At 34.2% G+C, this 72,089-nt stretch overlaps 3 protein-coding genes across 3 annotated transcripts; all 3 read right to left on the bottom strand.

Annotated features, from left to right (window-relative positions):
* Nucleotides 1-1,351: 1,351 nt before the first annotated feature.
* Nucleotides 1,352-5,060, bottom strand: LOC139862045 (uncharacterized). Its single transcript, XM_071850593.1, has 10 exons — nucleotides 4,689-5,060; nucleotides 4,333-4,407; nucleotides 4,105-4,158; nucleotides 3,797-3,875; nucleotides 3,593-3,720; nucleotides 3,401-3,484; nucleotides 3,205-3,288; nucleotides 2,756-2,907; nucleotides 2,501-2,651; nucleotides 1,352-1,915 (listed from the first exon to the last, which is right to left on the bottom strand). Exons 1-10 carry the CDS (start codon nucleotides 5,037-5,039, stop codon nucleotides 1,580-1,582), a joined length of 1,494 nt encoding a protein of 497 aa, XP_071706694.1. The 5' UTR covers nucleotides 5,040-5,060; the 3' UTR covers nucleotides 1,352-1,579.
* A 23,201-nt stretch (nucleotides 5,061-28,261) lies between these two features.
* Nucleotides 28,262-31,006, bottom strand: LOC139861545 (1-acyl-sn-glycerol-3-phosphate acyltransferase PLS1-like). Its single transcript, XM_071849978.1, has 11 exons — nucleotides 30,929-31,006; nucleotides 30,736-30,858; nucleotides 30,539-30,578; nucleotides 30,331-30,404; nucleotides 30,202-30,261; nucleotides 30,039-30,116; nucleotides 29,608-29,766; nucleotides 29,381-29,506; nucleotides 29,189-29,281; nucleotides 28,771-28,857; nucleotides 28,262-28,643 (listed from the first exon to the last, which is right to left on the bottom strand). The coding sequence occupies exons 1-11, from the start codon at nucleotides 31,004-31,006 to the stop codon at nucleotides 28,419-28,421; spliced, it is 1,143 nt and encodes a 380-aa protein (XP_071706079.1). The 3' UTR covers nucleotides 28,262-28,418.
* Nucleotides 31,007-34,985: 3,979 nt separating this feature from the next.
* LOC139862053 (uncharacterized) lies at nucleotides 34,986-38,695 on the bottom strand. Its single transcript, XM_071850604.1, has 10 exons — nucleotides 38,324-38,695; nucleotides 37,968-38,042; nucleotides 37,740-37,793; nucleotides 37,432-37,510; nucleotides 37,228-37,355; nucleotides 37,035-37,118; nucleotides 36,839-36,922; nucleotides 36,390-36,541; nucleotides 36,135-36,285; nucleotides 34,986-35,549 (listed from the first exon to the last, which is right to left on the bottom strand). The coding sequence occupies exons 1-10, from the start codon at nucleotides 38,672-38,674 to the stop codon at nucleotides 35,214-35,216; spliced, it is 1,494 nt and encodes a 497-aa protein (XP_071706705.1). The 5' UTR covers nucleotides 38,675-38,695; the 3' UTR covers nucleotides 34,986-35,213.
* Between the last annotated feature and the right edge of the window lie 33,394 nt (nucleotides 38,696-72,089).

The following is a 72,089-nucleotide window of genomic DNA, read 5'->3' on the forward strand; positions in this document are numbered from 1 at the left end:
ATTCTTTTATTTATTTTCTTGACGGTTTTAGAAATGGATAGAGTATTTTGACGTGGCTTAGTTGTACACTTACCAATATGTAACCAATGATAAAGAATTTTGTACCATTGGTCATATCAATTAGAGCATGCAGTTATAAATCTCATGCACCATTTAAGAGAAAAGGAACAGGAAAAGCTGACCTTTTCAAAGGTGGTCTCATTCATTCCTGTTTTATAGAGTTCATGCACCATAGCTGCTAAGAAGACAACTCCTCATTATCTTTTTTTTCTTTTTTTTTTTTCGAACGCCGATATTGGCATCACACAATTCGCGACGATGTTGCCTTATTATGTTTATCGTGTTTCAAAGACATTTATCAGTTTGTTACGATTCAGTTTTATATTTCGGATTTTAACTTGAATAGAGTTGTAATCCCTTGCATCCAACAATTTGCTTAAAATCCAAGGGACCAATCAGAGCGCGACATGTGACGTGACAATCACATGTGTTAAAAAATCAATCTAAACCCTAAAACTAATTTTTAAACCCCCAAATTTTTAATTTCTAAACCCCAATTCTAAACCCTAATTTCTAAACCCTAATTGCTAAACCCTAAACCCTGAATATAGGGTTTAGGGTTAAGGAAGTCAATCACATGTGATGGAGTAGTTTTGACTACATGTGAGAACAAGTGATTTTCGCGCTCTCATTGGTCCCTTGAATTTAAAGCAAATTGTTACATTCATTTGAATATTCCACTCAAAGTTATTCAAGAAATTTAAGAGACAACCTTTCTTAATGCTCTAGGTAGCTAGTATTGTATAGTACTCCTATGATGTTTTATCTTACTGTGATAACTGGATGCAATAGACCAAAGATTCTTTTGTCTTGATCATGGACTCAAGTGGAGGATTAAGCAATAATCGTTGGTTCGATTATTTACAATTTAGCATTACAAAATCCATTAATATCCAACATTTACATTGATAATGGCTATTTTACCCTGTCGGGATTATAAAGATCAAAGAAAGAGTTACAAAGTATCTTCGTAAGAGTTACAAAGTATCTTCGTTCGATGCATCTTAAAAAGTGTTTCTTGTGTACTACTACATGTGATAAAAGTGACCCATGTTTCAAAAGCAAATTAGTGCAAAATATATTACAGTATCATTTTGGGTGAGCCAAATTACATTTCATGGTCCAAATTCAAATACCTGTAGCTTATTGAGTTCAATATATACATATGAACATGGTAAAATTGACCAAATAATGACAGTGTCTGAGTGTCACATTTTATATAAAAATTATTGGTACATATGTTTAACAGCATTATTACTACATTCAGCAATTGATAAAGTGGTACATATAAAGATGATACACCTGCTTATATATAAAAATAAAGAATAAGAGAAATACATATGTCAGTTAGTCAATATACTTGGAAAGTTGGAATGAAGTTAAAACTTATGACCTACAACCTAAACTTATGAACTACAAAATCTAATTATACATTTCCAAATACTTGTAGCTTAAAAATATACACTGAAACTTGAGTATTGCCTTTTTATAAATGGATTTGTAGCTAAGCGCACATAAATTAGTTCTCAACTAACCTCACCATTGTCTTCACAGTTGAAATCTTCAAACAATCGTCGAGTTTTGCCTTGATCTTGACAGGTTTACCAAGCTTAGATTTATCTTCCATTTTAGCATTTTCACGAGCCTTGTCACAAACAGGAAACCCAGAATCATCCCATGATTCCAAGATCACACCGGACCCCACACAAACATTTTCTTTATAGAACGCTGCAAATTGACCAGCTGCCAGACCCTGATCATCTTCAGGTAACTGGACAGTGCCAATGTTTTCGGTTCCATTCTCAGCAAGTTCCATATGCAAAGTGCAATCGTAGAAATCAGGACCATGTCGAACCTGTCAAACTTATAAATGTTAGTGAATTTTGTGTGTGTGCGCGCGCGCGCGTGCATACGTGACTGTGACTAAGGGTGCAATTGATTGCTTCTTAATTTAATGATTCACTGTTGAATGTTGAACCATTTAGCATTCAACGTGTTTGTTGTTTTTTTACCTCGGAATGACATATGATACTAAATGGTTCAACATTCAGTTTCAGAACTGAAATACTCTCTTAACCATTAATCAATAAAATTTTATGTAATAACCTCTTTAAATTATATCAAGAATACTTATGAGACAACTATATTTTTTTATTCATGCAAAAGGTTAACATGTAAATTTACATCATCATTCATATTGTTCATTCAAAATGATTATCAAACAGGTTATTGTCCTTTAGAACCAACTTCATTCAGAACCTTTAAAGCATTTAGATTATGAACCATTCTGCGCTGAATCATTCAGTTTTATCAAACGCAACCTAAGTGTGTGTGTGTGTGCGCGCGCCTATATTCCAACTTCAAAGAGAAGATAAACATTTAAAATTTATGAGGTCAAATATAATACTACCTAGAATCATTAACAAAAGTTTAGAGTTACCTTGCATTTCAACCGGTTAAAGTCACTCGGAGGAGATCCACTAATCCATCTAAAGGATCCAACACGGAATGAGCGTCTTCTTTTGTCGGTCGAATAATAGTTTCTTGAAACAAAAACTACATTATTTTTTGAATCTTTCTCAACAACATACCTGCACAAATACATATCAGAGTTATGATATAAATATTCAAAATCCACATTTTACATGTATGTATATGTATGTATGTGTGCAGACAGTGATAGTTTACACACTACCATGGACCTCCAGCAAGTTTCAAACCTTGACGTTGACCAATTGTGTAAAACCAAAAACCTCTATGGAATCCTAATAAATCCCCTGTTTCAGCTTCTAATATTATACCCTCTTTTTCACCAATATGTCTTCCCACAAAATCACTGAATTTAATCTGCATAATTAAACCACTTTAATGACAAAACCAAGTATATAAATCACCACTTAACATTATATAGCCCGTGTTACAACATTAGGTCTTTCCTTGTAAAAGAGTATAATGAATTTTATTTATTTTACAATAACAACTCATGGTTGGACCACGTGTTATCATCTTGTGCTATTCTCAGGCCAAATCGGTTAATAATTATATAGGACATGAAACACAATAACCAAACAAATAAATTCAGAAGAAAATCAGTAAAAGTATACATCTTGATGAATACTGCGGTTTTTGTTAAGCCAAAAATACCTTTCCAAGGAAACATATTCCCTGTGAATCCCTTCTATCCTGGTTAGGCAAATCAAATTTTCTTGCCAGCTGGCGGACTTCATCCTGATGAGTTCATACGAATGAGATGATTAGGATAATAAATCATCGATACATTCCTCATACACATTCATATCATGTACACGGGCCCACTACTTTTCATGTGGAAAAGAGTTACCTTTGGAATACATCCAAGGGGAAGCACAAGTCTTTTAAGCTGAGCCTGCGAAAGATACGAAAGGAAGTAGGTCTGATCCTTGACCTGAAATATAATAAGTTACATTGTGTATGAGTAACTCGAAACTTGCACACAAAAGTTTTTTTTTTTTTTTTTTTTTTTTTTTTTTTTGAATAACTGGAATATCTATACCATATCCTTTGAGAGTTCCAGAAATGAAAGCTCATTGGTTTCATCTGTAACAGGATGAACAACCTTCGCATAATGTCCAGAAGCAACATAGTCATAATCTTTATTACTAATGGCTTCCATGAATGCGCCTACAAGTAAAGGTGAAATTAAGTACAAATGGAAACAAGGAAAAAATTAAGTAGCATGATTAGCAAACTCACACACCAAATTTGATTCTTGTATTGCATAGAACGTCAGGGTTAGGTGTACGGCCACATTTATACTCGTCAATGATGTAAGATACCTGCAATGAAAAGCAACAGTTATTTTCAGTGTAACGAAATGGAATATTTGGTTGTCGTCATCTTTTTATCGAAATGGATACAGTTATTTTAACAACCAGAGTCCAATGAGCACACCTAGTTGTCTGTCAATATAATACACTAGTTGATTATTTTCAGTGTAACGATATAAATATTTATTTTACCTCAGAAATGATAACGGAATAGTATTCGAGAAAATAAATTACTTACAACTTTATCCCAATATTCATCGGTCAAATGTACAATTTCCAGTGGTACGTCAACCTGAATCACATTTGTAACAGACTGTGAATATATATCCCTCATCAATAATTTGTATTTAGATTTAGAATACTCATCGACGTTGGAGGAAACGGCAGAAACAATAATAATAATAATACGTCCGTGTAACATATCAATAATCAAAAATATACTATATGAAGAAACTAAAAAACCTACCTGATTGCAAACAGCTTTTGCATACTTCAAATCCTCTTCCCACGGGCACTCAGACCAAAAGTTTTCAAAATCTTCCTACAAAAGTACTAGTATCAGAACAAACTAAGTAATTAATTATTTAATTTCAAAGTGATAAAATGAAGAAACATAAAATTACAAAAAATGATTATAGATGTAGATTTTAATTTGATTACAGTAATTTCGTTCAATTGCTACGAAAATGTATATTTTAAACCCTAAACAACAAGAAATAAGGCTTACATTCGAAATTACATACTGTTCTATAAACTTAGCCATATATACATATACTAATTAATATATACACACAATTTACGCATAATATATATAACACGTACTTGGAACCAAATTTTGAGATAAAAAGCAGTGCAGGAGTGTCCGGCAGCATGAAGAAGACGAAGTGCGACGCTGCTATCAACGCCGCCGCTAAGCAGAACCGCCAATTTGAGCGGTCGATTACTGTTAGGCATCGAGCATGATAGATATTTCCGGTCTAGATCAAAAACCGGTTCGTTTGAAGTTAGGGGAGTTGCTGTTGATGATATTGAACGAGGTGTTTTGATTGATGAAATTGGCTTGATAATTTGAGGGTAGGTTTGTTGAATTATAAATCGTAGGGGTATGTGTAGGGAGTGTGAGTGTGATTTTATAGTTGGGTGAAACAGAGCAGCCATGGTTGTCCTGAGCATCGTTGAGATGAGCTGAGTTGAGTTTTTAGCTCCGAGGCGGATTACGGTGTCAGGGATACGGTTTAATTTGTTTTTAGAGTATTTTCATTTTGAGTCCTTTTACTTTTGATTTATTGTCTTTTTTCTCCAAGTTAGATTAAAAAACACTGAAAATTGAAAAGAAACGTAAACGCTCTTTTTGGGAATAGTAGCAGAGCCCAGTTGTAACTTGTAAGGTATCATTGGCCCGGTAGTAAAGATTGCATTTTTAGGTCCAGCAGCAAGCTAAAGCTCTTTTGGGCCTGACTCAGAAAAAGAGTATAAAAATTGATTCCAACTCCTCATAATCGCAACACGTTTGATTGTCTCATTATTGAAGTTCCAGCATTATATATTGAACCATTTAATATTTGGTGTGTTTATTAATGACATTTGAATGACAAGTGACGCCGTTATTGAATCATTCAAAGTTGAAATGTTCTCATAACTATTCAATATCTTCATTCAATTTATAGGATCCTTAAATTATGCCCAACACTTTATCAAATAATTACATTTTTTTATTTAATTATTATTTATTTAAAGGGTTTCGTAAATTTACAACATTCATACAGTTTATTCAACATTATTATCAAACATGTTATTATGGTTCACACTAACTTCAAAACATTTCAGAATTAAATCTATTTAGCTTTAGTAATTATTATTTTTCAAATACATCCTCAGCTTCAAGAATAGATTGCTAAGTTTTCATTAAAAGATGATTTTTTCATTTATGAGAACAAAGATTAATTGAAATTTATTATTAGAAGTTAACAAAGAAAATCTTATAAATTTGCTCAGTTATTCATGTTATTTGTAGTCTTGAACTCCATTTCATATTTCTAAACTTTGTTAGGGTGATTATCCATGAAGATAATAATGATAACGAGCAAAGAGACTATGTACGTTGCTGTCAGTGGTGGAAGCAAGATTTTTTTCACCGGGAGCGAAAAAACATTTAAAACCGTAGCAATTTTTTGGGGCAAAATATGGAGGTTTTGGGGCAAAAAATAAAGGTTTTTTTAGGTAAAATATGAAGATTTTTTGGACAAAATTTGAAGGTTTGTGGGCAAATGTTGGAGAATTATGGGCAAAATTTGAATGTTTTGGGGCAAAATATTTAGGTTTTGGGGAAAGAAATATCCACCGGGGGCAAAATCGAATAATCTAAAAATTTTCCACTAAAATTTCAAAATCGACTAGGGGCGGGCGCCCCACCCTGCCCCCCAAATAACTCCGCCCCTTGTTGCTGCGGGAGATGGTTTCGCTTAATACATTAAACATTGTTTCAATAGTTTATAATTACAATACGTACATCGAGGATACGTACAAAACTATATGGTTCCCATTTGACTATTTTCCCGAGTAGTGGATCTAATGGAACAAAAAAAAACAATACTCTCGTTTTTATGGACTCTTGGAACTCTAACTTCGTACTTCTAGATTTTGTTACGTGAGTTTTTTTTTTTTTTTAACGAGGAACCCCACTATGGGCCAGAGCACATTGGCCCCCCCACCGCAGGTAAACTCCGTGTAAACGGCAAGCCAACCCTCCACCGCTACCGGGTAAAACATCCTCCAGCTTTGGTCATTAAATGCGGGCACCCCTTGGAGTTGAACCCGAGACCTCCACCTTCATGGGAAGTGTTGGTGGCCACCCAGGCTAGGCCTGGATGGTAATTTTGTTACGTGAGTTGCTTTGGAGATGATAATTGAAATCTTAACATGTGATTATTAACCAAGTTGACTACAAGTGAAGAATAACGTACTTTATTTTTTTGAAAGCAAGACAATGATATAAGAGCAGTAACTTGATACAAGTTAGGGTGTGTTTGTTTGCCTCTTAATGGAATGATTCAGTGCTGAATGCTGAATTATTCAGCATTCAGCGTGTTTGTTTCTGACCTCTGAATGACATACGGTGCTGAATGGTTTAGAATTGCTTAATCATTCAGAGTTGAAACACTCTCTTAACAATTAAGAAACTAATTTTTCTGTGATATTCTTTTCAAATCATATCCAGAACGTTTAACCAAAAGTATATTATATTTTTTATTCATGTAACACGTTAATAAGGTAATTTTATTCAATTCATATCGTTCATATATAAAACGATTATCAAACAACTTATTTTCATTCATAACAGACTTTATTCAGAGGCTCTGAACCATTCAGATTCTGAACCCTTCAGCGCTAAATCATTCAGTTTTATCAAACACACCCTTAAATTAGAAAAAAAGATAAACACATTTAGTTATATAATTTTACATGATTAATGTGAATCATACTTTATAAATTGAAAAAAAAAAATGAATATGATAAATGAGATTTGAGGTATAAAAGAAAATTTTAATGCATTTAAGTGCTTTTATCTTATGCTCTTGGGGCAAAAGATAGTCAAACCCATTAAACTATAGAGTATTATTGTAATTTGTGAAGTTTGGTAGTTAAAATCATGTTATAAACAAGTCTTTTGATAAGTTATACATAACATAAAAATAAATATAGAAAAAAGTATATATTTTACTGTCTATATTCGTCATAAAATAAACATACAAAAATAATTAATAAATATTATTACCTTTACTAAACTTTTACTAAATAAATTCAGTGAGATTCATATTTATATTGAACTAGTGTAGGGGTCCGCGCTTCGCGGCGGATATCTGTAAGCGTTTGTGTTAAATCGACCATTACCCAATTTTACTATCAAATGACCTAAGCATGTATTTGGATCAAGTACATGAAAAAAAATTCCAGGTATCGGCTTAGTCTGAAAAGAAGAAGAGTGAAAGAACAAAATAAGTAACATAAACTTCACTAACTAATCAAGTCTTCTAATAAAATTAGAAACTACAGCTTCATTCACATGTGTTTACAAAGTTCAAATTTTAAGTGAACACATTTACATTTACATATATACTAACAGACAAAAGTTACGAATACTACTATTCGCACGCTTTAATCACTTGTCCACCGCGCAACAATGGTTGTACACCGGTCACTATTCACGTGAACAGACTATTCACGTGAACATTACTATTCACGGTACTGTAGCATTTTTTTTTTGTAACAATTTTTTTCCCCATTTTTTTTCTTTTTTTGTTTCCTTTATATTTTTCTTCACCCGCAGCAAATATCTACTAGACAAAAAATATGAATAGTACCGATGGTTTCTTTATAATTAGCAGCAGCAAATATCTACTAGGCAAAAAATATGAATAGTACCGATTGTTTCCTTTATATTTTTCTCTACCCGTTGTAACAATTTTTTTTTTTCATTTTTGGTTTCCTTTATATTTTTCTCCACCCGCAGAGATGCACATATATTGTTAATTTAAAATAACATTTAAATCTTTGACGGGTTATACCTTTTAGTTCGACTCGAGTTGCGCTTCAACGACATCATCGTTAAACTAAACGCAATAAAATACATTGAAAACCGAATTCCCGGCGCGAAGCGAGGGTAAACAACTAGTTGTCACTAAATGTTAATAAAGTATCAAGCAAGCTTAAGTGCCTTGGGCTTCATTAATAATATTACAATTGAGCAAATATGGTTACTATTTTTCAATAGTAACTTCTTTGTCTTTTTGTGGTTTTTTTTTTTTTTTTTTTTTTTCATCCAAAACTATTTTCGTCTTTGTTCCAACAATTCTAACCGCCATACTTCCGGCAACTCAGCTTTTAGAACCTACGCACATAGCTTTTAGACCTAAAAAACCTCATAAACCCACCCCCAAACTTTGAACGCAAATACTTTCATTTTCCTAGCGAAATAAAAAGACACCACCTACACAAATTAACTCGCAGCATATTTTCGAACGTACAATTTTTACCAGCAATCGGTCTGAAGCGCATTGCCACACGCCACACACATAGGTCATCGAAAATTTCTCCCGCCACTTTTTCTGAGTTTTCTCAGGTAGTATAGATGTGTTCTTTAGTGGGAACAAAAGATATCAGCGACGGAAAAAGGAAAGAAAGAAGAAAAGTCAGAAGATATTGTAAATGGTTATCTGAGAAGAAGACCGGAGACCAGAGAATCAAATGGAAAAGGCAAAATAAGACTGGTAGATTTTCAAGTAAGAGGAATAGAGAAGGGAGCATGTGATGACTTTTTTAATACTAACTACATAGATATAGCCCTTGCTCCAATTAAAGACTTGAAGTCATTAATAAAATATTCCTTTAAAAAAAAAAAAAAACAAATTACACTTCAATTACCATTATAAATTACATTAAAATTGGGTCATTCTTTTCTAAATTGAATTTTCAAACCTTATTAAATCATTCTTCTAATTTATATGGAGTAATTTTTATTACGTGTATAAAAATTTATTTACGTTTTATATAGTAATTATTTATAACAATTAATTTGATACATCTCAAAAAAATATATATATATATATATATATATATATATTATACAACATAATTTGGATAGCTCAGGATAATTAATTTGTTACAACCTATATAGTAATATATGACAATATGTTTCTTTGCAATAATATGTTTCTTTGCAATTGTATTAGATGTTTAATATGTTAAAACGAATTATTATCTTATAGGTTACGTTAACTGCTTTGTTTTATTATATTCTTATTATAATATATAATTGGATGCTACAAAAAAAAATTTACGAGGGTGGCCGCCGCAACGCGTGGCTGACCACCCTGCTTGTTTAGAACGATTTCATCCGTTTCATAATGGACAACCGAGTCAACACAGACATCGTTAGACCCATCATTTTTGTATAAAGAAGAATAAATGAACTAAATATGAAGTTCTTCTGAATGTAAAATGGCCACCATCACCCTTTTGATAAGAAGATTTTATGGCAATAAACGCAATGACACCCATTTTGCATGTCATGTGCTCCAATAATCAAATGGATAGAGATCAATATCACTAACAACATAAAATCTATGAACCTGTTTGTTGTAAAAGTAGTGAAATCTTTTTAGCAATTTCTTCAAAGTGACTACCATAACCTACATCATAATCAAAGGCGTATAACACGAACATAAATATATAACATTCCCTATAACACATTGAATAATCTAGAAGGTTGAAATTACCTTTTGAGCAGTCAGATCAAGGTCTCTATTCTTAACGGGTTCGTGGTACATGTCGTAGTGCTAAGCATGGTGAACCATGTTAATTTTTGTTATACGGTAATAAAAGGTTGCTAGTTGATCTAATAGCAAAACGGGGGATGACATGGCTACACATCTTTCTGGCAGTCCAGCATTAATGCATTACATCTTGCTCTAATTTAAAAGCCTGCCATTAATCTAGTCTCACCCACACTAACAACCCATGGATGTCCTGGAAACATTAATAAAACGGAAATTAGTACAAATTTATCATCATAAACGATGTACATATAAGATTTTAAGAACTTAATGAGAACATTATTATAAGATATAAGAGGAATAAGACTTACTAAGCACTTGATATTAATATGCTATAATCAAAACTAAAATTTTGATGCAGATGCAAACAATATGTGAAGTGCAAACTTTTTTGAGCGAGTTAGCTATATTCTTTTACCAGGAAATCTGTGAAACTATTCGAAAAGATAATACTCCGTAATCTATAACCAACAACGTAGTAGAATAAGCAATTTATAAATAAATGGGTCAAATTTGGTACCTTTAGATAATTACACAATTAACTGAATATATTTTTGAAACATATTAAGGAGGAGGGGACTTGCATCAAAATGTAAGATGTTGAGAGGAAGATGAAGAGCTGTGAACCTATTAGCGAAGGCTTTAACCGAGTTGAGAAATGCAAGATACAACAAATATATTAAACACTTGCTTGCCAGATTACATACAACATACAAATAACATAAAAAAAATTAGAAATATGCACCTTCATTATCAGAACTCATAGAACCCGAAAAGAGGATGGTCTGCAGCTGTTGTGTGAAGTGACCAGTAAATCAGCCTTCGTATGTTTGGCCTGCAATTTCAAATCATGACAATGGAATTTCAATATTGTAAAGACCCGTCCTAATCCATAAGAACGAATACAATAACATATGATTACATCGCGAGATATTTGACCTCTAAATGATACATTTTACAAATATTTCATTCGTTTTTAAAAGACAAACTTTCATTTCATCGAAAGTTAACGGGCGTGCATATCATTCCCTAATATATCAAATTATCAATGACTAATCTGTCATTTATTTAATCATAATCTTTATTGAACTCATCGAATTGAATGCAACGTGAAACGTCCCGTCAAAGTACACTTGACGACCATCGTTATCTTGGTCCCACAGCTTGATCATAACTCTATATGAATTTGACAAATAACCTTGCATTATTTATTTAAAAATGATTTCCTATAAAGGAAACCTACCAAAATATGTAAGTTTAGAAAAACCATACATTATTACTTAATCAAAAGTTGACCAAAACAAAGTCAACAAACACCCACAATCTAATGTATCAAAAATAGAATGCAAGTTAATGATTAACAAAAGCTGCCATCAAAAATATGCAGACTCTCTAAGTACAGCGAAAGCAATCAATCATGAACCTGAGAATAAAACATGCGAGTAACTGTCAACAAAAATGTTGAGTGAATTATAGGTTTAATATTGCAAACAATATTTAATTTAAACCATAAAAAATTATGTTTGAAAACATAAAAACCCCTTTTGGACCACAAAATTATATGCTCGAAAACATATAAAAATATTATTCCATTTTCCGTGAGCCACCTGGTAACCACTTAACCCTTTATTTACCCTTGCCAAACACAATAAATAATATACACCGAACAAGTGTATCTTCAACTAAATACGAAGTACTAAACATTCCGATTATAAATTGCTAGCGCGACTAGCTCGAAATGGGGTTGTCAAACCCGATAGATCTATCCATAGGATTCGCGTTCACCAGTAGAAACCAGTGATTACAGTTACCAAACTAGGGAATATTTTTGTTCAACTCACAATGAATAATTTAAACCAACCTTCACTTGTATCCAAAATATAAAATAGATTGCATGTATTCTCATCCCAAAAGATTTAAATAGAAAAATGGGACTATAACTCACCTTAATAGTAACGAAGTAACCAACACAAATAAGCGAACAGCAAATGGAGTATAGTGATCAGGAATGATCACAACGCCGACCTATAAATAAAGCAGGTCGATATAAATAACTAACTTAGGTCAAGTCTTAGTATGATAGCTATTGTACATGTTGCAAGTAGACATAGAACAATACTCAGCATGCATCGATTTGAATGGAACAGTGTACGGACACACACTTTCTATTTTTAGAAAGTTTCTATTTTTAGCAGGTTTCCATTTTTGGAAAGTTTCTATTTTAGGAAAGTTTCTATTTTTGGAAAGTTTCCAAATTTAGAAAGTTTCTATTTTTAGAAAGTTTTTAAGTTAGGAAAGTTTCCTTATTTAGAAAGTCAACAAAAGTCAACTGAAAGTCAAAGTCAACCGAAAGTCAACTCAAAAGTCAACCTTGATCAAACATAGTCAACATTAATTTTAAAAGTATAAGTTGTAGTAGTAATATAAGTTATAATGTTTATTAAAGTTAAATATGTATAATTATGTCATAACATAAGTTTAATTAAATTAAAATGAATTGTTAAGTTAACATAAGTTTAAATGATATAATTAATATAACCTAAGTATTTAATTAATTAATTAAATATTAGACATAATATAAGTATTATTATTTAATAATAAATTTTAATCATATCGTAAGTATTATTAATTAATAATGAATTATTAATCATACCATAAGTTTCTAATTATAATTATTAAATCATAAGTATTTAATAATTAAATCATAATTAAATAATAACTAAGTCTTATAATAATTAAATAATTATTTAATCCTTATTATAAGTCTTATTATAATAATCTCATAATATAAGTTTAATACTTATCATAAGTATTTTTCATTAATAATAAAAGTATTATTAATCATAAGTTTAATTAAAAGTTTAATTAAATCATAAGTAATAATTAAATGATATAATAAATGTATATCATAAGTCTTAAGTTATAATAATTTTTTTTATATCATAAGTAATTTAATAATAATGAGAATCATTATTTATATCATAAGTTTTAATAATTAACCATAAGTTTTAATTAAAAGTTCATCGGGTCATAACTTGAGCCCCGGGAATCGGTTTTTGGCGAGTCTTATATATATATATATATCTTCGCCTAACCAACTCACCCGACACATTAGTGTGCTCAAGAACATCCCATAAACAGTCACCAAGTCGTGACTTACAGCTCTTAATCAGTTTGGACCTTTAATCCGCTCAAAAACGTGTTTTAGTCATAACGGGTGATCCGTGGCTCGGATTTTGATGACCCGAACATGAAAGTTCATCCCATCATCAATCCTAACACACTAGTACACCCTAAGGACTCTAAAAATGGTCACAAAGTCGGACCAAACCTGGTTCAATTCGTTTTCATAGTTTAATCTCCACATAACACCATTTTAATCATAACTAGACATCCGGGAATCGAAATGACATGAATCCGGAGTCTAAAATTAATGTCTTGATGAGAGGAACTCATCTAGACACTTTAATTTCACTTTTATAACAGTTAAATTTCCAGAAAATAACAAACAAGCTGCTGTCCCAAATTAATCAAACCGAAAACATGAATTAACGAGCATTTCTACGCATACAATCAACAATACAATAACATATAAGCATCATACTATCATTATAACATATAAAAACAGAAAAGTTAAAGAAAAATTGAAAAGCTAGGGTTAGAGTTTATACCCTAATCAAGAATTGATTTATATGAACGCGTAGAGAAGAACGAGAGCAATCCGATTATGTAAAAAGCCCTATGATCGAAGCTTGATTTGATGATGAATTGATGATGATGATGGTGAGAAGGTGACGGCCAAGAAAAAAAGAAAAGAGGAAGAGGAGAGAAATTAGGTTTAGGGAAAAACAAGGAAATGTAAAATGATAATGAAATGAAAAATGAAAAAACACGCTGATAGGTCAATAACACGCTGATAGGTCGCGCCCGCGTTCTTCAAGCCGAAAGGCATCTTTGTGTAACAATAAATACCCTGCGGCGTATGAAAAGCAGTCTTGTCTTCATCTTCCGCAGCCATTAGAATTTGGTGATAACCTTTGTATGCGTCCAGAAAGCACTTATATCTGAATCCAGACAAAGATTCAACCTTCCAGTCTATCTCCGGGAGAGGGTAATTGTCTTTAGGACATGCTTTGTTAATGTCTTTAAAATCAACGCACATTCGCCAGTTACCATCAGCCTTTTTCACCAACACCGGATTGGCAACCCATGTTTGATAACGCACTTCGCGTAGAATGTTTGCTTTGACAAGGTTGTCTACTTCTGCGCATAGCCAATCACTGCGGTCTAAAGCCATATGCCGCTTCTTTTGTCTAACAGGTGTGAGCGATGGATTAACATTCAATTTATGTTCCGCAATGTCCCGCGGGACACCTGTCATATCTGATTCGCGCCATGCGAAAACATCTGCGTTTGCGGACAATATACCATGTAACTTAGCCTTGGTTTCAGCTGATAAACCTGCGCCGATTTTTATACCCTTATCTGGATGCAAGCGATTAGCAATGACCGCACTGCTTGCAATCTGCTCCCCGACGCTAGGGATGTTAATTTGCACAACTGACGCACATATCTCAATCGTTTGATGTGACGCCATTGTGGCAACTCCTCCCTTAGTAGGAAACTTAATCAAACCTTGCACTACCGAAGGTATGATGTTAAAACGCCGTATGAAATTTCTTCCCAGTAGCGCATTATATCGCGAAGTCGAGCGAACCACATAGAAGTCAACTAATTCGTTCCTTGTTAACTGCGGATTCCTGTCATCTTCAAGCTCTATTAATAACTCTATCCGTCCCACGGGCCATGAGCTTTCTCCGGAAAAACCAGACAGCGTGATATCAGACGGACGTAGCTGCGCCTTCACGTGTTCGGGAAGAAATTGATAGCAATGCTCGTACATAATGTCAACGCCGCTCCCAGTGTCGACATGCATGCGCTTGACCTGCACCCCGCAAGAAGGAATGCGGCACTTGATAATGATAGGTTCATTCACCCTGTCAATTGACATCACAGGAGGGAAAGTGATTGGAAGAAGTTCCCAATCCTGATGATCGTTATACTTTCTTCGCTGACCTAATTTCTCTGCGTCAACCATGTTAATGGTTAAATCAGCATTTTTGGTCTTATCCACTTTCTGCCACGCGAAGGTTTTAGTTTTTGACCCCTCTTCTGCGGCTTTCCCTTTATCTTTCTTTGGCGGTTTGAGGTGATCTAACTTACCCGCACGGAGCGCCTCCAGTACCCGTTCCATCAAGTTTTTACACCTATTCGTATCGTGCCCGTAATCATCGTGAAATTCACAATACTTTGTCTTATCCCGCTTACCAAATTCTGTAAGCGGAGTTGGGACCGCGAAGGTCGCGCATACTGGCTCCGTCGCCAAAATTTCTTTGGGCGTTTTGGATAAGCTTTTAAGAAGCGCATAGTTCTGATTGTTGATGCCGCGCTGATTATTGTTTCGATAATTGCCACTTGATTTCCCTTTATCATTCCTGATAGGACCACCGCTAGGATACCTTCCGCGAGAGTTGTTACCACGATTTTGATCGCGCGAACGATCATCATCGTCCTTCCTCTCGTTGCGTGTGCTAGCTGTTGGAATGTCATTATCTTCGCCACTCCGCATATAATCGTGGCATTCATTAAGCGCCTCAGCATAAGTTGTTGGGACTGTATGGCGCAGACGCCTTACCAGTGTTGGATGACGTTCTGAGTTTATACCATGTATGAGTCCGGAAATCTGTTGCTCTGGTTTGAGATCTGGTATACGCAGGCACTCATTAGTATACCTTGTGAGAAATTCGCCCAAAGATTCCTTGGACTTCTGCACGATGTCATGGCATTCAATGTGAGTGCGCTTGCGTGGTCTCTGATTCTGATATTGCAGTAAAAACTTTGTCCGCAGATCCATAAACCCGGCAATACTACCCGCCGGTAACTTATTAAACCACTCACGAGCAATACCCTGTAGTGTCATAGGAAATATCTGACACGCAACCGGATCCACCCAGCCTTGAGTGCGCATTGCGCCTTCGAAGCGCTGTAAAAAATCATCTGGATCGGTCAGGCCATTGTAAGTACCCAACGTGCTAGGTATCTTTGGTGCTGATGGAAACGGGTAGGCGGATATATGCGGAGGAAACTTGTCAAAGGTAGTCGGTAGCTCGAAGGGTGGTTTAACAGGATCCCCTTTCAAATTTGCAAAGAAACGCTTCATCATGTCCTGAACAAAGTCAGGTTGTGAAAATAAGTGAACCATATCGGGAGGTGCGGCCTGCATGAATTGACTTGCAAGATTTGCCTGCCCTTGAACATTTTGCCAAGGTTGACCCTGCGTCTGCGGATATGACCAAGGCTGCTGCGTTGGAAAAGAGGGATAACTTGAAGACGCAGAGTACACAGGCGGCTGTAAAGGAAGCAAAACCTGTGGCGCAGATATCTGCGAAACTTGAGGATACACATTTAAAAGCCCAACTGTATGCGCTGTGCTTTGCTGCTGCGCTGTTATCGGCGCCCAATGAGAGTTCGCATCTGGGATGACCCCAAATCCCCAACTATTAAGTAACGCCTGCGCATCCGCAGGAGTTAAAAATTGTGAAACTGGGAGCGGTGGTTGCCAAGGTTGCAACGGTGTAAATGACGAATTCTGCTGAATGCTCTGCGTATGCAGAGGTATTGAAACAGTGGTACTGTAAATAGGTACCTGGCCGCAGCAAACCACATGCGGCCCCGTTGTTCCACCGCCAACGCCTGCAAAGATGACCCTTGGATCCACTGTCGAAAAGTCCAGCCGCGTGGTTGTGACTGGTGAGTTTGCTCTTGGCGGTGTGACCCCGTCTGAATATATCGGCTTGTACCTCTGAAAGGGTTCGCCGGATATAGGTGGAGGGTATATCGTGTATCCCGCCTGAACAGCGGCCTCCGTAGTCATAACCGGTGTATGTTGACTACCAGACGGTGCGTTCTGAACATCTGTTTGGGTATGTTCCGATGATTCCTCGGAAGTCATGATACTGTTAAAGAAAAAATTCAAAAATTTTGTAAATAACGAGTCATACAATTCAAAACCTTAAAAGAAAAAGCAATTAAACAGTCTTGAATTAATTCGACTCTCAATGAAAGCACCACTTGATCATGCATATTTTAACCGAGGGGTGTTAACATGCTTGCTCAACGTAAAGGAGGGGTTTAAGGATCTTAGAACGTGGCTCTCCGGTCCGGCTACCGTGAATAACCCTGGCCGACATGATGATGTCGGCGGGGTGGCCACGTGATTAAGTCCACCTTCGATGACGTCCATCGATCAGAAGGCCCCAAGCAAGGTTGTAGGTACCAGTTAATAAAGAACTCACCTATTAACCTTTAGAAGATGATAGAGGATGTAAGTTACGTAGGATGTGTGGTAGAAGATGGCTACGTAACGTGGTATGTTGCTAACGACGATTAGGGTTTGTATTTATAGGCAAACCCTAATTCTAGAACTGTCATAGGATAGTGATAATCGTTTCCATAACCATCTCCCCCGAATCACGGATATAATTATGGAAAAGATATTTGCTCAACCGCCGTAAAGGGACCAGATACGGATCCGCATGCCGCATGACGCATGAGAGCACCCCGCATACGCACCATAGCGCATGCCCGTGTGTATGTTACATGCGCATGCGGGCTGCGGTATCATTAATATTATATATCACATTTGTAAAATCTTAAAATAACAGCCAATCCGACTTAATACGACAACAACTTAATGTAACAACCCAAACCGTAACCGACCAAACACGACGAAATTTCAAACAAAAAAAAAATTTTCTGGTGCAGGCCATCTGCGCGGCGCGCCAGGTGGCCGCGCGGCGCGCCAAATCACCTGGACAGCCCGCTGTCCCCGGAAGTCTATTTAACGAAAATGTTTGACTAGTTCCCGACATTTTTAGCCAAAACGCTTTTAACCATACATTCATATATGTAAAACTAGCACATAACTAAGGTTTGAGCGAGTTTTACAAAGTGGGGCCCACACGTGCCCAAAACGCCACTAAGTTTAAAATACAATGTTTAATACAAATTAGAGTTTCGACCACAAAAAGTTTAATTGCCAAACGACACAACGAGCATGGTGTTTGGGGTTAAACTACCCAAGTCTCGGTCAAACTCCAAGCCATAACCCAAGAGTGCTTCCTAATCATCGAAGCGGGAAACTCAATCCAAGGTAATTCCCTTACCCTTGTCCACACACGAACCTATAAAAAGGTAAACAACGAGAGGGTAAGCAAAGCTTAGTGAGCAAAATAATTATACATATACATATATAATCTACTTACTCGCATCACTTACACAACATCATATTCGAGTTTAACAATTCATCAAGCATGCTACAATACTAAGCATATACCAATAACCGCAATACCACAATAGCTAGTAATACAATAGCATATATTTCATGATTAAATACTTTCAATACATAAATCACATAACCTTGGTTAACCAATCCGAACAAGGGAAACGGTGCTTAAGAGCCCGTTGGAGTTCATAACATCCGTTAGTGCTACTTAACCAACGCGTAGTCACTAATCCCCCTGGTGATGTCTTAAACAACGCGACTCACTCACCCTTTCCAATGTGGCGTCTTAAACAACGCGACGATTCCACATGCCATTCAATACGATGGGTGGTGTCTTAAACAACGCGACATCCACCCCAATACATTGTGGTGTCTTAAACAACGCGACATCCACTTCTATACCATGTGGTGTCTTAACAACGCGACATCCACTTCTTTACAATGTGGTGTCTTAAACAACGCGACAATGCCACATTCATGCAACACAAATAAATACATTATATACACATACGCATAATTATTCCACTCACCTTATGCCGTCGGTGAATACTAAACCAAGCTTGAATTCCGAGGTAACGTACCTATTTCACAAGCATATAATCAATCAATCGACTTGGCCTAAACTCATAACACACATCATCCTAGGTCATCTTGACCCATTTTGACACTTAACCCTAATTTGGGTCATTCTTACCAAAAACCCTAACTCTTGGCACTCAAGGCCTTCATACACTTTAAATCACTAGATTTTAACACAAAACACTAACGTTAACCAATCTTGGTCCATTTTGACCCGTTTGACTCAATAAAAGTCAATACACTCATTTTGGGTCATTTATACCCAAATCACACCCATTTACACTTCCCTAAGGTGTTCTAGCAAATTATTAGCCAATTAGGGTTTCATAACAACAATTAATACCTTTAAAACCCTAGCTTACACATAATTGAGTCTACATGACCCAATTTACCCAAGAACACCCAATTTACCTACAAATGGGTCTTAGTGTTCATCTTCAACACAAACCCTAACCCATACACGAAAACAAAACAAGAATTGAAAGTTAAGGCATACCACAACTATCAAAATGTAGCAATTGACGAGATGAACAACTTTAGAACTTGGGCTTTAGCAAGAAACCCTCTTCTTCCTCTTCAAAGTGAGCTTTCCCTCTCTAAAACTCACTCTCTCACTAAAATAAATTGGGAGGTGATAAGGTTGGTGAACAAGGGAGTAAATGAGCTCCCAAACTACTGAACCAAGCATTAAACTCGGCCTTGATGTGAATTTACCAAAATACCCCCAAAATATCTAATTTAAAAAGAGAAAGGGATCTGTCACAGACAGTTGGCGCGGCGCGCCACAAGGCCGCGCGGCGCGCAACCCTGCCAGTTCAGCTCCTTTTGTATTTTAAATACACGCAACAGAACCCCGTTTCAAGTACCGTACATTACACTTATATACACATATGTACACTATAAATAATCGGGTCTTACAACTCTTCCCCACTTATTCGGATTGCGACCTCGCAATCCATGCCGCATGACAAGCGGGAAGATAAACCAACACAAACTCTTCAGGTTCCCAAGTGAACTCGGAACCCTTATTCCGCCGCCATTGAACTTTAAAAGTCCTAACCTCCTTATGCCTCAACCTCTTGACCTTTTCGTCAAGTATTGCAATTGGCTCTTCAACATACTCCAACTTATTGTTTAGCTCAATTTCATCTAAAGGCATCCATGAAGAATCATCCGCAAGGCACTTACGGAGGTGAGAAACATGAAACGTGTTATGGATCCCCGCAAGCTCTTCGGGCAATTCCAATCGATATGCAACTTCACCAACACGAGCTAAGACTTTAAACGGCCCAATAAACCGAGGACCTAACTTTCCCCGTTTTCGAAATCGAATAATACCCTTCCATGGCGAAACCTTAAGCATTACCATGTCGCCCTCTTGGAATTCGATCGTTCGTCTACGTTTATCGGCATACGACTTTTGTCTATCTTGAGCCTTTTTCAAATGTTCGCGAATAATATCAATCTTGTTATTCGTCTCTAAAACCAAATCGGTACTTCCGATTTCTCTTTGACCCACTTCTCCCCAACAAATGGGAGTTCGACACCTTCGGCCATAAAGCATCTCGTAAGGTGGCATCCCGATACTAGTATGAAAACTATTATTGTATGAGAATTCCACCAAGGGTAAATGCTCATCCCAACTACCACCAAAATCAATGATGCACGCCCGTAGCATATCTTCCAAAGTTTGATTCGTACGCTCGGTTTGACCGTCCGTTTGAGGATGATACGCCGTGCTCAACTTTAATTGTGTACCCATATCTTCATGAAACTTTTCCCAAAATCGAGATGTAAAACGGGTATCTCGATCCGAAATAATAGATATAGGAACGCCATGTCGCGAGACCACTTCCTTGATAAACAACTTAGCCAAGGCCTCCGACGATATTGCTTCTTTAATGGGAAGAAACAAGGCACTTTTCGTCAACCGGTCCACGATCACCCAAATCGAATCATATTGAGTTCTCGCCGTCTTAGGTAACTTAGTGATGAAATCCATGGTAATGTGCTCCCATTTCCACTTCGGGATTTCTAACGGTTGCAACTTACCATACGGCTTTTGATGCTCGGCTTTAACTTGCAAACAAGTAACACATCGTTCGACGTATTTTACAACATCGCGTTTCATGCCCGGCCACCAATAATCTTTCTTCAAGTCATGATACATTTTCGTCGCGCCCGGATGAATGGAATATTTCGACTTATGTGCTTCATCGAGTAGCACCCGTCGGTAATCACCCGTCTTAGGCACCCACACCCTTCCTTGAAAGGACAACAAACCCCGCGGACCCATAGTAATAAACTCCGATTGGCCCACAATTCGTTCCGTGTGCTTATCGTGAACATAAGCCTCTATTTGGTCTTCACCCATCTTTTCAAGAAAGTCGTTAGTGATAATCAAACGTAACGATGTTATACGTATCGCCGGATGTTGAGTCTTTCGACTTAACGCATCCGCGACCACATTCGCCTTACCCGGATGATAAAGTATCTCACAATCATAATCTTTCACCACATCCATCCATCTACGTTGACGATAATTCAAATCCCTTTGAGTAAAAAGGTGTTTCAAATTCTTATGATCCGAATATATCGTACACTTGACACCATACAAGTAGTGGCGCCAAATTTTCAACGCATGCACAACCGCCGCCATTTCAAGATCATGAGTCGGGTACCTCGTTTCGTGTTCCTTTAATTGTCGAGAGGCATAAGCAATGACTTTACCCCTTTGCATAAGAACGCACCCGAGCCCATTTAAGGAAGCATCACAATAAACCACCATGTCTTCGACGCCTTCCGGTAACACTAACACCGGAGCTTGACACAACTTCTCTTTCAATAATTGAAAAGCAATTTCTTGCTCGTTTTCCCAATTGAACTTAGCACTCTTCCTCGTCAACTTTGTTAATGGAGAAGCAATCTTAGAAAAGTCTTGGATAAACCGACGATAATAACCGGCCAATCCGAGAAAACTTCGGATCTCCGTGGGCGTAGTCGGTCGTCCCCAACTCTTCACCGTCTCAATCTTCCCCGGATCCACTTGGATACCGCTTTCGTTCACAATGTGACCAAGGAATTGAACCTCCCTTAGCCAAAATTCACATTTAGAGAACTTTGCATACAACTTCTCTTTTCTTAGCGTCTTCAAAACTTCACGTAAGTGACGTTCATGTTCGTGCATACTTTTCGAGTAGACTAGTATGTCGTCAATGAATACAATAACCGACTTGTCCAACATAGGTTGGCACACCCGGTTCATAAGATCCATGAATGCCGCCGGTGCATTCGTAAGACCGAAGGGCATAACTACAAATTCATAATGCCCGTAACGCGTTCGGAAAGCCGTTTTCTCAATATCTTCCTCACGGACCCGCATTTGGTGATAGCCGGACCGTAAGTCGATCTTAGAGAAATACGTTGCGCCTTGAAGTTGATCAAACAAATCGTCGATCCTAGGTAGTGGATAACGATTCTTGATCGTCACTTTATTCAACTCACGGTAATCAATGCACATACGCATACTACCGTCTTTCTTCTTCACAAATAAGACCGGAGCGCCCCATGGCGAAGCACTCGGTCGGATAAAACCCTTCTCGAGCAATTCTTGAATTTGATTCAATAACTCTTGCATCTCCGTTGGTGCTAAACGATAAGGAGTTTTAGCAATGGGGGTAGCCCCCGGAACCAACTCGATGCGAAATTCGACTTGTCTTTCCGCCGGGACACCCGGTAACTCATCCGGAAAGACATCTTCAAACTCATTAACTACCGGAATTTCACGAATTGGTGGTGGCTCATTACGAGTGTCGACAACATGAGCAAGGAAAGCCATACCACCGGTAACAACGTGACGTCGTGCCCGAGCAAAAGTGCATATCGGCACCGATCTCCTTCGTTTGTCACCATGAATAATCATCTCTCCCCCACTTGGGGTCTTTACACGAATAAACTTGTCGTGGCATGCAATATCGGCTCTATAACGATCGAGCCAATCCATACCAACGACAACATCAAAATCACCCAAAGTCATCGGAATAAGATCAATTTCGAAACTTTCGGCGCCAAACACAACATTGCAATTTTTACACACATCAACCACTAGCGCCGTCTTGCCATCCGCTATTTCAACTTCTACCGGACGACTCAACTTTACTAGCGGTTTATTTAACTTAGGCACAAATCTTGGAGATACGAAAGACAAATTAGCACCACTATCAAAAAGTATTCGAGCCGGATTAGAATTAACCATGAAAGTACCTGAAACGACTTCATTGGATTGTTTAGCTTCTTCATTAGACATCAAGTAGTTACGACCCCTAGCCGTACCCGCTGCCTTCTCTATCCGCTTAGCATTGTCATTACGCAACTCGAGACACTCGGGCCGTTTGTGCCCTTCTTTACCGCAATTGAAACAAGTAAACTTGGGTGTAGTAGAGGGATTGGTGCAATCACGGGCCATATGTCCCTTTCGCCCACAATTATGGCAAGTATAACGAAACTCTCCCGGCGCACTCTTCTTGACACTTCCGACACTCTCGGTTGCACCCTTCTTTGAAAAGTTTGACTTCTTGCTTGAAAAATTTGAATGACTAGAACCTTCAAACTTTCTCTTCCTCAACACAATCGCTTCAAACCCTTTCGCCATATTAAACAACTCATCGAAGCTCTTTACCACATTTACGCTAATCTTTTCTTGATAACTGTCATTCAAGGTTCGATAGAAGTCTTCTTTCAACATTTTATCATTCCCGACATACTCCGGGCAAAATTGCGTCTTGGACAAGAACACGGATTTGAGAGTGTTCAAGTCCATCGACCCTTGCCTTAAGGTGCGTAACTCGTCCTTAAGCCTGGTAAGATCGGCCGAAGTTCGGTACTCATCGAAGAACTCCGCTTTAAATTCATCCCAAGTGAAGTCCATACATTGTTCTTCACCATAAAGTTGGATCTTAGCATCCCACCACAGTTTCGCGTCACCCCTTAACATGCTACAACCGTACCTAGTCTTCTTATCGGGTGGACACTCACAAGTACGGAAGGCCCCCTCCATATCGGAGATGAATCGGGCACTCTTGAGTGGGTCCCGATCGCCCTCAAAAGTAGGAGGTTGAGCATCCCTAAAGTTCTTGAAGAAAAAGTCACGCCTTCCCCCATTTTCTTCTTGAAGAGCAATCTTAATTTGCTCCTTAACCAAAGTGACGACTTGTTCGTCAATCGTCTCGAGAAACATCTTCTTAACATCTTCGCGAAACTCCGCCTTTTGGCGTTCAAAGATGGCCTCAACCTTGGCCGTGAACTCGGGGTCCTCGCTCGTGCCCCCATTATCAAGTTCGGTGTCGTGTCCGTTTCGCGTCCTCATTCTATAAAACGGAATAGATTAAATAACGAAACGAAAGACATGACAATACGCATCTCGCTCGACGATCATCGTACATCGCTTGTTTGACACGATTTGCACCCGTAGTAAGGGTAGCTAATCATTACTACGCGAGCACGTCGCGCTAACGCGCTAGTACAATGTCCATTTCGCTCGATGATTACTATACAACACAACCAATAATGCATGATTAGTTCACATAAACCTATGTACTAACCAAGACCCGGTCCGACCCAAAGTCCTACAAGTCCCGCACAATACGCACACAAAAGTCTAAGTCTAGGCGCCTATCTCAAGTCACCTAAATCCCTTAGACCATGCTCTGATACCACTTGTAACAACCCAAACCGTAACCGACCAAACACGACGAAATTTCAAACAAAAAAAATTTTTTCTGGTGCAGGCCATCTGCGCGGCGCGCCAGGTGGCCGCGCGGCGCGCCAAATCACCTGGACAGCCCGCTGTCCCCGGAAGTCTATTTAACGAAAATGTTTGACTAGTTCCCGACATTTTTAGCCAAAACGCTTTTAACCATACATTCATATATGTAAAACTAGCACATAACTAAGGTTTGAGCGAGTTTTACAAAGTGGGGCCCACACGTGCCCAAAACGCCACTAAGTTTAAAATACAATGTTTAATACAAATTAGAGTTTCGACCACAAAAAGTTTAATTGCCAAACGACACAACGAGCATGGTGTTTGGGGTTAAACTACCCAAGTCTCGGTCAAACTCCAAGCCATAACCCAAGAGTGCTTCCTAATCATCGAAGCGGGAAACTCAATCCAAGGTAATTCCCTTACCCTTGTCCACACACGAACCTATAAAAAGGTAAACAACGAGAGGGTAAGCAAAGCTTAGTGAGCAAAATAATTATACATATACATATATAATCTACTTACTCGCATCACTTACACAACATCATATTCGAGTTTAACAATTCATCAAGCATGCTACAATACTAAGCATATACCAATAACCGCAATACCACAATAGCTAGTAATACAATAGCATATATTTCATGATTAAATACTTTCAATACATAAATCACATAACCTTGGTTAACCAATTCGAACAAGGGAAACGGTGCTTAAGAGCCCGTTGGAGTTCATAACATCCGTTAGTGCTACTTAACCAACGCGTAGTCACTAATCCCCCGGGTGATGTCTTAAACAACGCGACTCACTCACCCTTTCCAATGTGGCGTCTTAAACAACGCGACGATTCCACATGCCATTCAATACGATGGGTGGTGTCTTAAACAACGCGACATCCACCCCAATACATTGTGGTGTCTTAAACAACGCGACATCCACTTCTATACCATGTGGTGTCTTAACAACGCGACATCCACTTCTTTACAATGTGGTGTCTTAAACAACGCGACAATGCCACATTCATGCAACACAAATAAATACATTATATACACATAAGCATAATTATTCCACTCACCTTATGCCGTCGGTGAATACTAAACCAAGCTTGAATTCCGAGGTAACGTACCTATTTCACAAGCATATAATCAATCAATCGACTTGGCCTAAACTCATAACACACATCATCCTAGGTCATCTTGACCCATTTTGACACTTAACCCTAATTTGGGTCATTCTTACCAAAAACCCTAACTCTTGGCACTCAAGGCCTTCATACACTTTAAATCACTAGATTTTAACACAAAACACTAACGTTAACCAATCTTGGTCCATTTTGACCCGTTTGACTCAATAAAAGTCAATACACTCATTTTGGGTCATTTATACCCAAATCACACCCATTTACACTTCCCTAAGGTGTTCTAGCAAATTATTAGCCAATTAGGGTTTCATAACAACAATTAATACCTTTAAAACCCTAGCTTACACATAATTGAGTCTACATGACCCAATTTACCCAAGAACACCCAATTTACCTACAAATGGGTCTTAGTGTTCATCTTCAACACAAACCCTAACCCATACACGAAAACAAAACAAGAATTGAAAGTTAAGGCATACCACAACTATCAAAATGTAGCAATTGACGAGATGAACAACTTTAGAACTTGGGCTTTAGCAAGAAACCCTCTTCTTCCTCTTCAAAGTGAGCTTTCCCTCTCTAAAACTCACCCTCTCACTAAAATAAATTGGGAGGTGATAAGGTTGGTGAACAAGGGAGTAAATGAGCTCCCAAACTACTGAACCAAGCATTAAACTCGGCCTTGATGTGAATTTACCAAAATACCCCCAAAATATCTAATTTAAAAAGAGAAAGGGATCTGTCACAGACAGTTGGCGCGGCGCGCCACAAGGCCGCGCGGCGCGCAACCCTGCCAGTTCAGCTCCTTTTGTATTTTAAATACACGCAACAGAACCCCGTTTCAAGTACCGTACATTACACTTATATACACATATGTACACTATAAATAATCGGGTCTTACACTTAAGTCGCAATTAAATCGATAGTTATTACCCCCTTAAACGATCAAAAAGTCTCCACAATTATTAGTATTATATATCACTGTATCAATAATGTTATAAAACATTTAAAGATCGTGTTTCGATGAAGATTTAAGTTATGGCGATACTATTCAAAATTTATTTATGGGTTCTTTTGACAACAACAAGGACGGTTCGTTAGGTGTGGGTATAGCTTCATCATATAATGGCTCCATCCAAAACTTGGTGGATCGTGTTTTACTCCACCAAGTAAAACTTGGTGGATCGTGTTTTACTATATCAATAATGTAATAAAACATTTAAAGATCGTGTTTCGATGAAGATTTAAGTTATGGCGATACTATTCAAAATTTATTTATGGGTTCTTTTGACAACAACAAGGACGGTTCGTTAGGTGTGGGTATAGCTTCATCATATAATGGCTCCATCCAAAACTTGGTGGATCGTGTTTTACTCCCCCCACATCGGGCACTTTGATTGGGGACGACTCCTCTAACGCACTCGCGTTTAAGATTGAAAATCATTTGGGTAAAGTCGTAAAGACCCCCGTCGAGAGATTATTAAAGGTAAAATAATGCTAAAAGTGGATACACAAGTTTGTTATATTGTTGTGTTTATTGTAGCGTTTGTTATACGCTTGTGGTATGACGCTTTTGTGTATGTTTTGTTGGTGTTGTAGGTTGGTTAGTGCCATTTTGTTCGGATTTGGTTTGATTTAGGGTAGTTGGGGCTCGGTTATATATAGTTTGTTTATTCGCCGCTTTCTGGGTACGAGTCTCACGAGGTTCTTTATTGTATCTTTTATTAAAGACGTTTTTTTATGGGGCATTTATGTAAGTTTCCGTTATTGGATGTGTACGTTTCACTTAAAAAATGTAATTAACTGACAACTTTTGTGTGACCACATCAATTTCTATTTTAGAGGGTTTACTCAGTTATTCAATTAGACGGATTGTTACGGCCTTACGGTCGGGAGTTTTAGGCATGGGATTCAAGGTGGCAATAAGCCACGCTCCCATTTTGGTGTTATGGGGCTTTGCTTTTTAGTGTAGATTGAGCGTGCCTTAGTTTTTCAAGAGAGTATTAATGTACTTTGCTTGCTCTTTATTAGTTATTTTTTTATTATTTTAATTTAATTATTTTTATCCCATTTTTACTCAACCTATAATCATATTTTGCTACATCATCACAACACTCACAATTAACACTCAAACTCACACCAAAATAACTTTACATTTTTGAACCCACACTACCGCATCACCCAAAAGAAACTCACACCACCAACCCACACTCATTAACGTAACGAATAGTCATACAACATTTGTGTATACTGTCTCTAAAAGTAACTGAATAACCAAACGGTCATTTCCAAACTGCATCTAAAAAAACTCGTTTGAGGTTCCTGTACAAAAGTCAAACTCTGTACACAATAAGGAGGGAATTGTATGTCAAAACTTCTGATCAAATCGGTTTGATCACGGAATAAGTTTCTGATTCAGCACATCTTCATTATTATTAACCGTCGACGATTGGGGAGGATTCGATTGTTCTGATTGAGAAAACAGAATGAGGATTTGCATCAAGATCACAACAAGCAACACTATTATTGAACAAAATGCTATTGTTCCCCAAGAGAATGAACACCATTCGAAGAATTTAATCGCCCCGAAGAGTATAAAACATGACCAAACTATAACCACCTGTTCATATCATCATCATAATCATAATCATAATCATAATCATAATAAACATTACTCCGTAATTAAAAGGGAAAATAGCAAAAAAATGAATGAAATTGTTGTATAAATTTGTATACACATGGCTTACAAATAAGGATTTCTTCGGTCTACCAATGCCGTGACATTGGACTTTTTCAAACGAGTTATCGAATTTATGCAACTCCAATGAAGCATCCTGAAAAAACTCCAGAGCAGGTTATTTATAAGAAACTTTTGATTAATCCACATATGAATGTGTCAATTTGAGTATCTGATCACATAAAGAAAAAATTGTCCACGGGTCAAACAGTTTGAAATTCAACCAACGAGACTTTTCAAGGCTTAAACCTCTCAAATCATGTTATAGATTGATCGATTACCCAAATTCTTTATTAGTATAACTTGTATAATTTGATGTAACACTACTCATTTACAACACATCTACATATTTTAGACATAAGTGTTTTGAGTCAACCCAACCCAATTTGACCCTAAACCCAACCCGCCCAACTCGCACATCTTCCTACCTTTTCGATGAATATGTCATTACACCATTGTTTAATTTCACTGTCGTTTTCAGGCAATTCAGAGATCAGGTGTCTCTTGATATGCACATGTACCTATAAGAAACAGTGTTCAAAGTTCTTTTAACCATTCATATTCATATAAGATAAAGAAAAGTTAGTTATGAATATGTTTAAAAAAAAAGATGGGTTTACAGTTGAAGATTGTCCTCTAAACATTCTTAATATCGTAGGCAACGGTTCATCTTTAGGAATAGCCACCGTACAGTTGTAGATTGCTGGAACAAACGAACACAAGTGACTAACCGCAGCAACAAAACCCTGAAAGATAGTACAAAACATGCACAAAGATTTTGAATGTTAACTTTCGAGATCCATAAATTGTGACATATCATATCATTTTAAATAAAAAGATGTTAAACCTTTGTTCGAGGAATCAAAACGTTTCTAGGAATAGGTAACTTATTTTCAATAGCGTATTCTTGAGCAGCAATAAGCTTTGCGTTCGTAAAGCGGGTCCCTTCTACAAAAACAGCTAACCAAAAAGGCTTCGGGAAATCTCTTAAGTTTTCGAATCCTGCCTGCATCCTCGAAACAAAAGATTAAATGTTCACGATATCAAGGCATTGGGTATTTTCATCTTTTTTTTCTTCATTTGACGAAAATACCCCCATGTGCCTTGCACATGACTGGACTTAACGGAGAAATTTAACAAATTTTTTACAGAGAGACTATCTACACAAAAATTTGCAAACCACGAGGACTACCAACGAAAAAAGTTTAGGGACTATACCCACAAATTTGAACAAACTACAGGGACCATCTGTGTAATTATGTATTCTTAGAATCTTACCTTCAATGTGTTCTCATCTTTGGACCAGCGTCTTTCCAAATATATATACTCACTAAACCACATTGACCAGCCAATAACCTGCATAAGCGCGTATTTACGCATACTCTCATATAATTAATCGTTTTTTTTCTTTTTTTTCGTAAAAGGTAATTTAAGTACTCACCGGAAGAAACTTCAGTGATTTTTTAATCAAAGCAAGAGTGCTACCTAGACAACCCGAACGCTGCCAGCATAAAATTTCATTAAAACAAAACAAGTTTGTGTTAAAGCATGTTTTAATGTTAAAACCTACCTGAGCCAAGACCCATCCAATGAGCCAGTCTATGTCACTTTTATGGTTGCAAATAACTAGTGCATGTTCTTTACCTGAAAATATAACAAAAATAAGATCAAAATACCGAACGTGCTCAAGGCTTCGTAAGAATACAAGACTGTAACTAGATGACCTATGTAAAATAGGTGTATATAATACCGCAAAACGGGCTAAGGATAGCTCTCACCCATTAATTCGAGTGTTTCGGAATCTATATATAAGTCAACCTGAAAAAGTTGAAACCGATCACCACCAAAAAATATCTTTAATTGTTACTCCCTCCGTCCCAATAAACCTATTAACAAAAATTTGGACATTCTTTTTGGGACAGAGGGAGTATAAATCCATGTTTATTTTATATACAATTTATACATATATATATACCTTAATGTGTGCCCACCAGTCGAAAAGCCAAACGAGTTCCAACCACAACAGTTCTGCAAGATGAGCATTGATGGTCCTGTACATTTTTTTGGAACATGGACGAACAAGTACAAAGAAAAAGGCCTGAAAAGTAGATTATCGTAATCGTAAACCGAAACCAACATATATGAATGAATGAATGTGGGATGCATACCTGAAGAAAATTGATGATGAGACCGGATAAAAGGAAGAGTAAACCAATTGGAAGAACAACCACTGCTGCAATTGCCATTTGCTATTTGATTTCGATTATTTATGAGAAAAAAAAGGATTTGAATTGAATGAGAGGAGACTGTTTGGGTAAAGAAAAGGGAATTCAGTTTGAAATTGAAACTAAAAAAAAGGTGGATGGGGAAGAATTGGAATATGACGAATGGATGATCAGCCGAATTTCTCGTTATTTGCTTCTAACTTATCATGTAAATTTCTTTCTCTTTGTTATTATATGAATTTTGTTTGTATCAACTTTATTATTATTTTCTAGTTATCGACGATAAGAGATCGTGTCAAATTATTTTGATTATATTAATTAAGAATTTTATTATTGGGAAGATTTATTTTGATATATGGATAAGGGAGACAGGAAAAGAATTGGCATTTGGCCTGATAACCAAAACCTTTTTCAAAAATCGTGTTGATCGTTAGCAGATATCTTGACAATACAGATATTATAGGTACGTACGTGTAAAGAGATAGGCATTGAAAAACATAGTATGGCAACAATGTATCATAACTAAAATTATGCAACAAACATAAGGTATAAACACATTAACAGTTTTGACCAAAACACCACTTTAATCCCAGAAATATACAGTATTGTAATAATTTAAAATATTGATATAAAGAACCAGATATGAACTCGGACATTGTTAGCAAGTTCAACCGAATGCTTGTCCAAAAATAATCCATATCAATAGATTGAGTTACCAAATGATTAGGGTACAAAGAAAAATCAAAGATAACTAGTAGCCTCTAGTAGCCTTTCCCATACGTTTGGGGTAAAGGGAAGGGGGTTTTACTTGGTCGTGCCCTTAGATCGGTGTCAAAGTTTCCTCCCGGGCAGCGATGGAGGCGGGGTTATTATCGCTGCATCGGCATAGTCGAAACGGGATATGATCGCAACGGGTGGTTTAGTCCCCCTCGAGTGATCCCAATCGCTGTCCCAAAAAAAAAAAAAAAAAAAAAAAAAACATAGTAAAAAAATGTCCTCAATAATTGTAGGTGTGAATATAATTTAACAGTATAATCTTAACTCGTCGAATGCAGTCGCCATTTCGCCAATACAACACATATTGCTTTCCATGTCACATGTATTTGGTCTCATTGATGTCTTTCAGTGCAAAACTCACGTCATCACTGCCATTAAACCATAAATATTTTAAAATTCTAACAGATGAGACGTAATGGTATTTGTTTCATCAATTATGTGATTACAGTTTAACTGTTATTGTTGTTACAGTTATTAGAGGATTCGTAGGAACCAACCTAGAAAAACTGAGCTGCAACCAGTGGCGAAAAAAGAAATTTTTTTCACCCGGGGCGAATTTTTTTTTAAAAACGTAGCAATTTTTTTGGGTAAAATATGGAAGTTTTTGGCAAAATATGGAGGTTTTTGGGCAAAATATGAAGGTTCTTGGCAAAAGTTGAAAGTTTTTGGGCAAAATTCGAAGGTTTGGACCTTGGGGGCAAAATATGGAGTCTTTTTTGGGCCTTGGGGGCAAAATATAGTCTTTGGCGCAAATATTATTTTCACTGGAGCAAAATCGAAAAAGCTAAAATTTTTATACTGAAAATTGCAAATCCACTGGGGGTCTGCCCCCGCCTGTCTCTTAGTATTTTCGCCACTGGCTGCAACTTCTGTAACCTATGACCTGCTCCAGGTTCACAGAGAACGATTCTGGATTCACCAAGCTTACAGCTCGAAAGAAAAAAAAAATACAGTGACAGAATGATTAGATGATTATAACTAACTGTTATGTGATATATATTGTTTGGATTTATTTGGTTGTAAGTCGTTATTGGATTAATCAGTTTAGACTAAAGTTTGATTTAATATATGTTATGTTTAGTGAGTTTATCTATTTGTTTTAGTTTAAAATAATTATTAGTTAATAGATAATAGATATAGGATAGTTTGAGTCGGTAGTGTTGACCGAGTATTAAGGTTAATGGGGGTTGTAGTGTGCTACTTTTATGCTTACGTGTGTGTGTCATTTGCTATATGTTTAGTCATTTGTTGATATTAATAAAAGAAGAGAGAGAGGCAACAATGTAGCCATTTAGCTTTCTTTGCAACTGTCTTACACTTTTCATTAGTTTTTATTTTGCAAGTATTTTCATTTCATATTGGTGACTCTGAGTTGAGGGACCTGTGTCCCAACAGTCGTAACCTTTCAAAAGTAATACTACCTCCGTTCCATTACAAGTGTCCACTTACTTTTTGCACACAGTTTTAGAAAATCTCACTAACTTCATTCTCCACCAATCAGAAATCTTCTCTCTCCAGAATAACCTCTTCTCATTGGTTGAAAAACAAAGTGGACACTTGAAACGGGACATCCCAAAATTGAAATGTGGACATTTGTGATGCGACAGAGGGAGTACTACGTACTATTTTATACTGCAAATAAATATTTGAACAATAAAACTTGGTTTACCCGATTCTCAATAGTGTGTCCCATCCTGGAAATGTTATTCCATTACTTGTACAGAAACATGAAACAGTTTGTGCCAGCTACAGACACAAAAATAATCAGTAAACTCATCATCCTATTAAACTAGATTAGGCATACAAGTATAGAACATGAAAATAGGCAATGCATGATGCAATATATGATGATACCGGATGAATTTAGTCATGATTCTTTTATTTATTTTCTTGACGGTTTTAGAAATGGATAGAGTATTTTGACGTGGCTTAGTTGTACACTTACCAATATGTAACCAATGATAAAGAATTTTGTACCATTGGTCATATCAATTAGAGCATGCAGTTATAAATCTCATGCACCATTTAAGAGAAAAGGAACAGGAAAAGCTGACCTTTTCAAAGGTGGTCTCATTCATTCCTGTTTTATAGAGTTCATGCACCATAGCTGCTAAGAAGACAACTCCTCATTATCTTTTTTTTCTTTTTTTTTTTTCGAACGCCGATATTGGCATCACACAATTCGCGACGATGTTGCCTTATTATGTTTATCGTGTTTCAAAGACATTTATCAGTTTGTTACGATTCAGTTTTATATTTCGGATTTTAACTTGAATAGAGTTGTAATCCCTTGCATCCAACAATTTGCTTAAAATTCAAGGGACCAATCAGAGCGCGACATGTGACGTGACAATCACATGTGTTAAAAAATCAATCTAAACCCTAAAACTAATTTTTAAACCCCCAAATTTTTAATTTCTAAACCCCAATTCTAAACCCTAATTTCTAAACCCTAATTGCTAAACCCTAAACCCTGAATATAGGGTTTAGGGTTAAGGAAGTCAATCACATGTGATGGAGTAGTTTTGACTACATGTGAGAACAAGTGATTTTCGCGCTCTCATTGGTCCCTTGAATTTAAAGCAAATTGTTACATTCATTTGAATATTCCACTCAAAGTTATTCAAGAAATTTAAGAGACAACCTTTCTTAATGCTCTAGGTAGCTAGTATTGTATAGTACTCCTATGATGTTTTATCTTACTGTGATAACTGGATGCAATAGACCAAAGATTCTTTTGTCTTGATCATGGACTCAAGTGGAGGATTAAGCAATAATCGTTGGTTCGATTATTTACAATTTAGCATTACAAAATCCATTAATATCCAACATTTACATTGATAATGGCTATTTTACCCTGTCGGGATTATAAAGATCAAAGAAAGAGTTACAAAGTATCTTCGTAAGAGTTACAAAGTATCTTCGTTCGATGCATCTTAAAAAGTGTTTCTTGTGTACTACTACATGTGATAAAAGTGACCCATGTTTCAAAAGCAAATTAGTGCAAAATATATTACAGTATCATTTTGGGTGAGCCAAATTACATTTCATGGTCCAAATTCAAATACCTGTAGCTTATTGAGTTCAATATATACATATGAACATGGTAAAATTGACCAAATAATGACAGTGTCTGAGTGTCACATTTTATATAAAAATTATTGGTACATATGTTTAACAGCATTATTACTACATTCAGCAATTGATAAAGTGGTACATATAAAGATGATACACCTGCTTATATATAAAAATAAAGAATAAGAGAAATACATATGTCAGTTAGTCAATATACTTGGAAAGTTGGAATGAAGTTAAAACTTATGACCTACAACCTAAACTTATGAACTACAAAATCTAATTATACATTTCCAAATACTTGTAGCTTAAAAATATACACTGAAACTTGAGTATTGCCTTTTTATAAATGGATTTGTAGCTAAGCGCACATAAATTAGTTCTCAACTAACCTCACCATTGTCTTCACAGTTGAAATCTTCAAACAATCGTCGAGTTTTGCCTTGATCTTGACAGGTTTACCAAGCTTAGATTTATCTTCCATTTTAGCATTTTCACGAGCCTTGTCACAAACAGGAAACCCAGAATCATCCCATGATTCCAAGATCACACCGGACCCCACACAAACATTTTCTTTATAGAACGCTGCAAATTGACCAGCTGCCAGACCCTGATCATCTTCAGGTAACTGGACAGTGCCAATGTTTTCGGTTCCATTCTCAGCAAGTTCCATATGCAAAGTGCAATCGTAGAAATCAGGACCATGTCGAACCTGTCAAACTTATAAATGTTAGTGAATTTTGTGTGTGTGCGCGCGCGCGCGTGCATACGTGACTGTGACTAAGGGTGCAATTGATTGCTTCTTAATTTAATGATTCACTGTTGAATGTTGAACCATTTAGCATTCAACGTGTTTGTTGTTTTTTTACCTCGGAATGACATATGATACTAAATGGTTCAACATTCAGTTTCAGAACTGAAATACTCTCTTAACCATTAATCAATAAAATTTTATGTAATAACCTCTTTAAATTATATCAAGAATACTTATGAGACAACTATATTTTTTTATTCATGCAAAAGGTTAACATGTAAATTTACATCATCATTCATATTGTTCATTCAAAATGATTATCAAACAGGTTATTGTCCTTTAGAACCAACTTCATTCAGAACCTTTAAAGCATTTAGATTATGAACCATTCTGCGCTGAATCATTCAGTTTTATCAAACGCAACCTAAGTGTGTGTGTGTGTGCGCGCGCCTATATTCCAACTTCAAAGAGAAGATAAACATTTAAAATTTATGAGGTCAAATATAATACTACCTAGAATCATTAACAAAAGTTTAGAGTTACCTTGCATTTCAACCGGTTAAAGTCACTCGGAGGAGATCCACTAATCCATCTAAAGGATCCAACACGGAATGAGCGTCTTCTTTTGTCGGTCGAATAATAGTTTCTTGAAACAAAAACTACATTATTTTTTGAATCTTTCTCAACAACATACCTGCACAAATACATATCAGAGTTATGATATAAATATTCAAAATCCACATTTTACATGTATGTATATGTATGTATGTGTGCAGACAGTGATAGTTTACACACTACCATGGACCTCCAGCAAGTTTCAAACCTTGACGTTGACCAATTGTGTAAAACCAAAAACCTCTATGGAATCCTAATAAATCCCCTGTTTCAGCTTCTAATATTATACCCTCTTTTTCACCAATATGTCTTCCCACAAAATCACTGAATTTAATCTGCATAATTAAACCACTTTAATGACAAAACCAAGTATATAAATCACCACTTAACATTATATAGCCCGTGTTACAACATTAGGTCTTTCCTTGTAAAAGAGTATAATGAATTTTATTTATTTTACAATAACAACTCATGGTTGGACCACGTGTTATCATCTTGTGCTATTCTCAGGCCAAATCGGTTAATAATTATATAGGACATGAAACACAATAACCAAACAAATAAATTCAGAAGAAAATCAGTAAAAGTATACATCTTGATGAATACTGCGGTTTTTGTTAAGCCAAAAATACCTTTCCAAGGAAACATATTCCCTGTGAATCCCTTCTATCCTGGTTAGGCAAATCAAATTTTCTTGCCAGCTGGCGGACTTCATCCTGATGAGTTCATACGAATGAGATGATTAGGATAATAAATCATCGATACATTCCTCATACACATTCATATCATGTACACGGGCCCACTACTTTTCATGTGGAAAAGAGTTACCTTTGGAATACATCCAAGGGGAAGCACAAGTCTTTTAAGCTGAGCCTGCGAAAGATACGAAAGGAAGTAGGTCTGATCCTTGACCTGAAATATAATAAGTTACATTGTGTATGAGTAACTCGAAACTTGCACACAAAAGTTTTTTTTTTTTTTTTTTTTTTTTTTTTTTTTTGAATAACTGGAATATCTATACCATATCCTTTGAGAGTTCCAGAAATGAAAGCTCATTGGTTTCATCTGTAACAGGATGAACAACCTTCGCATAATGTCCAGAAGCAACATAGTCATAATCTTTATTACTAATGGCTTCCATGAATGCGCCTACAAGTAAAGGTGAAATTAAGTACAAATGGAAACAAGGAAAAAATTAAGTAGCATGATTAGCAAACTCACACACCAAATTTGATTCTTGTATTGCATAGAACGTCAGGGTTAGGTGTACGGCCACATTTATACTCGTCAATGATGTAAGATACCTGCAATGAAAAGCAACAGTTATTTTCAGTGTAACGAAATGGAATATTTGGTTGTCGTCATCTTTTTATCGAAATGGATACAGTTATTTTAACAACCAGAGTCCAATGAGCACACCTAGTTGTCTGTCAATATAATACACTAGTTGATTATTTTCAGTGTAACGATATAAATATTTATTTTACCTCAGAAATGATAACGGAATAGTATTCGAGAAAATAAATTACTTACAACTTTATCCCAATATTCATCGGTCAAATGTACAATTTCCAGTGGTACGTCAACCTGAATCACATTTGTAACAGACTGTGAATATATATCCCTCATCAATAATTTGTATTTAGATTTAGAATACTCATCGACGTTGGAGGAAACGGCAGAAACAATAATAATAATAATACGTCCGTGTAACATATCAATAATCAAAAATATACTATATGAAGAAACTAAAAAACCTACCTGATTGCAAACAGCTTTTGCATACTTCAAATCCTCTTCCCACGGGCACTCAGACCAAAAGTTTTCAAAATCTTCCTACAAAAGTACTAGTATCAGAACAAACTAAGTAATTAATTATTTAATTTCAAAGTGATAAAATGAAGAAACATAAAATTACAAAAAATGATTATAGATGTAGATTTTAATTTGATTACAGTAATTTCGTTCAATTGCTACGAAAATGTATATTTTAAACCCTAAACAACAAGAAATAAGGCTTACATTCGAAATTACATACTGTTCTATAAACTTAGCCATATATACATATACTAATTAATATATACACACAATTTACGCATAATATATATAACACGTACTTGGAACCAAATTTTGAGATAAAAAGCAGTGCAGGAGTGTCCGGCAGCATGAAGAAGACGAAGTGCGACGCTGCTATCAACGCCGCCGCTAAGCAGAACCGCCAATTTGAGCGGTCGATTACTGTTAGGCATCGAGCATGATAGATATTTCCGGTCTAGATCAAAAACCGGTTCGTTTGAAGTTAGGGGAGTTGCTGTTGATGATATTGAACGAGGTGTTTTGATTGATGAAATTGGCTTGATAATTTGAGGGTAGGTTTGTTGAATTATAAATCGTAGGGGTATGTGTAGGGAGTGTGAGTGTGATTTTATAGTTGGGTGAAACAGAGCAGCCATGGTTGTCCTGAGCATCGTTGAGATGAGCTGAGTTGAGTTTTTAGCTCCGAGGCGGATTACGGTGTCAGGGATACGGTTTAATTTGTTTTTAGAGTATTTTCATTTTGAGTCCTTTTACTTTTGATTTATTGTCTTTTTTCTCCAAGTTAGATTAAAAAACACTGAAAATTGAAAAGAAACGTAAACGCTCTTTTTGGGAATAGTAGCAGAGCCCAGTTGTAACTTGTAAGGTATCATTGGCCCGGTAGTAAAGATTGCATTTTTAGGTCCAGCAGCAAGCTAAAGCTCTTTTGGGCCTGACTCAGAAAAAGAGTATAAAAATTGATTCCAACTCCTCATAATCGCAACACGTTTGATTGTCTCATTATTGAAGTTCCAGCATTATATATTGAACCATTTAATATTTGGTGTGTTTATTAATGACATTTGAATGACAAGTGACGCCGTTATTGAATCATTCAAAGTTGAAATGTTCTCATAACTATTCAATATCTTCATTCAATTTATAGGATCCTTAAATTATGCCCAACACTTTATCAAATAATTACATTTTTTTATTTAATTATTATTTATTTAAAGGGTTTCGTAAATTTACAACATTCATACAGTTTATTCAACATTATTATCAAACATGTTATTATGGTTCACACTAACTTCAAAACATTTCAGAATTAAATCTATTTAGCTTTAGTAATTATTATTTTTCAAATACATCCTCAGCTTCAAGAATAGATTGCTAAGTTTTCATTAAAAGATGATTTTTTCATTTATGAGAACAAAGATTAATTGAAATTTATTATTAGAAGTTAACAAAGAAAATCTTATAAATTTGCTCAGTTATTCATGTTATTTGTAGTCTTGAACTCCATTTCATATTTCTAAACTTTGTTAGGGTGATTATCCATGAAGATAATAATGATAACGAGCAAAGAGACTATGTACGTTGCTGTCAGTGGTGGAAGCAAGATTTTTTTCACCGGGAGCGAAAAAACATTTAAAACCGTAGCAATTTTTTGGGGCAAAATATGGAGGTTTTGGGGCAAAAAATAAAGGTTTTTTTAGGTAAAATATGAAGATTTTTTGGACAAAATTTGAAGGTTTGTGGGCAAATGTTGGAGAATTATGGGCAAAATTTGAATGTTTTGGGGCAAAATATTTAGGTTTTGGGGAAAGAAATATCCACCGGGGGCAAAATCGAATAATCTAAAAATTTTCCACTAAAATTTCAAAATCGACTAGGGGCGGGCGCCCCACCCTGCCCCCCAAATAACTCCGCCCCTTGTTGCTGCGGGAGATGGTTTCGCTTAATACATTAAACATTGTTTCAATAGTTTATAATTACAATACGTACATCGAGGATACGTACAAAACTATATGGTTCCCATTTGACTATTTTCCCGAGTAGTGGATCTAATGGAACAAAAAAAAACAATACTCTCGTTTTTATGGACTCTTGGAACTCTAACTTCGTACTTCTAGATTTTGTTATGTGAGTTTTTTTTTTTTTTTAACGAGGAACCCCACTATGGGCCAGAGCACATTGGCCCCCCCACCGCAGGTAAACTCCGTGTAAACGGCAAGCCAACCCTCCACCGCTACCGGGTAAAACATCCTCCAGCTTTGGTCATTAAATGCGGGCACCCCTTGGAGTTGAACCCGAGACCTCCACCTTCATGGGAAGTGTTGGTGGCCACCCAGGCTAGGCCTGGATGGTAATTTTGTTACGTGAGTTGCTTTGGAGATGATAATTGAAATCTTAACATGTGATTATTAACCAAGTTGACTACAAGTGAAGAATAACGTACTTTGTTTTTTTGAAAGCAAGACAATGATATAAGAGCAGTAACTTGATACAAGTTAGGGTGTGTTTGTTTGCCTCTTAATGGAATGATTCAGTGCTGAATGCTGAATTATTCAGCATTCAGCGTGTTTGTTTCTGACCTCTGAATGACATACGGTGCTGAATGGTTTAGAATTGCTTAATCATTCAGAGTTGAAACACTCTCTTAACAATTAAGAAACTAATTTTTCTGTGATATTCTTTTCAAATCATATCCAGAACGTTTAACCAAAAGTATATTATATTTTTTATTCATGTAACACGTTAATAAGGTAATTTTATTCAATTCATATCGTTCATATATAAAACGATTATCAAACAACTTATTTTCATTCATAACAGACTTTATTCAGAGGCTCTGAACCATTCAGATTCTGAACCCTTCAGCGCTAAATCATTCAGTTTTATCAAACACACCCTTAAATTAGAAAAAAAGCTAAACACATTTAGTTATATAATTTTACATGATTAATGTGAATCATACTTTATAAATTGAAAAAAAAAATGAATATGATAAATGAGATTTGAGGTATAAAAGAAAATTTTAATGCATTTAAGTGCTTTTATCTTATGCTCTTGGGGCAAAAGATAGTCAAACCCATTAAACTATAGAGTATTATTGTAATTTGTGAAGTTTGGTAGTTAAAATCATGTTATAAACAAGTCTTTTGATAAGTTATACATAACATAAAAATAAATATAGAAAAAAGTATATATTTTACTGTCTATATTCGTCATAAAATAAACATACAAAAATAATTAATAAATATTATTACCTTTACTAAACTTTTACTAAATAAATTCAGTGAGATTCATATTTATATTGAACTAGTGTAGGGGTCCGCGCTTCGCGGCGGATATCTGTAAGCGTTTGTGTTAAATCGACCATTACCCAATTTTACTATCAAATGACCTAAGCATGTATTTGGATCAAGTACATGAAAAAAAAATTCCAGGTATCGGCTTAGTCTGAAAAGAAGAAGAGTGAAAGAACAAAATAAGTAACATAAACTTCACTAACTAATCAAGTCTTCTAATAAAATTAGAAACTACAGCTTCATTCACATGTGTTTACAAAGTTCAAATTTTAAGTGAACACATTTACATTTACATATATACTAACAGACAAAAGTTACGAATACTACTATTCGCACGCTTTAATCACTTGTCCACCGCGCAACAATGGTTGTACACCGGTCACTATTCACGTGAACAGACTATTCACGTGAACATTACTATTCACGGTACTGTAGCATTTTTTTTTTTGTAACAATTTTTTTCCCCATTTTTTTTCTTTTTTTGTTTCCTTTATATTTTTCTTCACCCGCAGCAAATATCTACTAGACAAAAAATATGAATAGTACCGATGGTTTCTTTATAATTAGCAGCAGCAAATATCTACTAGGCAAAAAATATGAATAGTACCGATTGTTTCCTTTATATTTTTCTCTACCCGTTGTAACAATTTTTTTTTTTCATTTTTGGTTTCCTTTATATTTTTCTCCACCCGCAGAGATGCACATATATTGTTAATTTAAAATAACATTTAAATCTTTGACGGGTTATACCTTTTAGTTCGACTCGAGTTGCGCTTCAACGACATCATCGTTAAACTAAACGCAATAAAATACATTGAAAACCGAATTCCCGGCGCGAAGCGAGGGTAAACAACTAGTTGTCACTAAATGTTAATAAAGTATCAAGCAAGCTTAAGTGCCTTGGGCTTCATTAATAATATTACAATTGAGCAAATATGGTTACTATTTTTCAATAGTAACTTCTTTGTCTTTTTGTGGTTTTTTTTTTTTTTTTTGTTTTTTCATCCAAAACTATTTTCGTCTTTGTTCCAACAATTCTAACCGCCATACTTCCGGCAACTCAGCTTTTAGAACCTACGCACATAGCTTTTAGACCTAAAAAACTCATAAACCCACCCCCAAACTTTGAACGCAAATACTTTCATTTTCCTAGCGAAATAAAAAGACACCACCTACACAAATTAACTCGCAGCATATTTTCGAACGTACAATTTTTACCAGCAATCGGTCTGAAGCGCATTGCCACACGCCACACACATAGGTCATCGAAAATTTCTCCCGCCACTTTTTCTGAGTTTTCTCAGGTAGTATAGATGTGTTCTTTAGTGGGAACAAAAGATATCAGCGACGGAAAAAGGAAAGAAAGAAGAAAAGTCAGAAGATATTGTAAATGGTTATCTGAGAAGAAGACCGGAGACCAGAGAATCAAATGGAAAAGGCAAAATAAGACTGGTAGATTTTCAAGTAAGAGGAATAGAGAAGGGAGCATGTGATGACTTTTTTAATACTAACTACATAGATATAGCCCTTGCTCCAATTAAAGACTTGAAGTCATTAATAAAATATTCCTTTAAAAAAAAAAAAAAAAACAAATTACACTTCAATTACCATTATAAATTACATTAAAATTGGGTCATTCTTTTCTAAATTGAATTTTCAAACCTTATTAAATCATTCTTCTAATTTATATGGAGTAATTTTTATTACGTGTATAAAAATTTATTTACGTTTTATATAGTAATTATTTATAACAATTAATTTGATACATCTCAAAAAAAATATATATATATATATATATATATATATATATATATATATATATATATATATATATATATATATATATATTATACAACATAATTTGGATAGCTCAGGATAATTAATTTGTTACAACCTATATAGTAATATATGACAATATGTTTCTTTGCAATAATATGTTTCTTTGCCATTGTATTAGATGTTTAATATGTTAAAACGAATTATTATCTTATAGGTTACGTTAACTGCTTTGTTTTATTATATTCTTATTATAATATATAATTGGATGCTACAAAAAAAAATTTACGAGGGTGGCCGCCGCAACGCGTGGCTGACCACCCTGCTTGTTTAGAACGATTTCATCCGTTTCATAATGGACAACCGAGTCAACACAGACATCGTTAGACCCATCATTTTTGTATAAAGAAGAATAAATGAACTAAATATGAAGTTCTTCTGAATGTAAAATGGCCACCATCACCCTTTTGATAAGAAGATTTTATGGCAATAAACGCAATGACACCCATTTTGCATGTCATGTGCTCCAATAATCAAATGGATAGAGATCAATATCACTAACAACATAAAATCTATGAACCTGTTTGTTGTAAAAGTAGTGAAATCTTTTTAGCAATTTCTTCAAAGTGACTACCATAACCTACATCATAATCAAAGGCGTATAACACGAACATAAATATATAACATTCCCTATAACACATTGAATAATCTAGAAGGTTGAAATTACCTTTTGAGCAGTCAGATCAAGGTCTCTATTCTTAACGGGTTCGTGGTACATGTCGTAGTGCTAAGCATGGTGAACCATGTTAATTTTTGTTATACGGTAATAAAAGGTTGCTAGTTGATCTAATAGCAAAACGGGGGATGACATGGCTACACATCTTTCTGGCAGTCCAGCATTAATGCATTACATCTTGCTCTAATTTAAAAGCCTGCCATTAATCTAGTCTCACCCACACTAACAACCCATGGATGTCCTGGAAACATTAATAAAACGGAAATTAGTACAAATTTATCATCATAAACGATGTACATATAAGATTTTAAGAACTTAATGAGAACATTATTATAAGATATAAGAGGAATAAGACTTACTAAGCACTTGATATTAATATGCTATAATCAAAACTAAAATTTTGATGCAGATGCAAACAATATGTGAAGTGCAAACTTTTTTGAGCGAGTTAGCTATATTCTTTTACCAGGAAATCTGTGAAACTATTCGAAAAGATAATACTCCGTAATCTATAACCAACAACGTAGTAGAATAAGCAATTTATAAATAAATGGGTCAAATTTGGTACCTTTAGATAATTACACAATTAACTGAATATATTTTTGAAACATATTAAGGAGGAGGGGACTTGCATCAAAATGTAAGATGTTGAGAGGAAGATGAAGAGCTGTGAACCTATTAGCGAAGGCTTTAACCGAGTTGAGAAATGCAAGATACAACAAATATATTAAACACTTGCTTGCCAGATTACATACAACATACAAATAACATAAAAAAAATTAGAAATATGCACCTTCATTATCAGAACTCATAGAACCCGAAAAGAGGATGGTCTGCAGCTGTTGTGTGAAGTGACCAGTAAATCAGCCTTCGTATGTTTGGCCTGCAATTTCAAATCATGACAATGGAATTTCAATATTGTAAAGACCCGTCCTAATCCATAAGAACGAATACAATAACATATGATTACATCGCGAGATATTTGACCTCTAAATGATACATTTTACAAATATTTCATTCGTTTTTAAAAGACAAACTTTCATTTCATCGAAAGTTAACGGGCGTGCATATCATTCCCTAATATATCAAATTATCAATGACTAATCTGTCATTTATTTAATCATAATCTTTATTGAACTCATCGAATTGAATGCAACGTGAAACGTCCCGTCAAAGTACACTTGACGACCATCGTTATCTTGGTCCCACAGCTTGATCATAACTCTATATGAATTTGACAAATAACCTTGCATTATTTATTTAAAAATGATTTCCTATAAAGGAAACCTACCAAAATATGTAAGTTTAGAAAAACCATACATTATTACTTAATCAAAAGTTGACCAAAACAAAGTCAACAAACACCCACAATCTAATGTATCAAAAATAGAATGCAAGTTAATGATTAATAAAAGCTGCCATCAAAAATATGCAGACTCTCTAAGTACAGCGAAAGCAATCAATCATGAACCTGAGAATAAAACATGCGAGTAACTGTCAACAAAAATGTTGAGTGAATTATAGGTTTAATATTGCAAACAATATTTAATTTAAACCATAAAAAATTATGTTTGAAAACATAAAAACCCCTTTTGGACCACAAAATTATATGCTCGAAAACATATAAAAATATTATTCCATTTTCCGTGAGCCACCTGGTAACCACTTAACCCTTTATTTACCCTTGCCAAACACAATAAATAATATACACCGAACAAGTGTATCTTCAACTAAATACGAAGTACTAAACATTCCGATTATAAATTGCTAGCGCGACTAGCTCGAAATGGGGTTGTCAAACCCGATAGATCTATCCATAGGATTCGCGTTCACCAGTAGAAACCAGTGATTACAGTTACCAAACTAGGGAATATTTTTGTTCAACTCACAATGAATAATTTAAACCAACCTTCACTTGTATCCAAAATATAAAATAGATTGCATGTATTCTCATCCCAAAAGATTTAAATAGAAAAATGGGACTATAACTCACCTTAATAGTAACGAAGTAACCAACACAAATAAGCGAACAGCAAATGGAGTATAGTGATCAGGAATGATCACAACGCCGACCTATAAATAAAGCAGGTCGATATAAATAACTAACTTAGGTCAAGTCTTAGTATGATAGCTATTGTACATGTTGCAAGTAGACATAGAACAATACTCAGCATGCATCGATTTGAATGGAACAGTGTACGGACACACACTTTCTATTTTTAGAAAGTTTCTATTTTTAGCAGGTTTCCATTTTTGGAAAGTTTCTATTTTAGGAAAGTTTCTATTTTTGGAAAGTTTCCAAATTTAGAAAGTTTCTATTTTTAGAAAGTTTTTAAGTTAGGAAAGTTTCCTTATTTAGAAAGTCAACAAAAGTCAACTGAAAGTCAAAGTCAACCGAAAGTCAACTCAAAAGTCAACCTTGATCAAACATAGTCAACATTAATTTTAAAAGTATAAGTTGTAGTAGTAATATAAGTTATAATGTTTATTAAAGTTAAATATGTATAATTATGTCATAACATAAGTTTAATTAAATTAAAATGAATTGTTAAGTTAACATAAGTTTAAATGATATAATTAATATAACCTAAGTATTTAATTAATTAATTAAATATTAGACATAATATAAGTATTATTATTTAATAATAAATTTTAATCATATCGTAAGTATTATTAATTAATAATGAATTATTAATCATACCATAAGTTTCTAATTATAATTATTAAATCATAAGTATTTAATAATTAAATCATAATTAAATAATAACTAAGTCTTATAATAATTAAATAATTATTTAATCCTTATTATAAGTCTTATTATAATAATCTCATAATATAAGTTTAATACTTATCATAAGTATTTTTCATTAATAATAAAAGTATTATTAATCATAAGTTTAATTAAAAGTTTAATTAAATCATAAGTAATAATTAAATGATATAATAAATGTATATCATAAGTCTTAAGTTATAATAATTTTTTTTATATCATAAGTAATTTAATAATAATGAGAATCATTATTTATATCATAAGTTTTAATAATTAACCATAAGTTTTAATTAAAAGTTCATCGGGTCATAACTTGAGCCCCGGGAATCGGTTTTTGGCGAGTCTTATATATATATATATATCTTCGCCTAACCAACTCACCCGACACATTAGTGTGCTCAAGAACATCCCATAAACAGTCACCAAGTCGTGACTTACAGCTCTTAATCAGTTTGGACCTTTAATCCGCTCAAAAACGTGTTTTAGTCATAACGGGTGATCCGTGGCTCGGATTTTGATGACCCGAACATGAAAGTTCATCCCATCATCAATCCTAACACACTAGTACACCCTAAGGACTCTAAAAATGGTCACAAAGTCGGACCAAACCTGGTTCAATTCGTTTTCATAGTTTAATCTCCACATAACACCATTTTAATCATAACTAGACATCCGGGAATCGAAATGACATGAATCCGGAGTCTAAAATTAATGTCTTGATGAGAGGAACTCATCTAGACACTTTAATTTCACTTTTATAACAGTTAAATTTCCAGAAAATAACAAACAAGCTGCTGTCCCAAATTAATCAAACCGAAAACATGAATTAACGAGCATTTCTACGCATACAATCAACAATACAATAACATATAAGCATCATACTATCATTATAACATATAAAAACAGAAAAGTTAAAGAAAAATTGAAAAGCTAGGGTTAGAGTTTATACCCTAATCAAGAATTGATTTATATGAACGCGTAGAGAAGAACGAGAGCAATCCGATTATGTAAAAAGCCCTATGATCGAAGCTTGATTTGATGATGAATTGATGATGATGATGGTGAGAAGGTGACGGCCAAGAAAAAAAGAAAAGAGGAAGAGGAGAGAAATTAGGTTTAGGGAAAAACAAGGAAATGTAAAATGATAATGAAATGAAAAATGAAAAAAAATGAAAATGGGGAGGGGGTCCCATTTGGCCAAATTTTTGATGGTGTGGGCCACAAATTTTTGATGGTGTGGGCCCCTTTGTGGCCCAACTTTGATAAATAAAAGAATTCTTGTGGCCCGAATGCCCGAACGAAAACCCGAAACGCGAAAACACCGCTACGCGATTAAATATTCGGAGAGATAACGCATACGCGACAAATAAAATATATAAACACTATATATGATCATATGACATCAAAATATCATATTTAAAATAATTTAGATTTAAAAATCCCAAAAGTTTGACCGTTGGTTTGAAAACCGAAAAGATTCGCCGGATAGAAATCCACGACTCGTAGAAACGTACAACTTAAAATATGAATACAAATATTCACATAACACATAATAATTAATATATTATTACAAAAATAATAATATAGATCATAGAAATGACGTGGCACGAATAACAATTAACGGACGTTAAATAATAAACGGTAAAAGATAACGGAAAAAGTAGGGTCGTGACACAACGTCTTTTGAAATATGTCATGAATGACTTCAGGTAATATCTTTAAATTGAGCAAATGCACAGCGGAAGTTTTCTTTCAATCCTGAGAATAAACATGCTTTAAAGTGTCAACCAAAATGTTGGTGAGTTCATTAGTTTATCATAATCGATCATTTCCATAATTTTAATAGACCACAAGATTTTCATATTTATAAACATAACTCCCATAGCAGAATCCTCTCGTCTGCTTATAGGTAAAATCATTCATATGATGAACACCTGGTAACCAACATTAACAAGATGCATATAGAATATTGTCATAACCCGTCCTTAACCATAAGAACGTGTTAGATAACGTATGATTTCATTGCGAGGTATTGACCTCTATATGCGACATTTTTAAAAAGGAAAACTGCATATATTATACATTACAAACCAAACCATTATTTTTGTTACAAGCTTTAGACAATAAAAAGATGATTATCGTTTAACGATAATCTTCGACTTACAAACTTTGCAAATGATAATAACAACACGATTTCTAGCATATTTTACAACACACGTCCTCGGATATGCAGTTTTATTTTTGACACAAATATGAGTACGCATGATCCTGCTTAGATTCAACATAATGCAGCGGAAGCTTTAATTATCACCTGAGAATAAACATGTTTAAAAACGTCAACATAAAGTTGGTGAGATATAGGTTTAGTGCGCAGCAATATATATATATAGACCACAAGATTTCGTATATAAACATTTCAATAAAAATATTCTAAGTGGTTGAGCACTTGGTAACCATACTTAACATTTTCACGTCGCATATTCCCTTTAATATGAAATCTTACTACACCGTACCAAGTGTAGTCACAAAACGAAGTACTGTGCAACCGTTGAATACTGGTCGTCCAGTCCGATTGGGGTTGTCAGGCCCGATAGATCTATCAACAGGATTCGCGTTTACAATACCGCTGTAAATAACAGTTACCAAGCTACAGGGAAGTATGCCAGTGGTACAACTCAACGTAGAACATATTTTTCAGTTACTTGTGTCCATATCGTAAAACATAAAATACATGTATTCTCATCCCGAAATATTTAGAGTTTAAAAGTGGGACTATATACTCACTCTTGTCTTGATGATATATATATTTTGACTCGGTCTTCCGGTTGATATCACGAACCTATCCATATATAATATATCAATATGTTTTCATTTTAAAACAAACGTTATATATATATATACTTGTTATACTTTTAATATTTTGAATATTTCCTTAGTCCGTAGTTAGCATTCCGATGTTAGTAATTCAATTTTTAATGGTTCATTTTTAGATGTTTAATATACCCGCAATAAACAAAACCCCCAACGAAATAAATAAAACCCCATCGTATATGTATTGGTCGAGATTAATCTTGACCCATGGTACCGGTGTTGTCAAATGATGTGTTGCGTACATAAAGTACCGGTGTTGTCAAATGACGTGTTGCGTACAAACATGGGATCTTATGATTAATCTTCTCGTATTGTTTACGGGTGATCCTGAACCATATAAAATTGAATTATAAGTACATATATATAAAATATCATGTTATCTTAGAAATATGTGATTTATATCATTTTTTTCCAATTGATCCCGTAGTTGAAATGATCTAGGATAACCAATTTTGTTTCGGTCATAGTTTCTTCGTTACAAATCCGTTTTCGTTGATTCAAATTGCCATCTTCTTGGATCGAGTTCTTCTTTAAGATTATGAACTGTAAATACCTTGGTTTGTATTCAAAATCATACGGCATAAGTGAAACATTAGTGAAACATATGAAGTTAAACATTTTTGTTACAACAAAATCATTTAATGACCATTTTTCTAAAAATACTTATACTTTGAAAAACCAAGTTTTACCTTGTTAAATTAGTATATACATAAGTTATATTACAGGTCTTGAAGTATTTTAAAAGTTAAGTTAGAAGGATCTATTTAGTTTGCAAACAAGTTTGAAAACATTCAAACTATGTTCTTGTTGTTAAACTTTTGTACCACAAAATAAGATAGCTATATATATATGAATCGAATAAGGTTATGAACATAGATTCTACCTCAAGTTCCTTGGATGAAGTTGCTGTAAGAGAGAAGTAAGAAGCTAGAATCAAAAGGGTGATGGAAGTGGATGAAAGATTGGAAGTAAGTTGGTGTTCTTGGAGGGTTTTCTTGAAGTGTTGTTGTATGGTTTTCTTATGGTGTTTTAGTATGGTTTTTGAAGCTAGATCTTTATGGAACTTTGCTGGATTGTTATGGAGTTTAGAGAGTAAGAAAGAGTGTGTGTTTTTAGTTAAGAGATTGAAGTAAAAATGAATCAAAAATGATGATACATATATACTCCTAAAAATGTGATCTTTAAGGATAACATGACAAAATTCTAGTTTGTATTTTTGTAATTAGTCTTGCAATGATTCAAAAGTAATTACCTTATACATAAGGCATGAATAAGGGCTGGTTAGGTGGTGATTTGATGTGTATATACCAATAGTAAATACGTATAGAAGCTTGGTATGATACGAGTACAAATACTCTAGGTATACGTATAGAAATTTTGTGAAAAATGGAATGAGGATTCAAATATAGCTATCTTTTGTGAATACACTTATATGGTTTTATGTATTTAAGTCTTTAAAAGTGATTAAATACATTACTTATACAATATATGTATAAACATTATAAGTCTTAAGTATTTATGTCAATTAACGTTACGTATTGTTATCATTTTGAAAACTTAAGTTAGTAGTTTCAAAATATACTTATAACTTGTTGTTATTAATACAAAATGAGATATTAAAACATTTATTAATCATGTTAAATATGTATATATACATATATATACACAAACGTATAATTATCATATATTGTATAGTTCGTGATATCATCGGTCAAACTAGACGGTCAAACGTTGTGTAAAACTCTTTTCGGAAATATAAGTCTCGACAATTTGGATTGCTTATCATGTTGGCAAGGTTTAATTTATGTAAATATTAATCTTATAAGTATAGTATGATCGAAAAAGTGCGGTCGTTACATTACCTCCCCGTTAAATAAATTTCGTCCCGAAATTTTAAAATTGTACCTATTTTGCGTCATCGAGAAACAAATGCGGATACTTTCGTTTCATCTGATCCTCTCGTTCCCAAGTAAACTCGGGACCTCTTCTAGCATTCCAACGAACCTTAACAATCGGTATATTGCTCTGTTTGAGCTTTTTAACTTCACGGTCCATGATTTCGATTGGTTCTTCGACGAATTGTAGTTTCTCGTCGACATGGATTTCTTCAAGAGGAATGGTAAGGTCTTCCTTTGCAAGACACTTCTTAAGGTTCGAGATGTGAAAGGTATTATGTACTCCGGCGAGTTGTTGTGGTAACTCGAGTCGATAAGCTACCGGTCCAATGCGTTCGATGATCTTAAACGGGCCTACGTATCTTGGGTTCAGTTTACCCCTTTTGCCGAAACGTATTACACCTTTCCAAGGTGACACCTTTAGCATAACCATGTCCCCGACCTGAAACTCTAATGGTTTCCTTCGAACATCGGCGTAGCTCTTTTGGCGACTACGGGCTGTTTTCAATCTCTCCTTGATTTGCACTATCTTCTCAGTCGTTTCATGTATGATCTCGGGACCAGTTAAATGTCGATCTCCTACTTCATTCCAACAGATAGGAGATCTACACTTCCTTCCGTACAATGCTTCGAATGGCGCAGCTCCAATGCTCGCATGATAACTATTATTATACGAGAATTCTGCTAACGGTAGATATTTATCCCATCCGTTTCCAAAATCGATCACACATGCCCTGAGCATGTCTTCGAGAGTCTGAATCGTTCTCTCACTCTGTCCATCGGTTTGTGGATGATATGCGGTACTCATATCCAACCGAGTTCCTAGTGCCTCCTGTAGTGATTGCCAGAATTTTGAGGTAAATCTACTATCACGATCGGATATAATGGAAATAGGTATTCCATGCCTTGAAACAACTTCCTTTATATACAATCGTAATAGTTTCTCCATTCTATCCGTTTCCTTTATAGGCAAGAAATGTGCAGACTTGGTGAGACGATCAACAATCACCCAAATGGTGTCGTATCCCCAGGCAGTCTTTGGTAACTTCGTGATGAAATCCATGGTAATACCGTCCCATTTCCATTCTGGAATTTCTGGTTGTTGAAGTAACCCTGACGGCTTCTGGTGTTCTGCTTTAACCTTGGAACAAGTTAAACACTCCCCAACATATGTTGCAACGTCTGTTTTTAAATTAGGCCACCAATAATGCGTCTTAAGATCTTGGTACATCTTTCCAACTCCAGGATGTATCGAATATCTTGTCTTATGTGCCTCGTTCAATATCAACTTCCTTAATCCACCCAACTTCGGTACCCAAATACGATTTGCAAAATATCGAATTCCATCTTCCCGCATAACGAGTTGCTTCTCATACTTCTTCATTATTTCATTTCCTATATTTTCTTTAGTAAGTGCTTCTCGTTGAACTTCTTTGATTTGTGAGTTGAGATTCATGCGAATTTTTATGTTCATCGCTCGTACTCGAATTGGTTCTCGTTCCTTTCTGCTTAGAGCGTCGGCCACCACGTTCGCTTTCCCGGGATGATAACGAATTTCACAATCATAGTCATTTATTAACTCAACCCACCTACGTTGCCTCATGTTCAGCTGTTTTTGATCGAAAATATGTTGAAGGCTTTTATGATCAGTAAACACAGTGAATTTAACCCCATACAAGTAATGTCTCCACATCTTCAATGCAAACACGACTGCTCCCAATTCTAGATCATGCGTCGTATAATTTCGCTCGTGAATCTTCAATTGTCGGGATGCGAATGCAATAACTTTCTTCCGTTGCATAAGAACACAACCAAAACCTTGTCGCGAAGCGTCACAATATATTTCAAAATCATCGTTCCCTTCTGGTAACGATAAAATAGGCGCCGTAGTTAACTTCTTCTTCAGTAATTGAAATGCGTTCTCCTGCTCCGAGGTCCATTCATATTTCTTCCCTTTTTGCGTTAACGCTGTCAACGGTTTAGCTATTCGGGAAAAATCTTGAATAAACCTTCTATAATAACCGGCTAAACCCAAAAATTGGCGTATCTGCATTGGTGTCTTAGGAGTCTCCCATTTTTCAATGGCTTCAATTTTTGCTGGATCAACCTGAATTCCTTTGCTACTAACAACGTGGCCAAGAAATTGTACTTCTTTCAACCAGAAAGCACACTTAGAAAATTTAGCATAAAGTTGTTCTTTTCTCAACAACTCCAGTATCAACCTTAAATGCTCTTCATGCTCTTGCTCACTCTTGGAATAGATAAGAATATCATCAATGAAAACGATAACAAACTTATCTAAATATGGACTACAAACTCGATTCATGAGGTCCATGAATACAGCTGGCGCATTCGTCAATCCAAACGGCATAACCAAAAATTCGTAATGACCATAACGTGTCCGAAAAGCAGTTTTCGGAATGTCCTCTTCTTTGACGCGTAGTTGATGATAGCCCGATCTTAAGTCGATTTTCGAATAAACACATGATCCTTGCAATTGATCAAATAAGTCATCAATTCTCGGTAGTGGATACCGATTCTTGATAGTTAACTTATTTAATTCACGATAATCTATACACATTCGGAAAGATCCGTCTTTCTTCTTGACAAACAAAATTGGAGCTCCCCACGGTGATGTACTTGGTCGTATGAATCCACGGTCCAATAATTCTTTTAACTGACTTTGAAGTTCTTTTAATTCGGACGGTGCAAGTCTATATGGCGCACGAGCCACTGGTGCAGCTCCTGGTACTAAATCTATTTGAAATTCTACCGATCTAAATGGAGGTAATCCCGGCAATTCTTCCGGAAAAACTTCAGGAAAATCTCTTGCCACAGGCACGTCGTTGATGCACTTTTCTTTCTTTTCGATTTTATTAACATGTGCTAAAATAGCGTAACATCCCTTTTCTAAACACTTCTTGGCTTTCAAACAGCTAATGAGTTTTAGCTTTGAATTACCCTTCTCTCCATAAATCATCACCGGTATTTTATCCTTACCAGGAATACGAATTGCCTTCTTAGCACAAACAACTTCCGCTCCTATTTTGGACATCCAGTCCATGCCGACTATTACATCAAAACCTCCCAATTCTACGGGTATTAAGTCGATTTTAAACGTTTCTCCGGCTAAATTTATTTCACAATCACGACAAATTTTATCGGCTTCAATTAGTTTACCATTAGCTAACTCAATCAAGTACTTAGCATCTAAAGGAAATGATGAACAATTCAATTTAGTGTAAAAATTTATACACACGTAGCTTCTATCGGCGCCAGTATCAAATAAAATAGATGCTGATAAGTTATTAATGGTAAACGTACCCGTAACAAGCTCCGGGTCTTCTCGTGCCTCTCTAGCATTAATAACAAACGCTCTTCCACGTGCAGGTCCGCCATTCTGATTCGGGCACTGACTCTTATAGTGACCTTGTTTTCCACAACCAAAACAAGTAATGGTAGCCAAAGCAGTTCTATTTGCGTTGGTGGCAGGAGTCTTGTTGCCATTTGTAACGAGAGCCTTACAATCTTCCGCAAGATGACCTTGTCGATTACACTTGGTGCATAACACACTACAGTAACCAAAGTGATGTTTGTGGCAACGGTTGCATAAAGGACTTTGTCCTTTATAACCAAAACCTGAACCACTACTCGCACCTTTTGTGGTTTCTTGTTTCTTATAAGGTTGTTGTTGGTTACCTCGATCATAACTTCCATTCCACTTTTTCTTGTTTCCCAATACCTTCACCTCAGTATTGAATGCTTTCTTGTCCAAAATGACCTGATCCATTAGCTCGTTCGCCATGGTTATAGCTTCATGAATTGTCTTAGGTTTCGATGCTGTAACATTTGCCTTGACCTTTTTGGGCAAACCAGCTTTGTACATTTCAATCTTCCGTTCTTCGGTTGGAACCAATTCAGGACATAGCAAAACTAATTCCATGAATCGCTGGTTGTAGTTGGTGATTTCAGTACCAACCACCTTCAAACTTCGTAACTCATCTTCTAACTTAATAACCTCATTCCTTGGACAATACTCGGTGATTATCATTGCTTTGAATTCTTCCCATGGAGTATCATAAGCTACATCTCCTCCTACCGCCTTCACATAATTCTTCCACCATGTGAGTGCACTATCTTGTAAAGTGCACGATGCAAACTTGGTCATGTCTTTTTCATCACAACCACTGATTTTAAACACCGTCTCCATCTTTTCTATCCATCGGGTTAAACCGATCGGCCCTTCCGTTCCACTGAATGATGAAGGCTTGCAAGCTTGAAACGTCTTGTAGGAGCATCCTACACGAGGATTTGGATTAACTGCAGCAGCTCTTGCAGCCTCAACCCATAGCATTCTGTCGTTCACTCGCTGGTTGATGAAGTCCTCGACTTCTTGTTCCGTCATTCGATTCAATCGCGCCATTTCCTAATGAAAGAAAATAATTATTCACATGGATTATTATAGATGTAGTGTGTATTTATAGTACATTATAGCTTATTAATAATATGAACTAGGTATTATTATAAAAGCCTTTTCTTCTTATTAGCGTTTTATAATTATATCTTGGGTAGTACCTACCCGTTAATGTTCATACTTAATAGCTTAGTACAGAATCAATTACTACAATCTAAATAATACTTAACCATGGAAAATTATTGCATTTCATACTTCAATATTTTACATATGCTTATCTTACATCGAACATTAAGCAAACCACACTATTAATATTATACAAAACATTATTCGGTTCCATGGTTTGACACAGCAGCGCATCGTTTGATCTATTTTCTAGGACGTTTAGACACAAAGATTTGCTTAACGCTTATCCTAACTGTCTGCCTATATTTTGGCTGTGGGACTGAAGAACTGGATGCCGGGACAGAACGAATAGGAATAGCGGGGATAGGGGTGGTAGTGTTGAGTGGAATTGGTGCCACATCATTCTCATTAAACTCGGGATTTGGATTTTCTAATTCATTAGCCTTTCGTTTCTTTCCTAGTTCGAACTCGTCTTTTGTAATTTCCTGTATTTCTTCCTCGGGTTCACTTTCCTCCTCGGGTTCACTTTCCTCCTCGGGTTCACTTTCCTCCTCGGGTTCACTTTCCGGGTTCTTTATAGTTGGTTCATCCGGAATTTGTGAGTCTTCCCCAAGGATATCATTTTCGTCATCGGACAGGTTAATGACTGGAACGCCATCTGAAGATTCTGATTCGGAGTCGTTGATTGTGATAACAATTTTTGAGCTCGACATCTATCACACAACAACTAACCCATTAGTACTTATATAATATTTACATATAAATTTTAACCAACAGTGATAAGCAATGGTTTTTTTTTTTTTAAATCAGACCCGGTCAAAGTCCAGACTTACTAATGTATCCTAACGGCTTCTCGGTTAGACACACTAATGCAGACCTGGTTCGCTAAGACCAACGCTCTGATACCACATGTCATAACCCGTCCTTAACCATAAGAACGTGTTAGATAACGTATGATTTCATTGCGAGGTATTGACCTCTATATGCGACATTTTTAAAAAGGAAAACTGCATATATTATACATTACAAACCAAACCATTATTTTTGTTACAAGCTTTAGACAATAAAAAGATGATTATCGTTTAACGATAATCTTCGACTTACAAACTTTGCAAATGATAATAACAACACGATTTCTAGCATATTTTACAACACACGTCCTCGGATATGCAGTTTTATTTTTGACACAAATATGAGTACGCATGATCCTGCTTAGATTCAACATAATGCAGCGGAAGCTTTAATTATCACCTGAGAATAAACATGTTTAAAAACGTCAACATAAAGTTGGTGAGATATAGGTTTAGTGCGCAGCAATATATATATATAGACCACAAGATTTCGTATATAAACATTTCAATAAAAATATTCTAAGTGGTTGAGCACTTGGTAACCATACTTAACATTTTCACGTCGCATATTCCCTTTAATATGAAATCTTACTACACCGTACCAAGTGTAGTCACAAAACGAAGTACTGTGCAACCGTTGAATACTGGTCGTCCAGTCCGATTGGGGTTGTCAGGCCCGATAGATCTATCAACAGGATTCGCGTTTACAATACCGCTGTAAATAACAGTTACCAAGCTACAGGGAAGTATGCCAGTGGTACAACTCAACGTAGAACATATTTTTCAGTTACTTGTGTCCATATCGTAAAACATAAAATACATGTATTCTCATCCCGAAATATTTAGAGTTTAAAAGTGGGACTATATACTCACTCTTGTCTTGATGATATATATATTTTGACTCGGTCTTCCGGTTGATATCACGAACCTATCCATATATAATATATCAATATGTTTTCATTTTAAAACAAACGTTATATATATATATACTTGTTATACTTTTAATATTTTGAATATTTCCTTAGTCCGTAGTTAGCATTCCGATGTTAGTAATTCAATTTTTAATGGTTCATTTTTAGATGTTTAATATACCCGCAATAAACAAAACCCCCAACGAAATAAATAAAACCCCATCGTATATGTATTGGTCGAGATTAATCTTGACCCATGGTACCGGTGTTGTCAAATGATGTGTTGCGTACATAAAGTACCGGTGTTGTCAAATGACGTGTTGCGTACAAACATGGGATCTTATGATTAATCTTCTCGTATTGTTTACGGGTGATCCTGAACCATATAAAATTGAATTATAAGTACATATATATAAAATATCATGTTATCTTAGAAATATGTGATTTATATCATTTTTTTCCAATTGATCCCGTAGTTGAAATGATCTAGGATAACCAATTTTGTTTCGGTCATAGTTTCTTCGTTACAAATCCGTTTTCGTTGATTCAAATTGCCATCTTCTTGGATCGAGTTCTTCTTTAAGATTATGAACTGTAAATACCTTGGTTTGTATTCAAAATCATACGGCATAAGTGAAACATTAGTGAAACATATGAAGTTAAACATTTTTGTTACAACAAAATCATTTAATGACCATTTTTCTAAAAATACTTATACTTTGAAAAACCAAGTTTTACCTTGTTAAATTAGTATATACATAAGTTATATTACAGGTCTTGAAGTATTTTAAAAGTTAAGTTAGAAGGATCTATTTAGTTTGCAAACAAGTTTGAAAACATTCAAACTATGTTCTTGTTGTTAAACTTTTGTACCACAAAATAAGATAGCTATATATATATGAATCGAATAAGGTTATGAACATAGATTCTACCTCAAGTTCCTTGGATGAAGTTGCTGTAAGAGAGAAGTAAGAAGCTAGAATCAAAAGGGTGATGGAAGTGGATGAAAGATTGGAAGTAAGTTGGTGTTCTTGGAGGGTTTTCTTGAAGTGTTGTTGTATGGTTTTCTTATGGTGTTTTAGTATGGTTTTTGAAGCTAGATCTTTATGGAACTTTGCTGGATTGTTATGGAGTTTAGAGAGTAAGAAAGAGTGTGTGTTTTTAGTTAAGAGATTGAAGTAAAAATGAATCAAAAATGATGATACATATATACTCCTAAAAATGTGATCTTTAAGGATAACATGACAAAATTCTAGTTTGTATTTTTGTAATTAGTCTTGCAATGATTCAAAAGTAATTACCTTATACATAAGGCATGAATAAGGGCTGGTTAGGTGGTGATTTGATGTGTATATACCAATAGTAAATACGTATAGAAGCTTGGTATGATACGAGTACAAATACTCTAGGTATACGTATAGAAATTTTGTGAAAAATGGAATGAGGATTCAAATATAGCTATCTTTTGTGAATACACTTATATGGTTTTATGTATTTAAGTCTTTAAAAGTGATTAAATACATTACTTATACAATATATGTATAAACATTATAAGTCTTAAGTATTTATGTCAATTAACGTTACGTATTGTTATCATTTTGAAAACTTAAGTTAGTAGTTTCAAAATATACTTATAACTTGTTGTTATTAATACAAAATGAGATATTAAAACATTTATTAATCATGTTAAATATGTATATATACATATATATACACAAACGTATAATTATCATATATTGTATAGTTCGTGATATCATCGGTCAAACTAGACGGTCAAACGTTGTGTAAAACTCTTTTCGGAAATATAAGTCTCGACAATTTGGATTGCTTATCATGTTGGCAAGGTTTAATTTATGTAAATATTAATCTTATAAGTATAGTATGATCGAAAAAGTGCGGTCGTTACAAATATCCCCAAAACATAATCCTTTCGTCTGTATAACAGAATCCTCTCGTCTGTATAAAAATCGAAGTACTAAAGCATCCGTACCTCGGATGGGGTTTGTTATGCCCATAGATCTATCTTTAGGATTCGCGTCAATTAGGGGTACTGTTCCCTAATTCTTAGGCTACCAAGCTAAAGGGGTGATATTCGATTTCGATAATCCAACCATAGAATGTAGTTTTTAGTACTTGTGTCTATTTCGTCAAACATTTATAAAAATAGCGCATTTATTCTCAGTCCCAAAAATATATATTGCAAAAGCATTTAAAAAGGGAGCAAATGAAACTCACAATACTGTATTTTGTAGTAAAAATACATATGACGATATTGAACAACTGAACAATGCAGGGTTGACCTCGGATTCACAAACCTATATCATTCATATATATATTAAAACATATACTTGTATTCGAACATATATATATATATATATATATATATATATATATATATATATATATATATATAAATTTATTCGTTATATCATTTTTATATTAATAATATATATTTTTCATATACAAATATTAATTTTGTTATGTTATATATATTAAATTTATTTGTATATATATATATATATATATATATATATATATATATATATATATATATATATATATATATATATATATATATATATCATTTGTTTGTTAAAACATTACTTTTAATAATACTAAGATAATATCTAAAATAATACTAATGATAATACTAATATCAATAATAATGATAATATTATTTATAATTCCATTATAAATATAAATAATAGCTTTAATAATAATCGCATAATAATGACAATATCAGTAGTTTTTAATAAAATAGATAATTTAATAATAATGATGATAAAAATAATAATTTTGATATTGATACGTAATACCTAATAATAATAGTAATTATATCGATCTTATTACTAATAGTAATCTTAATAATAATACTTTTGTTAATAAAAGTAATAAGTCTAAAATAATACTAATACTAATATTATTGATAATTGTAATGGTTTATATTATTTTCTTAATAACTATAATAATAATTCTAATCATAATAATATTTATATTGATATTAATATTACAATGATATCGCTAATAATACTTATTGATGACTCTTAATCAAAATGATAATAATATTAGTCATAGTATTTATGTTAATCATAATGATGATAATAATAATAATACATCTATTAGTAGTTAATAAATATAATAATAATAGTAGTAATAATAATTTTTTTTTAATTATAACTTTAATTGTAATAATAATAATGATAAATGATAACTAATACTTATTAGTAGTAGTAATAATAATAATAATAATAATAATAATAATAATAATAATAATAATAACAATAACAATAATAATAATAACAATAACAATATCAATAACCATAACAATAATAATAACAACAACAACAACAACAACAACAATAATAATAACAATAATAATAATAATAATAATAATAATAATAATAATAATAATAATAATAATAATAATAATAATAATAATAATAGAAAATAATAATAATAATAATAATAATAATAATAATAATAATAATAATAATAATAATAATAATAATAATAATAATAATAATAATAATAATAGAAAATAAGAGGTTATACCCTTTGAAAAGCTTTTATAAAAAGATTTCCCAAGACCGGGCTCGAACCCGTGACCACTCGCAAACCCGCTAACACTCCTAACCACTCGGCCAGATCTGTTTTTCTGATTAATACCATATACCAATTTTATTAAACCCGTCTTCTGTTTTTCCCTTCTTCCTCATCTTCTCCAAAATTCAATTCAACCAGTGCCATTTAAACAAAATAACTACGAGTTTAAGATTTAATTTTAGATATTGCCATTGTAACAGAATAACATGCTGTGAGTGTTTGGATTAATCAAAACAGAAAAAAATTGAAAAAAAGAAAAATAGCTGTAGAAACACTCGTATGAACTCGAAATTGATTTTCGAATTCTAAATCGTTTTAGGTTGTAACTTCAACATGAATTAGACTCCAAATATTTCTTAGAAACTTTCTGTATCTTTAATTGAACTTAAAACATCAACTGGAAATCGAATTTAGCGATGAACAAATTGTTTGACTTTTAAATTCTAAACTTTGACTTCGAAATTCGAATTTGATATCAAAAATTGGACCTTGAAACTTCACAGACAGTTTTAGTATGAGATTACAACCACTTTTCATTATTACATTTTGAAATTCGTTTCGAATTCGCGTTTTGGCAAAAATGATCAAGAACAGAGGGACGGGTCTGTTTTCTAAAAAACAATTCTGTTTTAAATTGATTTGCAGTAATGGATGGAGGTAGTTGATAATGGAATTGAAAAGTTGAATGATTTTCATAACAACATTGATCAATCGTTTGTTTTATAGCAGTAGTACCCGACAGGGTCGATTAATCAGAGAAAGAGGAAAAAAAAATATATCAATATTAGATTGGGACGTTCAACTGAATTGTACGATCTTGATTTGGATACTCCATAATATTAGACAGGAACAAAAACTGGATACAGTTTGATGGTGAAACGGCATTGGATTCTATATCCTATATAATTAATTTTAATAATTAGTATTTATAATATATATTAATAATGTTGATATTATAAAAAAATTAATAATAATAATAGAAGTAATAATAATAATAATAATAATATTACTAATACTAATAATAAAATAATTATATTAGTAATAATGATACTAATATTATTAATAATAATTAATGATAATTATACTAATAATTATGATAAATATTATTAATAATAATAATAATAGTAATTCTTAATGGTAATAATAATATCTAATAATAATATTAACCTAAAATCATAACTTTACTACTAGTTATAAAAATAATGATAACTATAATGATTCTTGATGATAATAAAGTATGATAATATTACAAGTAATAATTAAGAAATAACAAGTTACATGTATCAATTTTTATATCTATATATTATATTAAAATATTACCATTCATAATACTGATATTAATATTGATATTTATTTTAATGAAGTAATAATAATATTAAGATAGCAATTATATTTTAACTTACAAATAATTTTAATATGCTGATATTACCTATTAATATCTATGTAGTATTTAATAACTATCTAATATATAAATAATAACATATATTGATATTTAATTTTTATCTATTTTATATATAGTACAATATATTAATTTTTATTAGAAATCATACATAGATTCATATATATATTTTTATATATATATTCATTTTAATAATAACTTAATTATTCTATTTAGTATTTTATATTTTTAATTCCTATTGATTAAAGTATACCTTATTAATTCAAAAGTAATATATATACACTTATATATATATATATATATATATATATATATATATATATATATATATGATGTTAAAGCTAAGGGGTATAAAATACTATTAAATTTTACAAGGAAATACTATTAAATACGATGCAATTTTACACAAGATATTTATTTATTTATTGAATGGATATACTTAAACCTTGCTACAACACTTATAGGCAGTGTACCTAATCGTACAGTAGTGTAGTTTTTAGTAAGTTCGGTTCGTTCCACAGGGAATCTTTTTCACAAAGCTTAACGCTATATTAGTTTAAATTTATAAAAATACAAATATATATATAAGTAATATTATTATTATAAAGGGGGGTTTTTTACCGTTTAATGACCGGTTTGTCGATTTTAAAAACTTTAGTTGCAGTTAAAACAAAATGGAAAATATTAAATAAATAAAAGACTTAATTTAAAGCGTAAAGTAAATAACGATAATGAAATTGCGAATAATAAAAGTGCGATAAAATAAACTTGCGATAATTAAAAAGTACGATAATTAAAAGTGCAATTAAATACAATAACAATAAATAAAAATGCGATAATTAGAAGTGCAATTAAATATAAAATAAAGGAAATTAAATATGAAATAAAATAATTATGCTTATTTAAACTTCCGTAATCATGATGTTTGACGTGTTGATTTTAGTTTTATGCCCATGGGTTAATTGTCCTTTGTCCTGGATTATTTAATATGTCTGTCTGGTTTTTGTCCATAACAGTCCATCAGTCATAAATATAAAGTGCGAGTATCCTCGTCAAATTATCCTTATACCCGAAGTCAAATATTCCAACTAATTGGGGACTTAAACTGTAACAAGGTTTTAATACTTTGTTTAATAATTACATCAGGATATCAACTGCGTGTAATCCAAGGTTTTAATACTTTGTTATCAATTATGCCAAGTGTCCTTGTACATAATTTCACCCCTGTTTTAATAATTCTAGTGACTATTAATCCATTCCCGTGTCCGGTTAAATGAACGATTATTCGTACATATAAATACCCCGCCCATCGTGTCCGATCGAGTGTATGTGGTTATTTATAGGTACGTCCAATTGTAAATCTTTATATTAAAATTAACAAACTATCATTTAGTTAAACAAATATAAAGCCCATTAATAGCCCATAGTCTAATTTCCACACGTGTCGTTCTTTTGTCCAAACCCCAATTATGGTACAAAGCCCAATTACCCAATTTTAGTAATTAGCCCAACATCATGATTACTTCATTTTAAATAAGCATAATAATAACTTAGCTACGAGACATTAAATTAAAAAGGTTGAACATAACTTACAATGATTAAAAATAGCGTAGCGTTACACGGACAGAATTTTGACTTACACCCTTACAACATTCGCTAACATACCCTTATTATTAGGATTAAAATTAAAATTAAAATTAAAATATAAATTATAAATATAAATATTACGTATATAGATAGAGAGATTGATATATATTGATATATAAAATGATCAGAATTCGTTTGCTTTTATAGGGAATTGAGTTCAGGGGGTCTCCGCGACTCGCGGCTTTTTCTGCCTTCAAACTCCGCGAGTCGCGGAGTTTGAAATTCCAGCTCACCAACTTTGGAGTCTTTCTTGCCGACGGATTTTTATTATTTATATAATATATAAATAATTATAAGAATTATTTAAATATTATATTATATTTATGTGCATAGTTGGCTTGTAATTTTTAGTCCGTTGCGTCGAGCGTTGAGAGTTGACTCTGGTCCCGGTTCCGGATTTTCGAACGTCCTTGCGTACAATTTAATATCTTGTACTTTACGTTTTGAATCTTGTACTCTTGTAATTTCGAGACGTTTCTTATCAATAATTGGAACCTCTTTAATTGTATTTTGTACTTTTGAGCTTTTTGGTCGTTTGCGTCTTCAATTCGTCGAATCTGTCTTTTGTCTTCACCTTTTATTATTTAAACGAATATCACTTGTAAATAGAACAATTGCAACTAAAAGCTTGTCTTTCTTGAGGAATAATGCTATGAAATATATGTTCGTTTTTAGCATTATCAAATATTCCCACACTTGAGCGTTGCTTGTCCTCAAGCAATATAGTCTTGAAATACTAGAATCACTTCTTTATTCTTCACACTTTGTACATCAGTGATTTCTTTACGGCGGTATAAACAATGGTAGTAACGATATGGTTTACAGTCCCACATGACTATAAAAATTTAGATCCATTAAGGAAATTGGATCTTTATGAAAACATTTGATCTTTTGAAAATTAAATCTAGTTTTTACCTTAGATAAGTTTTCCGAAATAACCCTTCACCGGTGTTTGCAAATTATTTTTGTGGGTTTGGTGGGTTTCAGATTTGAAAATTTTAGCTCAAAACTTGTGGTTTTGTGTCACCCACTTGCTAACCTTGTATTTGGAAAGCAACACATCCAGTTTACTTGTCCTGTATATTACCTTTTGGTAAACTACCGTCCGGTTGTAAAGGAAAGCGTTGAACAAGCAACTGTTAAGGCAATGTCCCTTGACATGCTTTTAATTTTGGTCTATAATGTGTCGGACACAATTACTATCCTTTGTAGGAGAAATAGTAAAGCTTACCCTTATAATTTTCCTGTCTGGCACAAGGTCCTGTCTTTGACCATGCTATGCAACCACCGTTCTTACGGTTGACACCCAATTTGGTTCAGGTGACCTAATGAATTCCAGGTGAATTCCTAGGATTTTACGTTCAATGGTAATGAACGCATTGAAAATGGGTTTTTAGAAAACAAATCGGTTTGTAATTTTGATCAAAATATTTTCTCGTTCAAGCTCGAGTTTAGATATCATCGAATTTCATGAGTTTGTAATTCTCAATCTTTAAGGTCAATCTCAAGGATTGAGTAATATCAGGCTTAAAAGCTGATTTTTGATCTTTTAAGGAGATTATCCTTTCTGGGGATCTGATTCATTAGTCTTATCCAGCTAATTTGCACGGTGCCCCCCCATTGTACGAGATAAATCCTTCTCATGGTTAGGATAAATCTGACCACTTGGTGACCCTGTTTAATGCTGAGGTCCGTGGATTTCCTGCTGATTTTAGTGATGACTTTTCTAGATTTTTCGTCAACCTACAGCTGGTCTGGACGACAACTTCCTGACCTAAATCAAGAAGCGCGTTTCTTTTTCGAAAGACTTTACTTCCTTTTAACGATGGAATTGATTCATCGTGTAGATCCATCTCTTCTTTTCTTTCATCGGGTAAAACAGTTTAGTTTAGTCCAAAGAAAAAGTATTTTCAGTTATTTGTTACAGAAATATGTGACATATGTTTAAAATATCTTGGTAAATTTTCCCACACTTGGCTTTTATTTTCCTTTTTATTGTCCTCTATTCCATTTTAAATGAATTTTAACATTTTGGTTTGTTTCTCAATTTATGTCCTTTCCGAGGTAACAATAATTTCGGTGTTAAAACCTAGTTTTATCATTCATAAATATGTATATGATTTTGAGTTCATTTAATTGAAAATTTTGAAAAATTTTACTAGAATTGGGTAGTCAGTATATAAGACTAGGGCTGTTCTTTATTATCAGAGAGCACTAGATTCTAATACAACTACTGCTTTACTAGTATTTTTAATGGTAACCAAGTGTTTAAGATAAAAATTTTAAAAATCCGAAAGAATTTAACCCCTTCCCACACTTAAGATCTTGCAATGCCCTCATTTGCAAGAAATCAGTAACAATTTAAATTATTGAGGGTGATTTGTGTGAAAATGATTAAATTTTACCAAATTTTCCAAACATATTTGTGTTTGTGTTGAATGATAAATGGTGCACATCATTTGTTCATTCCGTCTTGTTGTTATATCACATTTATTTTGCATCTTGTCGTCAAAATTAGTTGCTTTTGCTGAACTTAATGCCAGTCTTTGAAAATGCGTTGTTTTACCCTGTTGTGTACATAAGATAAACTGCAAACATATATACATATTTTTGAAGTTTGGTATATTACCCCACATTCAAACATTATTAAAATCTAAAAGTTAGAAAATTATAAAAACTATTATAATATTAACATAAGTATTAAATGTATCAACATTACAAATTATAAAATAAATAAAACTAAGTAGACTATGGATGATACTGATACCAGTAGGGGTTCCATGCATAACCATATGTGTTATAAAATGCTTCGGCTGGGTTATACGTAGGATACGGTGGTTGAATCTCTATAGACCAGGGAGAGAATATGGGCGATGGAGTAGGAATATAGTTTCTACCTATATGTTGGCAATAAGCTATGATTTGGTTTTGATGAACTTTCCAATCTTCAAATGCTCTATGTCTAGCATTTTCATACTCTTGTGAAGCTATAAACCTTTGCATTTCTGCCATTTCATTTCCCCCTCCTACATTACCTTGCTGTTGGTTTCTCTCAACCTGTGGATGTCTACCATTATATCGTACTGCGGCGTTATTTCGCCTCTTCAAAACTTTCGCACCATGGTATACATTTAAACCTATTGTATCTCGGGGTTCTGGTTCTTCGATTAGTAATCCCCCCTGACTTATATCCACACCGAGATATTCAGCAATCAAAGTAATAAATATACCACCTCCTATTATGCTATGCGGTCTCATCCCCCTAACCATAGCTGATAAATAATAACCCACACAATAAGGTATACTTACAGCGCTTTGTGGGTCTCGAATACACATGTGGTAAAACAAATCCTGTTCATTTACCTTTTCCTTGTTCTTACCTCGTTGTGTAATCGAATTGGCTAAAAATCTATGAATTACTCTTAACTCTGCTCTATCTATATCCAAATAAGAGTAATTTCCCCCTTTAAATCGGTGATGACTAGTCATTTGACTCCATACACCATGTGTATCAAAATTTTCGTCTATCTTTCTACCATTTAGTATCAACCCTCTACAATCGGCAGATGCTAACTCCTCAGGCGTATATATACGTAAAGCCTGAGCCATGTCTAGTAAAGACATGTGGTGCATCGAACCTCCTAACAAAAATCTAATAAAAGATCGATCGGTTAAACTAGCTACCTGATCATTTAATTCTATACTATACAACAATTCTTCACACCATACTTTATATACAGGTCTACGTATGTTGAATAACCGTACCCAATCGTTAAAAGTAGAATTACCATACCTCTGTGCAAGTAATTCCCTAATTAGCCCAGCCAATTCTACAGCTTCTAATGGTCCCCATTCTATGACCCTAGGTACTTCAACAGCTTTAGAATGAAGAGTATGCAAGCCCCTTTGGTATTTTGGATAATCTATCCAAAGTCTATCAAATCTCAGGTTCGGGTGCAAATCTTCCAAGTGCATATCAGAAAATGTCATGACTGGATGAGGTATATCTTGTTTGTAGTAGTTATCCACCTCCTGTTGTTCCGCATTCTCAGCAGGAGCATTGCTAGCTTGGGATGAAGATTCACCCCTTTCAGTCTGCAAAACACATCAAACACAATTTTTGTGCATCCAAATATGCATTAGTGTCAGCAAAATCATCAATCAAAATAATTACAATGACATGATCAATTTATATCAAACTTAAGCTCATTTTCATATTTTCATCAAATCTACACTTTTTCAAATAAGCATATACGAAAATGTTCGCCAAGTTCATAAGCATTCAACTCAAATAACATGTCAAAATAATCATTACTAGCAATTAAACAAGTTTCAAATGGCATTATCTCTCAAAAATCAAGTTCATGAATTTTAGACTTGAAAAAGTCCACTTTAATTCTCAAAATCATGTTTAGGCTCAAAGTTTGGATCATTTAACTACCTAAACATGTTACACTACTTAATTTAGCAACAATTCATGACAAAAATCGGCCGTAACCTGTTTATATCAAAAAGCCCCAAATTTGCTCAAGAACACAAACCCTAGATTACTCAAAATTTGAAGTTTAAGGCTTCTAATCATGTTAAATAGCATCAATCTAGGTTATACAAGCATAATACATAAGCAATTTAAGCATAATTACACTAAAAAACATCAAAATCGAATTGGGTATAAAATTGCTCAAGAACACCAATTTTCGGATTAAATGGTGTTTAGGTGTAGAAATTTACCATTTTTCTTGAGTAATTCCTTGATAGCATCCTTCTCAACATGATTTTAGTAAAAGATTTGATGATTAAAGGTCAAAAATTGCGAATTTGGGAGTGTTTTCTCGGGTTTTTTCGGGTGTTATTTTGCAGTATTTTTGTTTTTGTGGTGTGTGGACTGAGCTGATTACGTTTTTATTTTTTTCTGGGTTTTAGTCCCTCCGCTAGTCGCGGTGTTTGACCCTTCAAACTCCTCGAGTCGCGGAGTTTGTATTTTTTTTTATATAAAAACCTTAACTTATAAAACAATTAATTAATTAATTTTAAAATTTTGTTTCCCTTGTTATTTAGGACGAGGTCGTTTCGGATCGATGTCCTAGTCCGTCCTTCCACAAAATTTTAAATTTGTCTTTTTGTAGCGATTGTTTTAAAAGCTAAGATTTTTGGGTTTTTTTTTTAATGTTTTTGGCATACTTTAATTCAATAAGATTAAAAATAATGATAATACAAGTTCTCGTCCCTCCCTCGGGTAAAGCAATTTCGGTTCAATGACCTAGTCTTCAACTTACGACGAATTTTAAAAATTATATTTTTAACTTAATGAGATAAGGTAAATTTTTATTTTTAAATTCACACCAAACTTAAAATAAAAATATATAAAATTCAAAATTAATATTAAAAATTCACACCAAACTTAAAATTTGAAATACATAAAATTAAAAATTCTTATTTTAAAAATTAAAAATTCACACCAAACTTAATTTAAAAATTCATATTATAAAATCACACCAAACTTATATTATATTTTTCAAATATTTACAATTTTAAATATATTGTTTTTACAAAGTTTACAATATTAATTTAAGATTTATATATTAATTTTAAAAAAACATTGGTAAAAATAAAATTAAAAATCTTTTTGGCTTTTTTTATCCCACTTTAATCAATCAAATATTATCAAAAATATGCGCCCCTCTTTTCGGTAAAGTAATTTCGGTTCCATGACCTAATTTAACTCATGACGAATTTTTGAAATATTTTGGGTTGATTGATTAAAGATAATTATACCTTAAGAATAAACGTTAAATTTCGCAGTGATGTAATAAATTTTTGTATGATATCAATAATTTCGGTCGCCAAACCTAATTTTATTTAATATCAATTTAATACTTTATAGCGAACAAATTAGCGTTTATTATCAAAAGGTTAAAAATAAAAATAAAAATAAAAACTGTACAGACTTACCTGTGAGATAGTATTCTTAGTTATACGATCTATCCCATTCATAAGATAGTCGGTTTAATTGGTTTTCCATGGCTACATAGGCGTAACCTCGAGCATTCAGTGTTTTTTCTTCTAAACATATGAACGGTCCGTCTCTGCATAAAGTAACAAATTCGGTATTTGAATAGGTTTGATTATTTGAACATTTACCTCCATGTGACCATTTTCCGCATTTGTGACATCTTTCAAGGTGTCGTGCTCTTCTTTTCGCTGCGGATTTTGATTTTCCTTTACCAAATTGTAACTTATTATCTTCGCATCTGGATTCTTTTCTTACTCCGTCCAATCTTTCTCTGATTACTGATACTATTTCACTCGGTAGTGTGTCATTATTACGTTTAGTGATCAAAGCGTGTAGCATTAGACCATGGTTTAGTTCACATGCAGTCTTCATTTCGTAAAAACCTAAAAAAATAAAAATTCAGAATGGGGGGAGAAGACTAGTTCTTTAGGGTCTGCTAGGGAAAGACCATTCGGGTTCCATTTTTGAGAACTATACAAAAACAGACAATCTAACTCTAACAGAAATATATATTATCCTTTAAAGACTTGATTCTCCCCACACTTAGTTAACTGTGGTGTCGAAATTGTGATTAACTTCGTTGTCGACTTCCATCGGACTATCTATGTAATGTTTAACTCTGTGACCATTAACTTTAAATTCAATTCCATTTGAATTTATTAATTCTACTGTTCCTTATGGGAAAACTCTTTTGACTATGAATGGTCCAGACCATCTTGATTTCAATTTTCCAGGAAATAGCTTGAATAGTGAATTGAAAAGAAGAACTCTGTCTCCTTCTTTGAATTCTTTTAAACTTCTGATTCTTTTATCATGCCATTTCTTCGTTCTTTCCTTATAGATTAACGAATTTTCGTATGCTTCATGTCTTAATTCTTCTAATTTGTTTAGTTGACTTAATCGTAGACGTCCAGCTTTATGTAAATCAAGATTACATGTCTTCAAAGCCCAAAATGCTTTGTGTTCAATTTCTACTGGAAGATGACATGCTTTTTCATAAACAAGTCTAAAAGGTGTGGTTCCAATTGGAGTTTTGTAGGCTGTTCTAAAAGCCCAGAGTGCATCCTCCAATTTAATGGACCATTCCTTCGGATTTGATCCTACGGTTTTCTCTAGAAAACGTTTTAAAGCTCGGTTGGTATTTTCAACTTGTCCACTTGTTTGTGGATGATATGCGGTAGAGATTTTATGAGTTACTCCATATCTTTTAAGAACTTTCTCAAGTTGATTATTACAGAAATGAGTACCCCGATCACTTATTAAAGCTTTCGGTGTTCCAAACCTTGCAAAAAGACGTTTTAAAAAGTTGACTACAACTCGTGCATCGTTAGTTGGGAGAGCTTGTGCTTCCGCCCATTTAGATACATAATCAATGGCTACGAGAATATAGAGATTATTATGAGATTTTGGAAATGGACCCATAAAGTCAATACCCCAAATGTCAAATACTTCGCATACTTGAATGACATTTTGTGGCATTTCATCACGTTGACTTATTTTTTCGGCCCTTTGACAAGCATCACAGGATTTGCAAAGAAGGTGTGCGTCTTTGTAAATTGTAGGCCAATAGAATCCAGCATCATAAACTTTTCTTGCTGTTAGTTGAGGCCCATAATGCCCTCCTGTTGGTCCTGTGTGACAATGGTTTAAAATTTTACTAGCTTCATCTTCGAATACACATCGGCGTATTATTCCATCGGGACAACTTTTAACAGATGTGGATCTTCCCAGAAATAGTGTTTTATATCACTGACGAATTT

The sequence above is a fragment of the Rutidosis leptorrhynchoides genome, chromosome 8 (assembly GCF_046630445.1).
Source record: "Rutidosis leptorrhynchoides isolate AG116_Rl617_1_P2 chromosome 8, CSIRO_AGI_Rlap_v1, whole genome shotgun sequence".
NCBI classification, from domain to species: Eukaryota; Viridiplantae; Streptophyta; class Magnoliopsida; order Asterales; family Asteraceae; genus Rutidosis; species Rutidosis leptorrhynchoides.

Excerpts from the sequence above, each read along its gene's own strand:
- LOC139862045 (XM_071850593.1), bottom strand. The coding sequence starts at position 5,039 with ATGCTCAGGACAACCATGGCTGCTCTGTTTCACCCAACTATAAAATCA. Across the intron at positions 4,159-4,332 it reads CAAAAGCTGTTTGCAATCAG|GTTGACGTACCACTGGAAAT; the intron begins GTAGGTTTTTTA and ends AATGTGATTCAG. Across the intron at positions 2,908-3,204 it reads GAATATGTTTCCTTGGAAAG|ATTAAATTCAGTGATTTTGT; the intron begins GTATTTTTGGCT and ends TTAATTATGCAG.
- LOC139861545 (XM_071849978.1), bottom strand. The coding sequence starts at position 31,006 with ATGGCAATTGCAGCAGTGGTTGTTCTTCCAATTGGTTTACTCTTCCTT. Across the intron at positions 30,117-30,201 it reads AATCACTGAAGTTTCTTCCG|GTTATTGGCTGGTCAATGTG; the intron begins GTGAGTACTTAA and ends GCGCTTATGCAG. Across the intron at positions 29,507-29,607 it reads TTTTGATTCCTCGAACAAAG|GGTTTTGTTGCTGCGGTTAG; the intron begins GTTTAACATCTT and ends ACTATCTTTCAG.
- LOC139862053 (XM_071850604.1), bottom strand. The coding sequence starts at position 38,674 with ATGCTCAGGACAACCATGGCTGCTCTGTTTCACCCAACTATAAAATCA. Across the intron at positions 37,511-37,739 it reads ATGAATATTGGGATAAAGTT|GTATCTTACATCATTGACGA; the intron begins GTAAGTAATTTA and ends TTTTCATTGCAG. Across the intron at positions 36,286-36,389 it reads AAACTTGCTGGAGGTCCATG|GTATGTTGTTGAGAAAGATT; the intron begins GTAGTGTGTAAA and ends GTATTTGTGCAG.